We start from the raw sequence: 68,785 nt of genomic DNA, 5'->3' as shown, positions 1-68,785 counted from the left end.
TTCTGACTGTGGTGAGAGTGGAGAACGACTGTCTCCGTGGCGCATTTGGCTAGCGCGTTAGGCTGTTAGCCAAAGTGTTGGAAGTTGAAACCTTCCCATGAGCGGTGTGTCTCTTTTTTTCTTTGCGCTGATACCTTTGGAAAATTGTTCTGATGGTGGTGAGAGCGGAGCACGACTACCTCCTTGGCGCAATCGGCTAGCGCGATCGGCTGTTAACCAAAAGGTTGGAGGTTTGAGCCCTCCCGAGAGCCGTGTGTCTCTTTTTTTTCTTTGCGCTGATAGCTTTTGAGAAATGTTCTGACGGTGGTGAGAGTTGAGCACGACTATCTCCTTGGCGCAATGGGCTAGCGCGATCGGCTGTTAACCAAAAGGTTGGAGGTTCGAGCCCTCCCATGAGCGGTGTGTCGCTTTTTTTTATTTGCACTGATAACTTTGGAGAAGTGTTCTGACCGTGGTGAGTGTGGAGCACGACAGTCTCCGTGGCGCAATTGGCTAGCGCGTTGGGCTGTTAACCAAAAGGTTGGAGGTTCGAACCCTCCCATGAGCGGTGTGTCTCTTTTTTTCTTTGTGCTGATACCTTTGGAAAAATGTTCTGATTGTGGTGAGAGTGCAGCACGACTGTCTCCGTGGCCCAATTGGCTAGTGCGTTCGGCTGTTAACCAAAACGTTGGAGGTTCGAGCACTCCCGAGAGTGGTTTGTCTCTTTTTTTTTCTTTGCGCTGATAGCTTTGGAGACTCGTTCTGACGGTGGTGAGAGTGGAGCACGACTGTTTCCGTGGCGCAATCGGCTAGCGCGATCGGCTGTTACCTAAAAGGTTGGAGGTTCGAGCCGTCCCATGAGCAGTGTGTCTCTTTTTTTCTTTGTGCTGATACCTTTGGAAAAAATGTTCTAATGGTGGTGAGAGTGGAGCACGACTACCCCCGGGACGCAATTGGCTAGCGCGTTCGGCTGTTAACCAAAAGGTTGGAGGTTCGAGCCCTCCCGAGAGCAGTGTGTCTCCTTTTTTTTGCGCTGATAGCTTTGGAGAAACGTTCTGACGGTGGTTAGAGTGTTGCGCGGTTGGGTCCGTGGTGCAATGGCTAGCGCGATCGGCTGTTAACCAAAAGGTTGGAGGTTCGAGCCCTCCCATGAGCGGTGTGTCGCTTTTTTCTTTGCACTGATATCTTTTGAGAAGTGTTCTGACCGTGGTGAGAATGGTGCACGACTGTCTCCATGGCGCAATTGGCTAGCGCGTTAAGCTGTTAGCCAAAAGGTTGGAAGTTCAAACCCTCCCATGAGCGGTGTGTCTCTTTTTTTCTTTGCGCTGATACCTTTGGAAAAATGTTCTGATGGTGGTGAGAGTGGAGCACGACTACCTCCGTGACGCCATTGGCTAGCGCGTTCGGCTGTCAACCAGAAGGTTGGAGGTTCGAGCCCTCCCGAGAGCGGTGTGTCTCTTTTTTTTCTTTGCGCTGATAGCTTTGGAGACTTGCTCTGGCGGTGGTGAGAGTGGAGCACGACTGTTTCCGTGGCAGAATTGGCTAGCGCGATCAACTGTTAACTGAAAGGTTGGAGGTTCAAGCCCTCCCGGGAGCGGCGTTTCGCTTTTTTCTTTGCGCTGACAGCTATGGAGAAATGTTCCAACAGTGATTAGAGTGGAGCACGACTGTCTCCGTGGCGCAATCTGCTAGTGCGTCGGCTGTTAAGCAAAAGGTTGGAGGTTTGAGCCCTTCCAGGAGCAGTGTGTCTCTTTTTTTCTTTGCGCTGATAGCTTTGGAGAAACGTTCTGACGATGGTGAGAGTTGAGCGTGGTTGGGTTCGTGGTGCAATGGCTAGCGCGATCAACTGTTAACTGAAAGGTTGGAGGTTCAAGCCCTCCCGGGAGCAGTGTGTCGCTTTTTTTCTTTGCGCTGATAGCTTTGGAGAAATGTTCTGACGGTTGTGAGAGTAGACCACGACTATCTCCTTGGTGCAATTGGCTAGCGCGTTTAGCTATTAACCAAAAGGTTGGGGGTTCAAACTCTCCCATGAGCGGTGTGTCTCTTTTTTTCTTTGCGCTGATACCTTTGGAAAAATGTTCTGATGGTGGTGAGAGTGGAGCACGACTAATCCGTGACGCAATCGGCTAGCGCGTTCGGCTGTTAACCAAAAGGTTGGAGGTTCGAGCCCTTCCGAGAGCATTGTGTCTCTTTTTTTTCTTCGCGCTGATAGCTTTGGGGAAATGTTCTGACAGTGGTGAGAGTGGAGCACGACTGTTTCCGTATCAGAATCGGCTAGCGCGATCAACTGTTAACCAAAAGTTTGGAGGTTCGACCCTCCCGAGAGCGGTGTGTCTCTTTTTTTCTTTGCGCTGATAGCTTTGGAGACTTGTTCTGACGGTGGTGAGAGTGGAGCACGACTGTTTCCGTGGCAGAATTGGCTAGCGCCATCAACTGTTAACCAAAAGGTTGGAGGTTCGAACCCTCCCGAGAGCGGTGTGTCTTTTTTTTTCTTTGCGCTGATAACTTTGGAGAAATGTTCTGATGGTGGTGAGAGCGGAGCACGACTATCTCCTTGGCGCAATTGGCTACTGCGATTGGCTGTTAACCAAAAGGTTGGAGGTTTGAGCCCTCCTGGGAGCAGTGTGTTGCTTTATTTCTTTGCGCTGATAGCTTTGGAGAAATGTTCTGACGGTGGTGAGAGTAGAGCACGACTATCTCCTTGGCGCAATTGGCTACCGCGATCGGCTGTTACCCAAAAGGTTGGAGGTTCGAGCCCTCCCATGAGCGGTGTGTCGCCTTTTTTTATTTGTACTGATATCTTTGGAGAAGTGTTCTGACTGTGGTGAGAGTGGAGCACGACTGTCTCCGTGGCGCCTTTGGCTAGCGCGTTGGGCTGTTAACCAAAAGTTTGGAGGTTCGAACCCTCCAAGAGCAGTGTGTCTTTTTTTTTCTTTGCGCTGATACCTTTGGAAAAATGTTCTGATGGTGGTGAGAGTGGAGCACGACTACCTCCGTGACGCCATTGGCTAGCGCGTTCGGCTGTTAACCAAAAGGTTGGAGGTTCGAGCCCTCCCGAGAGCAGTGTGTCTCCTTTTTTTTGCGCTGATAGCTTTGGAGAAACGTTCTGACGGTGGTTAGAGTGTTGCGCGGTTGGGTCCGTGGTGCAATGGCTAGCGCGATCGGCTGTTAACCAAAAGGTTGGAGGTTCGAGCCCTCCCATGAGCGGTGTGTCGCTTTTTTCTTTGCACTGATATCTTTTGAGAAGTGTTCTGACCGTGGTGAGAATGGTGCACGACTGTCTCCATGGCGCAATTGGCTAGCGCGTTAAGCTGTTAGCCAAAAGGTTGGAAGTTCAAACCCTCCCATGAGCGGTGTGTCTCTTTTTTTCTTTGCGCTGATACCTTTGGAAAAATGTTCTGATGGTGGTGAGAGTGGAGCACGACTACCTCCGTGACGCCATTGGCTAGCGCGTTCGGCTGTCAACCAGAAGGTTGGAGGTTCGAGCCCTCCAGAGAGCGGTGTGTCTCTTTTTTTTTCTTTGCGCTGATAGCTTTGGAGAAGTGTTCTGACCGTGGTGAGAGTGGAGCACGACTGTCTCCGTGGCGCAATTGGCTAGCGCGATCGGCTGTTACCCAAAAGGTTGGAGGTTCGAGCCCTCCCATAAGCGGTGTGCTTTTTTTTTCTTTGCGCTGATAGCTTTGGAGAAATGTTCTGACGGTGGTGAGAGTGCAGCGCGGTTGGGTCCGTGGTGCAATTGCTAGCGCGATCAGCTGTTAACCAAAAGGTTGAAGGTTCGAACCCTCCCTAGAGCGCTGTCGCTTTTTTTCTTTGCACTGATATCTTTTGAGAAGTGTTGTGACCGAGGTGAGAGTGGAGCACGACTGTCTCCGTGACGCAATTGGCTAAAGCGTTGGGCTGTTAACCAAAATATTGGAGGTTCGAACCCTCCCGTGAGCGGTGTGTCTCTTTTTTCTTTGCGCTGACAGCTGTGGAGCAATGTTCTGACGGTGGTGAGAGTAGAGCACGGCTGTCTACGTGGCGCATTTGTTTAGCGCGATCGGCTGTTTACCGAAAGATTGGAGGTTGGAGCCCTCCCGGGAGCGGCGTTTCGCTTTTTTCTTTGCGCTGACAGCTATGGAGAAATGTTCCGACAGTGATGAGAGTGGAGCACGACTGTCTCCGTGGCGCAATCTGCTAGTTCGTCGGCTGTTAAGCAATAGGTTGGAGGTTTGTGCCATTCCGGGAGCAGTGTGTCTCTTTTTTTCTTTGCGCTGATAGCTTTGGAGAAACGTTCTGACGGTGGCGAGAGTGGAGCGTGGTTGGGTCCGTGGTGCAATGGCTAGCGCGATCGGCTGTTAACCAAAAGGTTGGAGATTCGAGCCCTCCCATGAGCATTGTGTCGCTTTTTTTTCTTTGCGCTGATAGCTTTGGAAAAATGTTCTGTCGGTGGTGAGAGTGGAGCGTAGTTGGGTTCGTGGTGCAATGGCTAGCGCGATCAACTGTTAACTGAAAGGTTGAGGTTCAAGCCCTCCCGGGAGCAGTGTGTCGCTTTATTTCTTTGCGCTGATAGCTTTGGAGAAATGTTCTGATGGTGGTGAGAGTAGAGCACGACTACCTCCTTGGTGCAATTGGCTAGCGCGCTCAGCTGTTAACCAAAAGGTTGGAGGTTCGAGCCCTCCCGAGAGTGGTGTGTCTCTTTTTTTGCGCTGACAGCTGTGGAGAAATGTTCTGACTGTGGTTAGAGTAGAGCACGACTGTCTACGTGGCGAATTTGGCTAGCGCGATCGGCTGTTTACCGAAAGGTTGGAGGTTGGAGCCCTCCCGGGAACGGCGTTTCCCTTTTTTCTTTGCGCTGACAGCTATGGAGAAATGTTCTGACGGTGGTGAGAGTGAAGCACGACTGTCTTTGTGGCGCATTCTGCTTGTGCGTCGGCTGTTAAGGAAAAGGTTGGAGGTTCGAGCCCTTCCAAGAGCGGTGTGTCGCTTTTTTTCTTCGCACTGCTATTTTTCGAGAAGTGTTCTGACCGTGGAGAGAGTGGACCACGACTGTCTCCGTGGCGCAATTGGCTAGCGCGCTGCGCTGTTAACCGAATGGTTGGAGGTTCAAACCCTCCCATGAGCGGTGTGTCTTTTTTTTCTTTGCACTGTTAACTTTGGAGAAGTGTTCTGACCGTGGTGAGTGTGGAGCACGAATGTCTCCGTGGCGCAATTGGCTAGCGCGTTGGGCTGTTAACCAAAAGGTTGGAGGTTCGAACCCTCCCATGAGCGGTGTGTCTCTTTTTTTCTTTGTGCTGATACCTTTGGAAAAATGTTCTGATGGTGGTGAGAGTGCAGCACGACTGTCTCCGTGGCACAATTGGCTAGTGCGTTCGGCTGTTAACCAAAAGGTTGGAGGTTCGAGCCCTCCCGAGAGTGGTGTGTCTCTTTTTTTTCTTTGCGCTGATAGCTTTGGAGACTCGTTCTGACGGTGGTGAGAGTGGAGCACGACTGTTTCCGTGGCGCAATCGGCTAGCGCGATCGGCTGTTACCCAAAAGGTTGGAGGTTCGAGCCCTCCCATGAGCGGTGTGTCGCTTTTTTTTCTTTGCACTGATATCTTTGGAGAAGTGTTCTGACTGTGGTGAGAGTGGAGAACGACTGTCTCCGTGGCGCATTTGGCTAGCGCGTTAGGCTGTTAGCCAAAGTGTTGGAAGTTGAAACCTTCCCATGAGCGGTGTGTCTCTTTTTTTCTTTGCGCTGATACCTTTGGAAAATTGTTCTGATGGTGGTGAGAGCGGAGCACGACTACCTCCTTGGCGCAATCGGCTAGCGCGATCGGCTGTTAACCAAAAGGTTGGAGGTTTGAGCCCTCCCGAGAGCCGTGTGTCTCTTTTTTTTCTTTGCGCTGATAGCTTTTGAGAAATGTTCTGACGGTGGTGAGAGTTGAGCACGACTATCTCCTTGGCGCAATGGGCTAGCGCGATCGGCTGTTAACCAAAAGGTTGGAGGTTCGAGCCCTCCCATGAGCGGTGTGTCGCTTTTTTTTATTTGCACTGATAACTTTGGAGAAGTGTTCTGACCGTGGTGAGTGTGGAGCACGACAGTCTCCGTGGCGCAATTGGCTAGCGCGTTGGGCTGTTAACCAAAAGGTTGGAGGTTCGAACCCTCCCATGAGCGGTGTGTCTCTTTTTTTCTTTGTGCTGATACCTTTGGAAAAATGTTCTGATTGTGGTGAGAGTGCAGCACGACTGTCTCCGTGGCCCAATTGGCTAGTGCGTTCGGCTGTTAACCAAAACGTTGGAGGTTCGAGCACTCCCGAGAGTGGTTTGTCTCTTTTTTTTTCTTTGCGCTGATAGCTTTGGAGACTCGTTCTGACGGTGGTGAGAGTGGAGCACGACTGTTTCCGTGGCGCAATCGGCTAGCGCGATCGGCTGTTACCTAAAAGGTTGGAGGTTCGAGCCGTCCCATGAGCAGTGTGTCTCTTTTTTTCTTTGTGCTGATACCTTTGGAAAAAATGTTCTAATGGTGGTGAGAGTGGAGCACGACTACCCCCGGGACGCAATTGGCTAGCGCGTTCGGCTGTTAACCAAAAGGTTGGAGGTTCGAGCCCTCCCGAGAGCAGTGTGTCTCCTTTTTTTTGCGCTGATAGCTTTGGAGAAACGTTCTGACGGTGGTTAGAGTGTTGTGCGGTTGGGTCCGTGGTGCAATGGCTAGCGCGATCGGCTGTTAACCAAAAGGTTGGAGGTTCGAGCCCTCCCATGAGCGGTGTGTCGCTTTTTTCTTTGCACTGATATCTTTTGAGAAGTGTTCTGACCGTGGTGAGAATGGTGCACGACTGTCTCCATGGCGCAATTGGCTAGCGCGTTAAGCTGTTAGCCAAAGGTTGGAAGTTCAAACCCTCCCATGAGCGGTGTGTCTCTTTTTTTCTTTGCGCTGATACCTTTGGAAAAATGTTCTGATGGTGGTGAGAGTGGAGCACGACTACCTCCGTGACGCCATTGGCTAGCGCGTTCGGCTGTCAACCAGAAGGTTGGAGGTTCGAGCCCTCCCGAGAGCGGTGTGTCTCTTTTTTTTTCTTTGCGCTGATAGCTTTGGAGACTTGCTCTGGCGGTGGTGAGAGTGGAGCACGACTGTTTCCGTGGCAGAATTGGCTAGCGCGATCAACTGTTAACTGAAAGGTTGGAGGTTCAAGCCCTCCCGGGAGCGGCGTTTCGCTTTTTTCTTTGCGCTGACAGCTATGGAGAAATGTTCCAACAGTGATTAGAGTGGAGCACGACTGTCTCCGTGGCGCAATCTGCTAGTGCGTCGGCTGTTAAGCAAAAGGTTGGAGGTTTGAGCCCTTCCAGGAGCAGTGTGTCTCTTTTTTTCTTTGCGCTGATAGCTTTGGAGAAACGTTCTGACGATGGTGAGAGTTGAGCGTGGTTGGGTTCGTGGTGCAATGGCTAGCGCGATCAACTGTTAACTGAAAGGTTGGAGGTTCAAGCCCTCCCGGGAGCAGTGTGTCGCTTTTTTTTCTTTGCGCTGATAGCTTTGGAGAAATGTTCTGACGGTTGTGAGAGTAGACCACGACTATCTCCTTGGTGCAATTGGCTAGCGCGTTTAGCTATTAACCAAAAGGTTGGGGGTTCAAACTCTCCCATGAGCGGTGTGTCTCTTTTTTTCTTTGCGCTGATACCTTTGGAAAAATGTTCTGATGGTGGTGAGAGTGGAGCACGACTAATCCGTGACGCAATCGGCTAGCGCGTTCGGCTGTTAACCAAAAGGTTGGAGGTTCGAGCCCTCCCGAGAGCATTGTGTCTCTTTTTTTTCTTCGCGCTGATAGCTTTGGGGAAATGTTCTGACAGTGGTGAGAGTGGAGCACGACTGTTTCCGTATCAGAATCGGCTAGCGCGATCAACTGTTAACCAAAAGTTTGGAGGTTCGACCCTCCCGAGAGCGGTGTGTCTCTTTTTTTCTTTGCGCTGATAGCTTTGAAGACTTGTTCTGACGGTGGTGAGAGTGGAGCACGACTGTTTCCGTGGCAGAATTGGCTAGCGCCATCAACTGTTAACCAAAAGGTTGGAGGTTCGAGCCCTCCCGAGAGCGGTGTGTCTTTTTTTTTCTTTGCGCTGATAACTTTGGAGAAATGTTCTGATGGTGGTGAGAGCGGAGCACGACTATCTCCTTGGCGCAATTGGCTACTGCGATTGGCTGTTAACCAAAAGGTTGGAGGTTTGAACCCTCCTGGGAGCAGTGTGTTGCTTTATTTCTTTGCGCTGATAGCTTTGGAGAAATGTTCTGACGGTGGTGAGAGTAGAGCACGACTATCTCCTTGGCGCAATTGGCTACCGCGATCGGCTGTTACCCAAAAGGTTGGAGGTTCGAGCCCTCCCATGAGCGGTGTGTCGCCTTTTTTTATTTGTACTGATATCTTTGGAGAAGTGTTCTGACTGTGGTGAGAGTGGAGCACGACTGTCTCCGTGGCGCCTTTGGCTAGCGCGTTGGGCTGTTAACCAAAAGTTTGGAGGTTCGAACCCTCCAAGAGCAGTGTGTCTTTTTTTTTCTTTGCGCTGATACCTTTGGAAAAATGTTCTGATGGTGGTGAGAGTGGAGAACGACTACCTCCGTGACGCAATCGGCTAGCGCGTTCGGCTGTTAACGAAAAGGTTGGAGGTTCGAGCCCTCCCGAGAGCGGTGTGTCTCTTTTTTTTCTTCGCGCTGATAGCTTTGGAGAAATGTTTTGACAGTGGTGAGAGTGGAGCACGACTGTTTCCGTGGCAGATTCGGCTAGCGCGATCAACTGTTAACTGAAAGGTTTGAGGTTCAAGCCCTCCCGGGAGAAGTGTGTCGCTTTTTTTCTTTGCGCTGATAGCTTTGAAAACATGTTCTGATGGTGGTGAGAGTGGAGCGCGACTACCTCCGTGACGCTATTGGCTAGCGCGTTTGGCTGTTAACCAAAAGTTTGGAGGTTCGAGCCCTCCCGAGAGTGGTGTGTCTCTTTTTTGCGCTGATAGCTTTGGAGAAACGTTCTGACGGTGGTGAGTGTGGAGCGCGGTTGAGTTCGTGGTGCAATGGCTAGCGCGATCGGCTGTTAACCAAAAGGTTAGAGGTTCGAGCCCTCCCATGAGCGGTGTGTCGCTTTTTTTTCTTTGCACTGATATCTTTTGAGAAGTGTTCTGACCGTGGTGAGAATGGAGCACGACTGTCTCCGTGGTGCAATTGGCTAGCGCGTTAGGCTGTTGGCCAAAATGTTGGAAGTTCAAGCCCTCCCGGGAGCAGTGTGTCGCTTTTTTTCTTTGCGCTGATAGCTTTGGAGAAATGTTCTGACGGTGGTGAGAGTAGAGCACGACTATCTCCTTGGCGCAATTGGCTAGCGCGATCGGCTGTTAACCAAAAGGTTGAAGGTTCAAGCCCTCCCGGGAGCAGTGTGTCGCTTTTTTTCTTTGCGCTGATAGCTTTGGAGAAATGTTCTGACGGTGGTGAGAGTAGAGCACGACTATCTCCTTGGCGCAATTGGCTAGCGCGATCGGCTGTTAACCAAAAGGTTGGAGGTTCGAGCCCTCCCTTGAGCGGTGTGTCGCTTTTTTTTCTTTGCGCTGATATCTTTGAAGAAGTGTTCTAACCGTGGTGAGAGTGGAGCACGACTACCTCCGGGACGCAATGGGCTAGCGCGTTCGGCTGTTAACCAAAAGGTTGGAGGTCCGAGCCCTTCCGAGAGCGGTGTGTCTTTTTTTTCTTTGCGCTGATAGCTTTGGAGAAATGTTCTCACGGTGGTGAGAGTGGAGCATGACTGTTTTCGCGGTAGAATCGGCTAGCGCGGTCAACTGTTAACTGAAAGGTTTGAGGTTCAAGCCCTCCCGGGAGCAGTGTGTCGCTTTTTTTTCTTTGCACTGATAGCTTTGGAGAAATGTTCTTACGGTGGTGAGAGTACAGCACGACTGTCTCCGTGGCGCTATTGGCTAGCGCGTTAGGCTGTTAGCCAAAAGGTTGGAGGTTCGAGCCCTCCCGAGAGCGGTGTGTCTCTTTTTTCTTTGCGCTGATACCTTTGGAAAAATGTTCTGGCGGTGGTGAGAGTGGAGCACGACTGTTTCCGTGGCAGAATTGGCTAGCGCGATCAACTTTTAACTGAAAGGTTGGAGGTTCAAGCCCTCCTGGGAGCGGCGTTTCGCTTTTTTCTTTGCGCTGACAGCTATGGAGAAATGTTCCGACAGTGATGAGAGTGGAGCACGACTGTCTCCGTGGCGCAATCTGCTAGTCCGTCGGCTGTTAAGCAAAAGGTTGGAGGTTTGAGCCCTTCCAGGAGCATTGTGTCTCTTTTTTTCTTTGCGCTGATAGCTTTGGAGAAACGTTCTGAAGCTGGTGAGAGTGGAGCGTGGTTGGGTCCGTGGTGCGAAGGCTAGCGCGATCGGCTGTTAACCGAAAGGTTGGAGGTTTGAGCCCTCCCGGGAGCGGTGTGTCGCTTTTTTTTCTTTGCACTGATATCTTTGAAAAAACGTTCTGACGGTGGTGAGAGTGGAGCGTGGTTGGGTTCGTGGTGCAATGGCTAGTGCGATCAACTGTTAACTGAAAGGTTGGAGGTTCAAGCCCTCCCAGGAGCAGTGTGTCACTTTTTTTCTTTGCGCTGATAGCTTTGGAGAAATGTTCTCACGGTTGTGAGAGTAGACCACGACTATCTCCTTGGTGCAATTGGCTAGCGCGTTTAGCTATTAACCAAAAGGTTGGAGGTTCAAACCCTCCCATGAGCGGTGTGTCTTTTTTTCCGCGCTGATACCTTTCAAAAAGTGTTCTGATGGTGGTGAGATTGGAGCACGACTACCTCCGTGACGCAATCGGCTAGCGCGTTCGGCTGTTAACTGAAAGGTTGGAGGTTCAAGCCCTCTCGGGAGCAGTGTGTCGCTTTTTTTCTTTGCGCTGATAGCTTTGAAAACATGTTCTGATGGTGGTGAGAGTGGAGCGCGACTACCTCCGTGACGCCATTGGCTAGCGCGTTCGGCTGTTAACCAAAAGGTTGGAGGTTCGAGCCCTCCCGAGAGCGGTGTGTCTTTTTTTTTCTTTGCGCTGATAGCTTTGGAGACTTGTTCTGACGGTGGTGAGAGTGGAGCACGACTGTTTTCGTGGCAGAATCGGCTAGCGCGATCAACTGTTATCTGAAAGGTTGGAGGTTCAAGCCCTCCCGGGAGCAGTGTGTCGCTTTTTTTCTTTGCGCTGATAGCTTGGGAGAAATGTTCTGACGGTGGTGAGAGTAGAGCACGACTATCTCCTTGGCGCAATTGGCTAGCGCGATCGGCTGTTAACCAAAAGGTTGGAGGTTCGAGCCCTCCCGAGAGCAGTATGTCGCTTTTTTTTCTTCGCGCTGATAGCTTTGGAGAAATGTTCTGATGGTGGTGAGAGTGCAGCGCGGTTTGGTCCGTGGTGCAATGGCTAGCGCGATCGGCTGTTAACCAAAAGGTTGGAGGTTCGAGCCCTCCCATGAGTGGTGTGTCGCTTTTTTTTCTTTGCACTGATATCATTGAAGAAGTGTTCTAACCGTGTTGAGAGTGGAGCATGACTGTCTCTGTGGCGCAATTGGCTAGCGCGTTGGGCTGTTAGCCAAAAGGTTGGAGGTTCGAACCCTCCCATGAGCGCTGTGTCTCTTTTTTTCTTTGCGCTGATACCTTTGGAAAAATGTTCTGATGGTGGTGAGAGTGGAGCACGACTTCCTCCGGGACGCAAATGGCTAGCGCGTTCGGCTGTTAACCAAAAGGTTGGAGGTCCGAGCCCTTCCGAGAGTGGTGTGTCTCTTTTTTTTCCTTGCGCTGATGCTTTGGAGAATTGTTCTGAGGGTGGTGAGAGTGGAGCACGTCTGTTTCCACGGCAGAATTGGGTGCGCGATCAACTGTTAACTGAAAGGATGGAGGTTCAAGCCTTCCCGGGTGCAGTGTGTCGCTTTTTTTCTTTGCGCTGATAGCTTTGAAGAAATGTTCTGATGGTGGTGAGAGTAGAGCACGACTGTCTCCGTGGCACAATTGGCTAGTGCGTTCGGCTGTTAACCAAAACGATGGAGGATCGAGCCCTCCCGAGAGTGGTGTGTCTCTTTTTTTTCTTTGCGCTGATAGCTTTGGAGAAATGTTCTCACGGTGGTGAGAGTGGAGCATGACTGTTTTCGCGGTAGAATCGGCTAGCGCGGTCAACTGTGAACTGAAAGGTTGGAGGTTCAAGCCCTCCCGGGAGCAGTGTGTCGCTTTTTTTTCTTTGCACTGATAGCTTTGGAGAAATGTTCTTACGGTGGTGAGAGTAGAGCACGACTATCTCCGTGGCGCTATTGGCTAGCGCGTTAGGCTGTTAGCCAAAAGGTTTGAAGTTCGAGCCCTCCCGAGAGCGGTGTGTCTCTTTTTTTCTTTGCACTGATACCTTTGGAAAAATGTTCTGATGGTGGTGAGAGTGGAGCACGACTATCTCCTTGGCGCAATTGGCTAGCGCGATCGGCTGTTAACCAAAAGGTTTGAGGTTGGAGCCCTCCCATGAGCGGTGTGTCGCTTTTTTTATTTGCACTGATAACTTTGGAGAAGTGTTCTGACCGTGGTGAGTGTGGAGCACGACTGTCTCCGTGGCGCAATTGGCTAGCGCGTTGGGCTGTCAACCAAAAGGTTGGAGGTTCGAACCCTCCCATGAGCGGTGTGTCTCTTTTTTTCTTTGTGCTGATACCTTTGGAAAAATGTTCTGATGGTGGTGAGAGTGCAGCACGACTGTCTCCGTGGCACAATTGGCTAGTGCGTTTGGCTGTTAACCAAAACGTTGGAGGATCGAGCCCTCCCGAGAGTGGTGTGTCTCTTTTTTTTTCTTTGCGCTGATAGCTTTGGAGACTCGTTCTGACGGTGGTGAGAGTGGAGCACGACTGTTTCCGTGGCGCAATTGGCTAGCGCGTTAGGCTGTTAGCCAAAATGTTGGAAGTTCAAACCCTCCCATGAGCGGTGTGTCTCTTTTTTTTGCGCTGATACCTTTGGAAAAATGTTCTGATGGTGGTGAGAGCGGAGCACGACTACCTCCTTGGCGCAATCGGCTAGCGCGATCGGCTGTTACCCAAAAGGTTGGAGGTTCGAGCCCTCCCATGAGCGGTGTGTCGCTTCTTTTTCTTTGCACTGATATCTTTGGAGAAGTGTTCTGACTGTGGTGAGAGTGGAGCACGACTGTCTCCGTGGCGCATTTGGCTAGCGCGTTGGGCTGTTAACCAAAAGGTTGGAGGTTCGAACCCTCCCATGAGCAGTGTGTCTCTTTTTTTCTTTGTGCTGATACCTTTGGAAAAATATTCTGATGGTGGTGAGAGTGGAGCACTATACCTCCGTGACGCAATTGGCTAGCGCGTTGGGCTGTTAACCAAAAGGTTGGAGGTTCGAGCCCTCCCAAGAGCCGTGTGTCGCTTTTTTTTCTTTGCGCTGATAGCTTTGGAGAAATGTTCTGACGGTGGTGAGAGTGCAGCGCGGTTTTGTCCGTGGTGCAATGGCTAGCGCGATCGGCTGTTAACCAAAAGGTTGGAGGTTCGAGCCCTCCCATGAGCAGTGTGTCGCTTTTTTTTTCTTTGCACTGATATCTTTGAAGAATTGTTCTAACCGTGGTGAGAGTGGAGCATGACGGTTTCCGTGGCGCATTTGGCTAGCGCGTTGGGCTGTTAACCAAAAGGTTGGAGGTTCGAACCCTCCCATGAGCAGTGTGTCTCTTTTTTTCTTTGTGCTGATACCTTTGGAAAAATATTCTGATGGTGGTGAGAGCGGAGCACGACTACCTCCTTGGCGCAATCGGCTAGCGCGTTGTGCTGTTAACCAAAAGGTTGGAGGTTCGAACCCTCCCATAAGCAGTGTGTCTCTTTTTTTCTTTGCGCTGATACCTTTGGAAAAATGTTCTAATGGTGGTGAGAGTGACGCAATTGCCTAGCGCGTTCGGCTGTTAACCAAAAGGTTGGAGGTTCGAGCCCTCCCGAGAGCCGTGTGTCTTTTTTTTCTTTGCGCTGATACCTTTGGAAAAATGTTCTGATGGTGGTGAGAGTGCAGAACGACTACCTCCGTGACGCAATCGGCTAGCGCGTTCGGCTGTTAACGAAAAGGTTGGAGGTTCGAGCCCTCCCGAGAGCGGTGTGTCTCTTTTTTTCTTCGCGCTGATAGCTTTGGAGAAATGTTTTGACAGTAGTGAGAGTGGAGCACGACTGTTTCCGTGGCAGATTCGGCTAGCGCGATCAACTATTAACTGAAAGGTTGGAGGTTCAAGCCCTCCCGGGAGCAGTGTGTCGCTTTTTTTTTTTGCGCTGATAGCTTTGGAGAAATGTTCTGACGGTGGTGAGAGTAGAGCACGACTATCTCCTTGGCGCGATTGGCTAGCGCGATCGGCTGTTAACCAAAAGGTTGGAGGTTCGAGCCCTCCCGAGAGCAGTGTGTCGCTTTTTTTTTCTTTGCGCTGATAGCTTTGGAGAAATGTTCTGACGGTGGTGAGAGTGCAGCGCGGTTTTGTCCGTGGTGCAATGGCTAGCGCGATCGGCTGTTAACCAAAAGGTTGGAGGTTCGAGCCCTCCCATGAGCAGTGTGTCGCTTTTTTTTTCTTTGCACTGATATCTTTGAAGAATTGTTCTAACCGTGGTGAGAGTGGAGCATGACGGTTTCCGTGGCGCAATTGGCTAGCGCGTTGGGCTGTTAACCAAAAGGTTTGAGGTTCGAACCCTCCCATGAGCGCTGTGTCTCTTTTTTTTCCTTGCGCTGATGCTTTGGAGAATTGTTCTGAGTGTGGTGAGAGTGGAGCACGCCTGTTTTCGCGGCAAAATTGGCTGAGCGATCAACTGTTAACTGAAAAGATGGAGGTTCAAGCCCTCCCGGGTGCAGTGTGTCGCTTTTTTTCTTTGCGCTGATAGCTTTGAAGAAATGTTCTGATGGTGGTGAGAGTAGAGCACGACTACCTCCGTGACGCAATTGGCTAGCGCGTTCGGCTGTTAACCAAAAGGTTGGAGGTTCTAGCCCTCCCGAGAGCGGTGTGTCTCTTTTTTTTCTTTGCTCTGATAGCTTTGGAGAAATGTTCTCACGGTGGTGAGAGTGGAGCATGACTGTTTTCGCGGTAGAATCGGCTAGCGCGGTCAACTGTTAATTGAACGGTTGGAGGTTCAAGCCCTCCCGGGAGCAGTGTGTCGCTTTTTTTTCTTTGCACTGATTGCTTTGGAGAAATGTTCTTACGGTGGTGAGAGTACAGCACGACTGTCTCCGTGGCGCTATTGGCTAGCGCGTTAGGCTGTTAGCCAAAAGGTTGGAGGTTCGAGCCCTCCCGAGAGCGGTGTGTCTCTTTTTTCTTTGCGCTGATACCTTTGGAAAAATGTTCTGGCGGTGGTGAGAGTGGAGCACGACTGTTTCCGTGGCAGAATTGGCTAGCGCGATCAACTGTTAACTGAAAGGTTGGAGGTTCAAGCCCTCCTGGGAGCGGCGTTTCGCTTTTTTCTTTGCGCTGACAGCTATGGAGAAATGTTCCGACAGTGGTGAGAGTGGAGCACGATTGTCTCCGTGGCACAATCTGCTAGTGCGTCGGCTGTTAAGCAAAAGGTTGGAGGTTTCAGCCCATCCAGGAGCAGTGTGTCTCTTTTTTTCTTTGCGCTGATAGCTTTGGAGAAACGTTCTGAAGCTGGTGAGAGTGGAGCGTGGTGGGGTCCGTGGTGCGATGGCTAGCGTGATCGGCTGTTAACCAAAAGGTTGGAGGTTCGAGCCCTCCCATGACCGGTGTGCCGCTTTTTTTCTTTGCACTGATATCTTTGGAGAAGTTTTCTGACCGTGGTGAGAGTGGAGCACGACTGTCTTCGTGGCGCAATCGGCTAGCGCGATCGGCTGTTAACCGAAAGGTTGGAGGTTTGAGCCCTCCCGGGAGCAGTGTGTCGCTTTTTTTCTTTACGCTGATAGCTTTGGAGAAACGTTCTGACGGTGGTGAGAGTGGAGCGTGGTTGGGTTCGTGGTGCAATGGCTAGTGCGATCAACTGTTAACTGAAAGGTTCGAGGTTCAAGCCCTCCCAGGAGCAGTGTGTCGCTTTTTTTCTTTGCGCTGATAGCTTTGGAGAAATGTTCTCACGGTTGTGAGAGTAGACCACGACTATCTCCTTGGTGCAATTGGCTAGCGCGTTTAGCTATTAACCAAAAGGTTGGAGGTTCAAACCCTCCCATGAGCGGTGTGTCTTTTTTTCGCGCTGATACCTTTGAAAAAGTGTTCTGATGGTGGTGAGATTGGAGCACGACTACCTCCGTGACGCAATCGGCTAGCGCGTTCGGCTGTTAACCAAAAGGTTGCAGGTTCGAGCCCTCCCGAGAGCGGTGTGTCTCTTTTTTTTCTTTGCGCTGATAGCTTTGGAGAAAGGTTCTGACGGTGGTGAGAGTTGAGCACGACTATCTCCTTGGCGCAATTGGCTAGCGCGATCGGCTGTTAACCAAAAGGTTGGAGGTTCGAGCCCTCCCGGGAGCAGTGTGTTGCTTTATTTCTTTGCGCTGATAGCTTTGGAGAAATATTCTGACGGTGGTGAGAGTAGAGCGCTACTATCTCCTTGGCGCAATTGGCTACCGCGATCGGCTGTTACCCAAAAGGTTGGAGGTTCGAGCCCTCCCATGAGCGGTGTGTCGCTTTTTTTTCTGTGCACTGATATCTTTGGAGAAGTGTTCTGACTGTGGTGAGAGTGGAGCACGACTGTCTCCGTGGCGCATTTGGCTAGCGCGTTGGGCTGTTAACCAAAAGTTTGGAGGTTCGACCCCTCCCATGAGCTGTGTGTCTCTTTTTTTTCTTCGCGCTGATAGCTTTGGAGAAATGTCCTGACAGTGGTGAGAGTGGAGCACGACTGTTTCCGTGGCAGAATCGGCTAGCGCGATCAACTGTTAACTGAAAGGTTGGAGGTTTAAGCCCTCCCGGGAGCGGTGTGTCTCTTTTTTCTTTGCGCTGATACCTTTGGAAAAATGTTCTGGCGGTGGTGAGAGTGGAGCACGACTGTTTTCGTGGCAGAATTGGCTAGCGCGATCAACTGTTAACTGAAAGTTTGGAGGTTCAAGCCCTCCTCGGAGCGGCGTTTCGCTTTTTTCTTTGCGCTGACAGCTATGGAGAAATGTTCCGACAGTGATGAGAGTGGAGCACGACTGTCTCCGTGGCGCAATCTGCTAGTGCGTCGGCTGTTAAGCAAAAGGTTGGAGGTTTGAGCCCTTCCAGGAGCAGTGTGTCTCTTTTTTTCTTTGCGCTGATAGCTTTGGAGAAACGTTCTGAAGCTGGTGAGAGTGGAGCGTGGTTGGGTCCGTGGTGCGATGGCTAGCGTGATCGGCTGTTAACCAAAAGGTTGGAGGTTCGAGCCCTCCCATGAGCGGATTGTCGCTTTTTTTTCTTTGCACTCTTATCTTTGGAGAAGTTTTCTGACCGTGGTGAGAGTGGAGCACGACTGTCTTCGTGGCGCAATTGGCTAGCGCGATCGGCTGTTAACCGAAAGGTTGGAGGTTTGAGCCCTCCCGGGAGCAGTGTGTCGCTTTTTTTCTTTACGCTGATAGCTTTGGAGAAACGTTCTGACGGTGGTGAGAGTGGAGCGTGGTTGGGTTCGTGGTGCAATGGCTAGCGCGATCAACTGTTAACTGAAAGGTTGGAGGTTCAAGCCCTCCCAGGAGCAGTGTGTCGCTTTTTTTCTTTGCGCTGATAGCTTTGGAGAAATGTTCTCACGGTTGTGAGAGTAGACCACGACTATCTCCTTGGTGCAATTGGCTAGCGCGTTTAGCTATTAACCAAAAGGTTGGAGGTTCAAACCCTCCCATGAGTGGTGTGTCTTTTTTTCGCGCTGATACCTTTGAAAAAGTGTTGTGATGGTGGTGAGATTGGAGCACGACTACCTCCGTGACGCAATCGGCTAGCGCGTTCGGCTGTTAACCAAAAGGTTGGAGGTTCGAGCCCTCCCGAGAGCGGTGTGTCTCTTTTTTTTCTTTGCGCTGATAGCTTTGGAGAAGTTTTCTGACGCTGGTGAGAGTTGAGCACGACTATCTCCTTGGCGCAATGGGCTAGCGCGATCGGCTGTTAACCAAAAGGTTGGAGGTTCGAGCCCTCCCGAGAGCGGTGTGTCTGTTTTTTTTTCTTTGCGCTGATAGCTTCGGAGACTTGTTCTGACGGTGGTGAGAGTGGAGCACGACTGTTTTCGTGGCAGAATCGGCTAGCGCGATCCACTGTTAACTGAAAGGTTGGAGGTTCAAGCCCTCCCGGGAGCAGTGTGTCGCTTTTTTTCTTTGCGCTGATAGCTTTGGAGAAATGTTCTGACGGTGGTGAGAGTAGAGCACGACTATCTCCTTGGCGCGATTGGCTAGCGCGATCGGCTGTTAACCAAAAGGTTGGAGGTTCGAGCCCTTCCGAGAGCAGTGTGTCGCTTTTTTTTTCTTTGCGCTGATAGCTTTGGAGAAATGTTCTGACGGTGGTGAGAGTGCAGCGCGGTTTTGTCCGTGGTGCAATGGCTAGCGCGATCGGCTGTTAACCAAAAGGTTGGAGGTTCCAGCCCTCCCATGAGCAGTGTGTCGCTTTTTTTCTTTGCACTGATATCTTTGAAGAAGTGTTCTAACCGTGGTGAGAGTGGAGCATGACGGTTTCCGTAGCGCAATTGGCTAGCGCGTTGGGCTGTTAACCAAAAGGTTTGAGGTTCGAACCCTCCCATGAGCGCTGTGTCTCTTTTTTTTCCTTGCGCTGATGCTTTGGAGAATTGTTCTGAGTGTGGTGAGAGTGGAGCATGTCTGTTTTCGCGGCAAAATTGGCTGAGCGATCAACTGTTAACTGAAAAGATGGAGGTTCAAGCCCTCCCGGGTGCAGTGTGTCGCTTTTTTTCTTTGCGCTGATAGCTTTGAAGAAATGTTCTGATGGTGGTGAGAGTAGAGCACGACTACCTCCGTGACGCAATTGGCTAGCGCGTTCGGCTGGTAACCAAAAGGTTGGAGGTTCTAGTCCTCCCGAGAGCGGTGTGTCTCTTTTTTTTCTTTGCGCTGATAGCTTTGGAGAAATGTTCTCACGTTGGTGAGAGTGGAGCATGACTGTTTTCGCGGTAGAATCGGCTAGCGCGGTCAACTGTTAATTGAACGGTTGGAGGTTCAAGCCCTCCCGGGAGCAGTGTGTCGCTTTTTTTTCTTTGCACTGATAGCTTTGGAGAAATGTTCTTACGGTGGTGAGAGTACAGCACGACTGTCTCCGTGGCGCTATTGGCTAGCGCGTTAGGCTGTTAGCCAAAAGGTTGGAGGTTCGAGCCCTCCCGAGAGCGGTGTGTCTCTTTTTTCGTTGCGCTGATACCTTTGGAAAAATGTTCTGGCGGTGGTGAGAGTGGAGCACGACTGTTTCCGTGGCAGAATTGGCTAGCACGATCAACTGTTAACTGAAAGGTTGGAGGTTCAAGCCCTCCTGGGAGCGGCGTTTCGCTTTTTTCTTTGCGCTGACAGCTATGGAGAAATGTTCCGACAGTGGTGAGAGTGGAGCACGACTGTCTCCGTGGCGCAATCTGCTAGTGCGTCGGCTGTTAAGCAAAAGGTTGGAGGTTTCAGCCCATCCAGGAGCAGTGTGTCTCTTTTTTTCTTTGCGCTGATAGCTTTGGAGAAACGTTCTGAAGCTGGTGAGAGTGGAGCGTGGTGGGGTCCGTGGTGCGATGGCTAGCGTGATCGGCTGTTAACCAAAAGGTTGGAAGTTCGAGCCCTCCCATGAGCGGTGTGCCGCTTTTTTTTCTTTGCACTGATATCTTTGGAGAAGTTTTCTGACCGTGGTGAGAGTGGAGCACGACTGTCTTCGTGGCGCAATCGGCTAGTGCGATCAACTGTTAACTGAAAGGTTGGAGGTTCAAGCCCTCCCAGGAGCAGTGTGTCGCTTTTTTTCTTTGCGCTGATAGCTTTGGAGAAATGTTCTCACGGTTGTGAGAGTAGACCACGACTATCTCCTTGGTGCAATTGGCTAGCGCGTTTAGCTATTAACCAAAAGGTTGGAGGTTCAAACCCTCCCATAAGCGGTGTGTCTTTTTTTTCGCGCTGATACCTTTGAAAAAGTGTTCTGATGGTGGTGAGATTGGAGCACGACTACCTCCGTGACGCAATCGGCTAGCGCGTTCGGCTGTTAACCAAAAGATTGGAGGTTCGAGCCCTCCCGAGAGCAGTGTGTCGCATTTTTTCTTTGCGCTGATAGCTTTGGAGAAATGTTCTGACGGTGGTGAGAGTAGAGCACGACTATCTACTGGCGCAATTGGCTAGCGCGATCGGCTGTTAAACAAAAGGTTGGAGGTTCGAGCCATCCCGAGAGCAGTGTGTCGCTTTTTTTTCTTTGCGCTGATAGCTTTGGAGAAATGCTCTGACGGTGGTGAGAGTGCAGCGCGGTTTGCTCCATGGTGCAATGGCTAGCGCGTTGGGCTGTTAACCAAAAGGTTGGAGTTTCGAACCCTCCCGAAAGCAGTGTGTCTTTTTTTTCTTTGCGCTGATACCTTTGGAAAAATGTTCTGATGGTGGTGAGAGTGGAGAACGACTACCTCCGTGACGCAATCGGCTAGCGCGTTCGGCTGTTAACGAAAAGGTTGGAGGTTAGAGCCCTCCCGAGAGCGGTGCGTCTCTTTTTTTCCTTCGCGCTGATAGCTTTGGAGAAATGTTTTGACAGTGGTGAGAGTGGAGCACGATTGTTTCCGTGGCATATTCGGCTAGCGCGATCAACTGTTAACTGAAAGGTTGGAGGTTCAAGCCCTCCCGGGAGCAGTGTGTCGCTTTTTTTCTTTGCGCTGATAGCTTTGAAAACATGTTCTGATGGTGGTGAGAGTGGAGCGCGACTACCTCTGTGACGCAATTGGCTAGCGCGTTTGGCTGTTAACCAAAAGTTTGGAGGTTCGAGCCCTCCCGAGAGCGGTGTGTCTCTTTTTTTTGCGCTGATAGCTTTGGAGAAACGTTCTGACGGTGGTGAGAGTGGAGCGCGGTTGGGTTCGTGGTGCAATGGCTAGCGCGATCGGCTGTTAACCAAAAGGTTAGAGGTTCGAGCCCTCCCATGAGCGGTGTGTCGCTTTTTTTTCTTTGCACTGATATCTTTTGAGAAGTGTTCTGACCATGGTGAGAATAGAGCACGACTGTCTCCGTGGTGCAATTGGCTAGCGCATTAGGCTGTTAGCCAAAATGTTGGAAGTTCAAACCCTCCCATGAGCGGTGTGTCTCTTTTTTTCTTTGCGCTGATACCTTTGCAAAAATGTTCTGATGGTGGTGAGAGTGGAGCACGACTACCTCCGTGACGCCTTTGGCTAGCGCGTTCGGCTGTTAACCAAAAGGTTGGAGGTTCGAGCCCTCCCGAGAGCGGTGTGTCTCTTTTTTTTTCTTTGCGCTGATAGCTTTGGAGACTTGTTCTGACGGTGGTGAGAGTGGAGCACGTCTGTTTCCGCGGCAGAATTGGCTAGCGCGGTCAACTGTTAACTGAAAGTTTGGAGGTTCAAGCCCTCCCGGGAGCAGTGTGTCGCTTTTTTTTCTTTGCACTGATAGCTTTGGAGAAATGTTCTGGCGGTGATGAGAGTGGAGCACGACTGTCTCCGTGGTGCAATCTGCTAGTGCGTCGGCTGTTAAGCAAAAGGTTGGAGGTTTGAGCCCTTCCAGGAGCAGTGTGTCTCTTTTTTTCTTTGCGCTGATAGCTTTGGAGAAACGTTCTGAAGCTAGTGAGAGTGGAGCGTGGTTGGGCCCGTGGTGCAATGGCTAGCGTGATCGGCTGTTAACCAAAAGGTTGGATGTTCGAGCCCTCCCATGAGCGGTGTGTCGCTTTTTTTTCTTTGCACTGATATCTTTGGAGAAGTTTTCTGACCGTGGTGAGAGTGGAGCACGACTGTCTTCGTGGCGCAATTGGTTAGCGCGATCGGCTGTTAACCGAAAGGTTGGAGGTTTGAGCCCTCCCGGGAGCAGTGTGTCGCTTTTTTTCTTTACGCTGATAGCTTTGGAGAAACGTTCTGACGGTGGTGAGAGTGGAGCGTGGTTGGGTTCGTGGTGCAATGGCTAGCGCGATCAACTGTTAACTGAAAGGTTGGAGGTTCAAGCCCTCCCAGGAGCAGTGTGTCGCTTTTTTTCTTTGCGCTGATAGCTTTGGAGAAATGTTCTCACGGTTGTGAGAGTAGACCACGACTATCTCCTTGGTGCAATTGGCTAGCGCGTTTAGCTATTAACCAGAAGGTTGGAGGTTCAAACCCTCCCATGAGCGGTGTGTCTTTTTTTTCGCGCTGATACCTTTGAAAAAAGTGTTCTGATGGAGCACGAAAGTCTCCGTGGCACATTTGGATAGCGCGTTGGGCTGTTAACCAAAAGGTTGGAGGTTCGAACCCTCCCATGAGCAGTGTGTCTCTTTTTTTCTTTGCACTGATACCTTTGGAAAAATGTTCTGATGGTGGTGAGAGTGGAGCACGATTATCACCGTGACGCAATCGGCTAGCGCGCTCGGCTGTTAACCAAAAGGTTGGAGGTTCGAGCCCTCCCATGAGCGGTGTGTCGCTTTTTCTTCTTTGCACTGATATCTTTTGAGAAGTGTTCTGACCGTGGTGAGAATGGAGCACGACTGTCTCCGTGGTGCAATGGGCTATCGCGTTAGGCTGTTAGCCAAAACGTTGGAAGTTCAAACCGTCCCATGAGCTGTGTGTCTCTTTTTTTTCTTCGCGCTGATAGCTTTGGAGAAATGTTCTGACAGTGGTGAGAGTGGAGCACGACTGTTTCCGTGGCAGAATCAGCTAGCGCGATCAACTGTTAACTGAAAGGTTGGAGGTTCAAGCCCTCCCGGGAGCAGTGTGTCGCTTTTTTTCTTTGCGCTGATAGCTTTGAAAACATGTTCTGATGGTGGTGAGAGTGGAGCGCGACTACCTTCGTGACGCAATTGGCTAGCGCGTTGGGCTGTTAACCAAAAGGTTGGAGGTTCGAACCCTCCCTTGAGCGGTGTGTCTCTTTTTTTCTTTGTGCTGATACCTTTGGAAAAATGTTCTGATGGTGGTGAGAGTGCAGCACGACTGTCTCCGTGGCACAATTGGCTAGTGCGTTCGGCTGTTAACCAAAAGGTTGGAGGTTCGAGCCCTCCCGAGTGTGGTGTGTCTCTTTTTTTTCTTTCCGCTGATAGCTTTGGAGACTCGTTCTGACGGTGGTGAGAGTGGAGCACGACTGTTTCCGTGGCGCAATCGGCTAGCGCGATCGGCTGTTACCCAAAAGGTTGGAGGTTCGAGCCCTCCCATGAGCGGTGTGTCGCTTTTTTTTCTTTGCACTGATATCTTTGGAGAAGTGTTCTGACTGTGGTGAGAGTGGAGAACGACTGTCTCCGTGGCGCATTTGGCTAGCGCGTTGGGCTGTTAACCAAAGGTTGGAGGTTCGAAACCTCCCATGAGCAGTGTGTCTCTTTTTTTCTTTGCGCTGATACCTTTGGAAAAGTGTTCTAATGGTGGTGAGAGTGAAGCACGACTACCCCCGTGACGCAATTGGCTAGCGCGTTCGGCTGTTAACCAAAAGGTTGGAGGTTCGAGCCCTCCCGAGAGCCGTGTGTCTCTTTTTTTGCGCTGATAGTTTGGAGAAACGTTTTGACGGTGTTTAGAGTGTTGCGCGGTTGGGTCCGTGGTGCAATGGCTAGCGCGATCGGCTGTTAACCAAAAGGTTGGAGGTTCGAGCCCTCCCATGAGTGGTGTGTCGCTTTTTTTTCTTTGCACTGATACCTTTCGAGAAGTGTTCTGACCGTGGTGAGAATGGAGCACGACTGTCTCCGTGGCGCAATTGGCTAGCGCGTTAGGCTGTTAGCCAAAAGGTTGGAAGTTCAAACCCTCCCATGAGCGGTGTGTCTCTTTTTTTTGCGCTGATACCTTTGGAGAAATGTCCTGATGGTGGTGAGAGTGGAGCACGACTACCTCCGTGACGCCATTGGCTAGCGCGTTCGGCTGTTAACCAGAAGGTTGGAGGTTCGAGCCCTCCCGAGAGCGGTGTGTCTCTTTTTCTTTGCGCTGATAGCTTTGGAGACTTGTTCTGGCGGTGGTGAGAGTGGAGCACGACTGTTTCCGTAGCAGAATCGGCTAGCGCGATCAACGGTTAATTGAAAGGTTGGAGGTTCAAGCCCTCCCGGGAGCAGTGTGTCGCTTTTTTTCTTTGCACTGATATCTTTTGAGAAGTGTTCTGACCGTGGTGAGAATGGAGCACGACTGTCTCCGTGGCGCTATTGGATAGCGCGTTAGGCTGTTAGCCAAAAGGTTGGAGGTTCAAACCCTCCCATGAGCGGTGTGTCTCTTTTTTTCTTTGCGCTCATACCTTTGGAAAAATGTTCTGATGGTGGGGAGAGTGGAGCACGATTACCTCCGTGACGCCATTGCCTAGCGCGTTCGGCTGTTAACCAAAACGTTGGAGGTTCGAGCCCTCCCGAGAGTGGTGTGTCTCTTTTTTTTTCTTTAGGCTGATAGCTTTGGAGACTTGTTCTGACGGTGGTGAGAGTGGAGCACGACTGTTTTCGTGGCAGAATTGGCTAGCGCGATCAACTGTTAACTGAAAGGTTTGAGGTTCAAGCCCTCCCGGGAACGGCGTTTCGCTTTTTTCTTTGCGCTGACAGCTATGAAGAAATGTTCCGACAGTGATGAGAGTGGAAAACGACTGCCTCCGTGGCACAATCTGCTAGTGCGTCGGCTGTTAAGCAAAAGGTTGGAGGTTTGAGCCCTTCCAGGAGCAGTGTGTCTCTTTTTTTCTTTGCGATGATAGCTTTGAAGAAACGTTCTGACGGTGGTGAGAGTGGAGCGTGGTTGGGTTCGTGGTGCAATGGCTAGCGCAATCAACTGTTAACATAAAGGTTGGAGGTTCAAGCCCTCCCGGGAGCAGTGTGTCGCTTTTTTTCTTTGCGCTGATAGCTTTGGAGAAATGTTCTGACGGTTGTGAGAGTAGACCACGACTATCTCCTTGGTGCAATTGGCTAGCGCGTTTAGCTATCAAGCAAAAGGTTAGAGGTTCAAACTCTCCCATGAGCGGTGTGTCTCTTTTTTTCTTTGCGCTGATACCTTTGAAAAAATGTTCTGATGGTAGTGAGAGTGGAGCACGACTACCTCCGTGACGCAATCGGCTAGCGCGTTCGGCTGTTAACCAAAATGTTGAAGGTTCGAGCCCTCCCGAGAGCATTGTGTCTCTTTTTTTCTTCGCGCTGATAGCTTTGGAGAAATGTTCTGACAGTGGTGAGAGTAGAGCACGACTGTTTCCGTAGCAGAATCGGCTAGCGCGATCAACTGTTAACCAAAAGGTTGGAGGTTCGAGCCCTCCCGAGAGCGGTGTGTCTCTTTTTTTCTTTGCGCTGATAGCTTTGGAGACTCGTTCTGACGGTGGTGAGAGTGGAGCACGACTGTTTCCGTAGCAGAATCGGCTAGCGCGATCGGCTGTTACCCAAAAGGTTGGAGGTTCGAGCCCTCCCATGAGCGGTTTGTGGCTTTTTTTTCTTTGTACTGATATCTTTCGAGAAGTGTACTGACTGTGGTGAGAGTGGAGCACGACTGTCTCCGTGGCGCATTTGGCTAGCGCGATCAACTGTTAACTGAAAGGTTGGAGGTTCAAGCCCTCCTGGGAGCGGCGTTTCGCTTTTTTCTTTGCGCTGACAGCTATGGAGAAATGTTCCGACAGTGATGAGAGTGGAGCACGACTGTCTCCGTGGCGCAATCTGCTAGTGCGTCGGCTGTTAAGGAAAAGGTTGGAGGTTTGAGCCCTTCCAGGAGCAGTGTGTCTCTATTTTTCTTTGCGCTGATAGCTTTGGAGAAACGTTCTGAAGCTGGTGAGAGTGGAGCGTGGTTAGGCCCGTGGTGCAATGGCTAGCGTGATCGGCTGTTAACCAAAAGGTTGGAGGTTCGAGCCCTCCCATGAGCGGTGTGTCGCTTTTTTTTCTTTGCACTGATTTCTTTGGAGAAGTTTTCTGACCTTGGTGAGAGTCGAGCACGACTGTCTTCGTGGCGCAATTGGCTAGCGCGATCGGCTGTTAACCGAAAGGTTGGAGGTTTAAGCCCTCCCATGAGCGGTGTGTCTTTTTTTCGTGCTGATACTTTTGAGAAGTGTTCTGACCGTGGTGAGAATGGAGCACGACTGTCTCCGTGGTGCAATTGGCTATCGCGTTAGGCTGTTAGCCAAAAGGTTGGAAGTTCAAACCGTCCCACGAGCGGTGTGTCTCTTTTTTTTCTTCGCGCTGATAGCTTTGGAGAAGTGTTCTGACGGTGGTGAGAGTGGAGCACGACTGTTTTGTGGCAGAATCGGCTAGCGCGATCCACTGTTAGCTGAAAGGTTGGAGGTTCAAGCCCCCCCAGGAGCAGTGTGTCGCTTTTTTTCTTTGCGCTGATAGCTTTGGAGAAATGTTCTGACGGTGGTGAGAGTAGAGCACGACTATCTCCTTGGCGCAATTGGCTAGCGCGATCGGCTGTTAACAAAAAGGTTGGAGGTTCGAGCCCTCCCGAGAGCAGTGTGTCGCTTTTTTTCTTTGCGCTGATAGCTTTGGAGAAATGTTCTGACGGTGGTGAGAGTGCAGCGCGGTTTGGTCCGTGGTGCAATGGCTAGCGCGATCGGCTGTTAACCAAAAGGTTGGAGGTTCGAGCCCTTCCATGAGCGGTGGATCGCTTTTTTTTCTTTGCACTGATATCTTTGAAGAAGTGTTCTAACCGTGGTGAGAGTGGAGCATGACTGTCTCCGTGGCGCAATCGGCTAGCGCGTTGGGCTGTTAACCAAAAGGTTGGAGGTTCGAACCCTCCCATGAACGCTGTGTCTCTTTTTTCTTTGCGCTGATACCTTTGGAAAAATGTTCTGATGGTGGTGAGAGTGGAGAACGACTACCTCCGGGACGCCATTGGCTAGCGCGTTCGGCTGTTAACCAAAAGGTTGGAGGTTCGAGCCCTCCCGAGAGCTGTGTGTCTCTTTTTTTCTTTGCGCTGATACCTTTGGAAAAATGTTCTGGCGGTGGTGAGAGTGGAGCGCAAATGTTTCCGTGGCAGAATTGGCAAGCGCGATCAACTGTTAACTGAAAGGTTGTAGGTTCAAGCCCTCCTGGGAGCGGCGTTTCGCTTTTTTCTTTGCGCTGACAGCTATGGAGAAATGTTCCGACAGTGATGAGAGTGGAGCACGACTGTCTCCGTGGCGCAATCTGCTAGTGCGTCTGCTGTTAAGCAAAAGGTTGGAGGTTTGAGCCCTTCCAGGAGCAGTGTGTCTCTATTTTTCTTTGCGCTGATAGCTTTGGAGAAACGTTCTGAAGCTGGTGAGAGTGGAGCGTGGTTAGGCCCGTGGTGCAATGGCTAGCGTGATCGGCTGTTAACCAAAAGGTTGGAGGTTCGAGCCCTCCCATGAGGGGTGTGTCGCTTTTTTTTCTTTGCACTGATATCTTTGGAGAAGTTTTCTGACCTTGGTGAGAGTCGAGCACGACTGTCTTCGTGGCGCAATTGGCTAGCGCGATCGGCTGTTAACCGAAAGGTTGGAGGTTTGAGCCCTCCCATGAGCGGTGTGTCTTTTTTTCGTGCTGATACCTATGAAAAAGTGTTCTGATGGAGCACGACAGTCTCCGTGGCACATTTGGCTAGCGCGTTGGGCTTTTAACCAAAAGGTTGAAGGTTCGAACCCTCCCATGAGCAGTGTGTCTCTTTTTTTCTTTGCACTGATACCTTTGGAAAAATGTTCTGATGGTGGTGAGAGTGGAGCACGATTATCACCGTGACGCAATCGGCTAGCGCGTTCGGCTGTTAACCAAAAGGTTGGAGGTTTGAGCCCTCCCATGAGCGGTGTGTCGCTTTTTCTTCTTTGCACTGATATCTTTTGAGAAGTGTTCTGACCGTGGTGAGAATGGAGCACGACTGTCTCCGTGGTGCAATTGGCTATCGCGTTAGGCTGTTAGCCAAAAGGTTGGAAGTTCAAACCGTCCCATGAGCGGTGTGTCTCTTTTTTTTCTTCGCGCTGATAGCTTTGGAGAAATGTTCTGACAGTGGTGAGAGTGGAGCACGACTGTTTCCGTGGCAGATTCGGCTAGCGCGATCAACTGTTAACTGACAGGTTGGAGGTTCAAGCCCTCCCGGGAGCAGTGTGTCGCTTTTTTCTTTGCGCTGATAGCTTTCAAAACATGTTCTGATGGTGGTGAGAGTGGAGCGCGACTACCTCTGTGACGCCATTGCCTAGCGCGTTCGGCTGTTAACCAAAACGTTGCAGGTTCGAGCCCTCCCGAGAGTGGTGTGTCTCTTGTTTTTCTTTGGGCTGATAGCTTTGGAGACTTGTTCTGACGGTGGTGAGAGTGGAGCACGACTGTTTTCGTGGCAGAATTGGCTAGCGCGATCAACTGTTAACTGAAAGGTTTGAGGTTCAAGCCCTCCCGGGAACGGCGTTTCGCTTTTTTCTTTGCGCTGACAGCTATGAAGAAATGTTCCGACAGTGATGAGAGTGGAAAACGACTGCCTCCGTGGCACAATCTGCTAGTGCGTTGGCTGTTAAGCAAAAGGTTGGAGGTTTGAGCCCTTCCAGGAGCAGTGTGTCTCTTTTTTTCTTTGCGATGATAGCTTTGGAGAAACGTTCTGACGGTGGTGAGAGTGGAGCGTGGTTGGGTTCGTGGTGCAATGGCTATCGCAATCAACTGTTACCATAAAGGTTGGAGGTTCAAGCCCTCCCGGGAGCAGTGTGTCGCTTTTTTTCTTTGCGCTGATAGCTTTGGAGAAATGTTCTGACGGTTGTGAGAGTAGACCACGACTATCTCCTTGGTGCAATTGGCTAGCGCGTTTAGCTATCAAGCAAAAGGTTAGAGGTTCAAACTCTCCCATGAGCGGTGTGTCTCTTTTTTTCTTTGCGCTGATACCTTTGGAAAAATGTTCTGATGGTGGTGAGAGTGGAGCACGACTACCTCCGTGACGCAATCGGCTAGCGCGTTCGGCTGTTAACCAAAATGTTGAAGGTTCGAGCCCTCCCGAGAGCATTGTGTCTCTTTTTTTCTTCGCGCTGATAGCTTTGGAGAAATGTTCTGACAGTGGTGAGAGTAGAGCACGACTGTTTCCGTAGCAGAATCGGCTAGCGCGATCAACTGTTAACCAAAAGGTTGGAGGTTCGAGCCCTCCCGAGAGCGGTGTGTCTCTTTTTTTCTTTGCGCTGATAGCTTTGGAGACTCGTTCTGACGGTGGTGAGAGTGGAGCACGACTGTTTCCGTAGCAGAATCGGCTAGCGCGATCGGCTGTTACCCAAAAGGTTGGAGGTTCGAGCCCTCCCATGAGCGGTGTGTGGCTTTTTTTTCTTTGTACTGATATCTTTCGAGAAGTGTACTGACTGTGGTGAGAGTGGAGCACGACTGTCTCCGTGGCGCATTTGGCTAGCGCGTTGGGCTGTTAACCAAAAGGTTGGAGGTTCGAACCCTCCCAAGAGCAGTGTGTCTTTTTTTTCTTTGCGCTGATACCTTTGGAAAAATGTTCTGATGGTGGTGAGAGTGGGGAACGACTACCTCCGTGACGCAATCGGCTAGCGCGTTCGGCTTTTAACGAAAAGGTTGGAGGTTCGAGCCCTCCCGAGAGCGGTGTGTCTCTTTTTTTTCTTCGCGCTGATAGCTTTGGAGAAGTGTTCTGACGGTGGTGAGAGTGGAGCACGACTGTTTTCGTGGCAGAATCGGCTAGCGCGATCCACTGTTAACTGAAAGGTTGGAGGTTCAAGCCCCCCCAGGAGCAGAGTGTCGCTTTTTTTCTTTGCGCTGATAGCTTTGGAGAAATGTTCTGACGGTGGTGAGAGTAGAGCACGACTATCTCCTTGGCGCGATTGGCTAGCGCGATCGGCTGTTAACAAAAAGGTTGGAGGTTCGAGCCCTCCCGAGAGCGGTGTGTCTCTTTTTTTCTTTGCGCTGATAGCTTTGGAGAAATGTTCTGGCGGTGGTGAGAGTGGAGCGCAAATGTTTCCGTGGCAGAATTGGCAAGCGCGATCAACTGTTAACTGAAAGGTTGGAGGTTCAAGCCCTCCTGGGAGCGGCGTTTCGGTTTTTTCTTTGCGCTGACAGCTATGGAGAAATGTTCCGACAGTGATGAGAGTGGAGCACGACTGTCTCCGTGGCGCAATCTGCTAGTGCGTCGGCTGTTAAGGAAAAGGTTGGAGGTTTGAGCCCTTCCAGGAGCAGTGTGTCTCTATTTTTCTTTGCGCTGATAGCTTTGGAGAAACGTTCTGAAGCTGGTGAGAGTGGAGCGTGGTTAGGCCCGTGGTGCAATGGCTAGCGTGATCGGCTGTTAACCAAAAGGTTGGAGGTTCGAGCCCTCCCATGAGCGGTGTGTCGCTTTTTTTTCTTTGCACTGATTTCTTTGGAGAAGTTTTCTGACCTTGGTGAGAGTCGAGCACGACTGTCTTCGTGGCGCAATTGGCTAGCGCGATCGGCTGTTAACCGAAAGGTTGGAGGTTTGAGCCCTCCCATGAGCGGTGTGTCTTTTTTTCGTGCTGATACTTTTGAGAAGTGTTCTGACCGTGGTGAGAATGGAGCACGACTGTCTCCGTGGTGCAATTGGCTATCGCGTTAGGCTGTTAGCCAAAAGGTTGGAAGTTCAAACCGTCCCACGAGCGTTGTGTCTCTTTTTTTTCTTCGCGCTGATAGCTTTGGAGAAGTGTTCTGACGGTGGTGAGAGTGGAGCACGACTGTTTTGTGGCAGAATCGGCTAGCGCGATCCACTGTTAGCTGAAAGGTTGGAGGTTCAAGCCCCCCAGGAGCAGTGTGTCGCTTTTTTTCTTTGCGCTGATAGCTTTGGAGAAATGTTCTGACGGTGGTGAGAGTAGAGCACGACTATCTCCTTGGCGCAATTGGCTAGCGCGATCGGCTGTTAACAAAAAGGTTGGAGGTTCGAGCCCTCCCGAGAGCAGTGTGTCGCTTTTTTTCTTTGCGCTGATAGCTTTGGAGAAATGTTCTGACGGTGGTGAGAGTGCAGCGCGGTTTGGTCCGTGGTGCAATGGCTAGCGCGATTGGCTGTTAACCAAAAGGTTGGAGGTTCGAGCCCTTCCATGAGCGGTGGGTCGCTTTTTTTTCTTTGCACTGATATCTTTGAAGAAGTGTTCTAACCGTGGTGAGAGTGGAGCATGACTGTCTCCGTGGCGCAATCGGCTAGCGCGTTGGGCTGTTAACCAAAAGGTTGGAGTTTCGAACCCTCCCATGAACGCTGTGTCTCTTTTTTCTTTGCGCTGATACCTTTGGAAAAATGTTCTGATGGTGGTGAGAGTGGAGAACGACTACCTCCGGGACGCCATTGGCTAGCGCGTTCGGCTGTTAACCAAAAGGTTGGAGGTTCGAGCCCTCCCGAGAGCTGTGTGTCTCTTTTTTTCTTTGCGCTGATACCTTTGGAAAAATGTTCTGGCGGTGGTGAGAGTGGAGCGCAAATGTTTCCGTGGCAGAATTGGCAAGCGCGATCAACTGTTAACTGAAAGGTTGTAGGTTCAAGCCCTCCTGGGAGCGACGTTTCGCTTTTTTCTTTGCGCTGACAGCTATGGAGAAATGTTCCGACAGTGATGAGAGTGGAGCACGACTGTCTCCGTGGCGCAATCTGCTAGTGCGTCTGCTGTTAAGCAAAAGGTTGGAGGTTTGAGCCCTTCCAGGAGCAGTGTGTCTCTATTTTTCTTTGCGCTGATAGCTTTGGAGAAACGTTCTGAAGCTGGTGAGAGTGGAGCGTGGTTAGGCCCGTGGTGCAATGGCTAGCGTGATCGGCTGTTAACCAAAAGGTTGGAGGTTCGAGCCCTCCCATGAGCGGTGTGTCGCTTTTTTTTCTTTGCACTGATTTCTTTGGAGAAGTTTTCTGACCTTGGTGAGAGTCGAGCACGACTGTCTTCGTGGCGCAATTGGCTAGCGCGATCGGCTGTTAACCGAAAGGTTGGAGGTTTAAGCCCTCCCATGAGCGGTGTGTCTTTTTTTCGTGCTGATACTTTTGAGAAGTGTTCTGACCGTGGTGAGAATGGAGCACGACTGTCTCCGTGGTGCAATTGGCTATCGCGTTAGGCTGTTAGCCAAAAGGTTGGAAGTTCAAACCGTCCCACGAGCGGTGTGTCTCTTTTTTTTCTTCGCGCTGATAGCTTTGGAGAAGTGTTCTGACGGTGGTGAGAGTGGAGCACGACTGTTTTGTGGCAGAATCGGCTAGCGCGATCCACTGTTAGCTGAAAGGTTGGAGGTTCAAGCCCCCCCAGGAGCAGTGTGTCGCTTTTTTTCTTTGCGCTGATAGCTTTGGAGAAATGTTCTGACGGTGGTGAGAGTAGAGCACGACTATCTCCTTGGCGCAATTGGCTAGCGCGATCGGCTGTTAACAAAAAGGTTGGAGGTTCGAGCCCTCCCGAGAGCAGTGTGTCGCTTTTTTTCTTTGCGCTGATAGCTTTGGAGAAATGTTCTGACGGTGGTGAGAGTGCAGCGCGGTTTGGTCCGTGGTGCAATGGCTAGCGCGATCGGCTGTTAACCAAAAGGTTGGAGGTTCGAGCCCTTCCATGAGCGGTGGATCGCTTTTTTTTCTTTGCACTGATATCTTTGAAGAAGTGTTCTAACCGTGGTGAGAGTGGAGCATGACTGTCTCCGTGGCGCAATCGGCTAGCGCGTTGGGCTGTTAACCAAAAGGTTGGAGGTTCGAACCCTCCCATGAACGCTGTGTCTCTTTTTTCTTTGCGCTGATACCTTTGGAAAAATGTTCTGATGGTGGTGAGAGTGGAGAACGACTACCTCCGGGACGCCATTGGCTAGCGCGTTCGGCTGTTAACCAAAAGGTTGGAGGTTCGAGCCCTCCCGAGAGCTGTGTGTCTCTTTTTTTCTTTGCGCTGATACCTTTGGAAAAATGTTCTGGCGGTGGTGAGAGTGGAGCGCAAATGTTTCCGTGGCAGAATTGGCAAGCGCGATCAACTGTTAACTGAAAGGTTGTAGGTTCAAGCCCTCCTGGGAGCGGCGTTTCGCTTTTTTCTTTGCGCTGACAGCTATGGAGAAATGTTCCGACAGTGATGAGAGTGGAGCACGACTGTCTCCGTGGCGCAATCTGCTAGTGCGTCTGCTGTTAAGCAAAAGGTTGGAGGTTTGAGCCCTTCCAGGAGCAGTGTGTCTCTATTTTTCTTTGCGCTGATAGCTTTGGAGAAACGTTCTGAAGCTGGTGAGAGTGGAGCGTGGTTAGGCCCGTGGTGCAATGGCTAGCGTGATCGGCTGTTAACCAAAAGGTTGGAGGTTCGAGCCCTCCCATGAGGGGTGTGTCGCTTTTTTTTCTTTGCACTGATATCTTTGGAGAAGTTTTCTGACCTTGGTGAGAGTCGAGCACGACTGTCTTCGTGGCGCAATTGGCTAGCGCGATCGGCTGTTAACCGAAAGGTTGGAGGTTTGAGCCCTCCCATGAGCGGTGTGTCTTTTTTTCGTGCTGATACCTATGAAAAAGTGTTCTGATGGAGCACGACAGTCTCCGTGGCACATTTGGCTAGCGCGTTGGGCTTTTAACCAAAAGGTTGAAGGTTCGAACCCTCCCATGAGCAGTGTGTCTCTTTTTTTCTTTGCACTGATACCTTTGGAAAAATGTTCTGATGGTGGTGAGAGTGGAGCACGATTATCACCGTGACGCAATCGGCTAGCGCGTTCGGCTGTTAACCAAAAGGTTGGAGGTTTGAGCCCTCCCATGAGCGGTGTGTCGCTTTTTCTTCTTTGCACTGATATCTTTTGAGAAGTGTTCTGACCGTGGTGAGAATGGAGCACGACTGTCTCCGTGGTGCAATTGGCTATCGCGTTAGGCTGTTAGCCAAAAGGTTGGAAGTTCAAACCGTCCCATGAGCGGTGTGTCTCTTTTTTTTCTTCGCGCTGATAGCTTTGGAGAAATGTTCTGACAGTGGTGAGAGTGGAGCACGACTGTTTCCGTGGCAGATTCGGCTAGCGCGATCAACTGTTAACTGACAGGTTGGAGGTTCAAGCCCTCCCGGGAGCAGTGTGTCGCTTTTTTCTTTGCGCTGATAGCTTTCAAAACATGTTCTGATGGTGGTGAGAGTGGAGCGCGACTACCTCTGTGACGCCATTGCCTAGCGCGTTCGGCTGTTAACCAAAACGTTGCAGGTTCGAGCCCTCCCGAGAGTGGTGTGTCTCTTGTTTTTCTTTGGGCTGATAGCTTTGGAGACTTGTTCTGACGGTGGTGAGAGTGGAGCACGACTGTTTTCGTGGCAGAATTGGCTAGCGCGATCAACTGTTAACTGAAAGGTTTGAGGTTCAAGCCCTCCCGGGAACGGCGTTTCGCTTTTTTCTTTGCGCTGACAGCTATGAAGAAATGTTCCGACAGTGATGAGAGTGGAAAACGACTGCCTCCGTGGCACAATCTGCTAGTGCGTTGGCTGTTAAGCAAAAGGTTGGAGGTTTGAGCCCTTCCAGGAGCAGTGTGTCTCTTTTTTTCTTTGCGATGATAGCTTTGGAGAAACGTTCTGACGGTGGTGAGAGTGGAGCGTGGTTGGGTTCGTGGTGCAATGGCTATCGCAATCAACTGTTACCATAAAGGTTGGAGGTTCAAGCCCTCCCGGGAGCAGTGTGTCGCTTTTTTTCTTTGCGCTGATAGCTTTGGAGAAATGTTCTGACGGTTGTGAGAGTAGACCACGACTATCTCCTTGGTGCAATTGGCTAGCGCGTTTAGCTATCAAGCAAAAGGTTAGAGGTTCAAACTCTCCCATGAGCGGTGTGTCTCTTTTTTTCTTTGCGCTGATACCTTTGGAAAAATGTTCTGATGGTGGTGAGAGTGGAGCACGACTACCTCCGTGACGCAATCGGCTAGCGCGTTCGGCTGTTAACCAAAATGTTGAAGGTTCGAGCCCTCCCGAGAGCATTGTGTCTCTTTTTTTCTTCGCGCTGATAGCTTTGGAGAAATGTTCTGACAGTGGTGAGAGTAGAGCACGACTGTTTCCGTAGCAGAATCGGCTAGCGCGATCAACTGTTAACCAAAAGGTTGGAGGTTCGAGCCCTCCCGAGAGCGGTGTGTCTCTTTTTTTCTTTGCGCTGATAGCTTTGGAGACTCGTTCTGACGGTGGTGAGAGTGGAGCACGACTGTTTCCGTAGCAGAATCGGCTAGCGCGATCGGCTGTTACCCAAAAGGTTGGAGGTTCGAGCCCTCCCATGAGCGGTGTGTGGCTTTTTTTTCTTTGTACTGATATCTTTCGAGAAGTGTACTGACTGTGGTGAGAGTGGAGCACGACTGTCTCCGTGGCGCATTTGGCTAGCGCGTTGGGCTGTTAACCAAAAGGTTGGAGGTTCGAACCCTCCCAAGAGCAGTGTGTCTTTTTTTTCTTTGCGCTGATACCTTTGGAAAAATGTTCTGATGGTGGTGAGAGTGGGGAACGACTACCTCCGTGACGCAATCGGCTAGCGCGTTCGGCTTTTAACGAAAAGGTTGGAGGTTCGAGCCCTCCCGAGAGCGGTGTGTCTCTTTTTTTTCTTCGCGCTGATAGCTTTGGAGAAGTGTTCTGACGGTGGTGAGAGTGGAGCACGACTGTTTTCGTGGCAGAATCGGCTAGCGCGATCCACTGTTAACTGAAAGGTTGGAGGTTCAAGCCCCCCCAGGAGCAGAGTGTCGCTTTTTTTCTTTGCGCTGATAGCTTTGGAGAAATGTTCTGACGGTGGTGAGAGTAGAGCACGACTATCTCCTTGGCGCGATTGGCTAGCGCGATCGGCTGTTAACAAAAAGGTTGGAGGTTCGAGCCCTCCCGAGAGCGGTGTGTCTCTTTTTTTCTTTGCGCTGATAGCTTTGGAGAAATGTTCTGGCGGTGGTGAGAGTGGAGCGCAAATGTTTCCGTGGCAGAATTGGCAAGCGCGATCAACTGTTAACTGAAAGGTTGGAGGTTCAAGCCCTCCTGGGAGCGGCGTTTCGGTTTTTTCTTTGCGCTGACAGCTATGGAGAAATGTTCCGACAGTGATGAGAGTGGAGCACGACTGTCTCCGTGGCGCAATCTGCTAGTGCGTCGGCTGTTAAGGAAAAGGTTGGAGGTTTGAGCCCTTCCAGGAGCAGTGTGTCTCTATTTTTCTTTGCGCTGATAGCTTTGGAGAAACGTTCTGAAGCTGGTGAGAGTGGAGCGTGGTTAGGCCCGTGGTGCAATGGCTAGCGTGATCGGCTGTTAACCAAAAGGTTGGAGGTTCGAGCCCTCCCATGAGCGGTGTGTCGCTTTTTTTTCTTTGCACTGATTTCTTTGGAGAAGTTTTCTGACCTTGGTGAGAGTCGAGCACGACTGTCTTCGTGGCGCAATTGGCTAGCGCGATCGGCTGTTAACCGAAAGGTTGGAGGTTTGAGCCCTCCCATGAGCGGTGTGTCTTTTTTTCGTGCTGATACTTTTGAGAAGTGTTCTGACCGTGGTGAGAATGGAGCACGACTGTCTCCGTGGTGCAATTGGCTATCGCGTTAGGCTGTTAGCCAAAAGGTTGGAAGTTCAAACCGTCCCACGAGCGTTGTGTCTCTTTTTTTTCTTCGCGCTGATAGCTTTGGAGAAGTGTTCTGACGGTGGTGAGAGTGGAGCACGACTGTTTTGTGGCAGAATCGGCTAGCGCGATCCACTGTTAGCTGAAAGGTTGGAGGTTCAAGCCCCCCAGGAGCAGTGTGTCGCTTTTTTTCTTTGCGCTGATAGCTTTGGAGAAATGTTCTGACGGTGGTGAGAGTAGAGCACGACTATCTCCTTGGCGCAATTGGCTAGCGCGATCGGCTGTTAACAAAAAGGTTGGAGGTTCGAGCCCTCCCGAGAGCAGTGTGTCGCTTTTTTTCTTTGCGCTGATAGCTTTGGAGAAATGTTCTGACGGTGGTGAGAGTGCAGCGCGGTTTGGTCCGTGGTGCAATGGCTAGCGCGATTGGCTGTTAACCAAAAGGTTGGAGGTTCGAGCCCTTCCATGAGCGGTGGGTCGCTTTTTTTTCTTTGCACTGATATCTTTGAAGAAGTGTTCTAACCGTGGTGAGAGTGGAGCATGACTGTCTCCGTGGCGCAATCGGCTAGCGCGTTGGGCTGTTAACCAAAAGGTTGGAGTTTCGAACCCTCCCATGAACGCTGTGTCTCTTTTTTCTTTGCGCTGATACCTTTGGAAAAATGTTCTGATGGTGGTGAGAGTGGAGAACGACTACCTCCGGGACGCCATTGGCTAGCGCGTTCGGCTGTTAACCAAAAGGTTGGAGGTTCGAGCCCTCCCGAGAGCTGTGTGTCTCTTTTTTTCTTTGCGCTGATACCTTTGGAAAAATGTTCTGGCGGTGGTGAGAGTGGAGCGCAAATGTTTCCGTGGCAGAATTGGCAAGCGCGATCAACTGTTAACTGAAAGGTTGTAGGTTCAAGCCCTCCTGGGAGCGACGTTTCGCTTTTTTCTTTGCGCTGACAGCTATGGAGAAATGTTCCGACAGTGATGAGAGTGGAGCACGACTGTCTCCGTGGCGCAATCTGCTAGTGCGTCTGCTGTTAAGCAAAAGGTTGGAGGTTTGAGCCCTTCCAGGAGCAGTGTGTCTCTATTTTTCTTTGCGCTGATAGCTTTGGAGAAACGTTCTGAAGCTGGTGAGAGTGGAGCGTGGTTAGGCCCGTGGTGCAATGGCTAGCGTGATCGGCTGTTAACCAAAAGGTTGGAGGTTCGAGCCCTCCCATGAGCGGTGTGTCGCTTTTTTTTCTTTGCACTGATATCTTTGGAGAAGGTTTCTGACCTTGGTGAGAGTCGAGCACGACTGTCTTCGTGGCGCAATTGGCTAGCGCGATCGGCTGTTAACCGAAAGGTTGGAGGTTTGAGCCCTCCCATGAGCGGTGTGTCTTTTTTTCGTGCTGATACCTTTGAAAAAGTGTTCTGATGGAGCACGACAGTCTCCGTGGCACATTTGGCTAGCGCGTTGGGCTTTTAACCAAAAGGTTGAAGGTTCGAACCCTCCCATGAGCAGTGTGTCTCTTTTTTTCTTTGCACTGATACCTTTGGAAAAATGTTCTGATGGTGGTGAGAGTGGAGCACGATTATCACCGTGACGCAATCGGCTAGCGCGTTCGGCTGTTAACCAAAAGGTTGGAGGTTTGAGCCCTCCCATGAGCGGTGTGTCGCTTTTTCTTCTTTGCACTGATATCTTTTGAGAAGTGTTCTGACCGTGGTGAGAATGGAGCACGACTGTCTCCGTGGTGCAATTGGCTATCGCGTTAGGCTGTTAGCCAAAAGGTTGGAAGTTCAAACCGTCCCATGAGCGGTGTGTCTCTTTTTTTTCTTCGCGCTGATAGCTTTGGAGAAATGTTCTGACAGTGGTGAGAGTGGAGCACGACTGTTTCCGTGGCAGATTCGGCTAGCGCGATCAACTGTTAACTGACAGGTTGGAGGTTCAAGCCCTCCCGGGAGCAGTGTGTCGCTTTTTTCTTTGCGCTGATAGCTTTGAAAACATGTTCTGATGGTGGTGAGAGTGGAGCGCGACTACCTCTGTGACGCCATTGCCTAGCGCGTTCGGCTGTTAACCAAAACGTTGCAGGTTCGAGCCCTCCCGAGAGTGGTGTGTCTCTTGTTTTTCTTTGGGCTGATAGCTTTGGAGACTTGTTCTGACGGTGGTGAGAGTGGAGCACGACTGTTTTCGTGGCAGAATTGGCTAGCGCGATCAACTGTTAACTGAAAGGTTTGAGGTTCAAGCCCTCCCGGGAACGGCGTTTCGCTTTTTTCTTTGCGCTGACAGCTATGAAGAAATGTTCCGACAGTGATGAGAGTGGAAAACGACTGCCTCCGTGGCACAATCTGCTAGTGCGTCGGCTGTTAAGCAAAAGGTTGGAGGTTTGAGCCCTTCCAGGAGCAGTGTGTCTCTTTTTTTCTTTGCGATGATAGCTTTGGAGAAACGTTCTGACGGTGGTGAGAGTGGAGCGTGGTTGGGTTCGTGGTGCAATGGCTATCGCAATCAACTGTTAACATAAAGGTTGGAGGTTCAAGCCCTCCCGGGAGCAGTGTGTCGCTTTTTTTCTTTGCGCTGATAGCTTTGGAGAAATGTTCTGACGGTTGTGAGAGTAGACCACGACTATCTCCTTGGTGCAATTGGCTAGCGCGTTTAGCTATCAAGCAAAAGGTTAGAGGTTCAAACTCTCCCATGAGCGGTGTGTCTCTTTTTTTCTTTGCGCTGATACCTTTGGAAAAATGTTCTGATGGTGGTGAGAGTGGAGCACGACTACCTCCGTGACGCAATCGGCTAGCGCGTTCGGCTGTTAACCGAAAGGTTGGAGGTTTGAGCCCTCCCATGAGCGGTGTGTCTTTTTTTCGTGCTGATACTTTTGAGAAGTGTTCTGACCGTGGTGAGAATGGAGCACGACTGTCTCCGTGGTGCAATTGGCTATCGCGTTAGGCTGTTAGCCAAAAGGTTGGAAGTTCAAACCGTCCCACGAGCGTTGTGTCTCTTTTTTTTCTTCGCGCTGATAGCTTTGGAGAAGTGTTCTGACGGTGGTGAGAGTGGAGCACGACTGTTTTGTGGCAGAATCGGCTAGCGCGATCCACTGTTAGCTGAAAGGTTGGAGGTTCAAGCCCCCCAGGAGCAGTGTGTCGCTTTTTTTCTTTGCGCTGATAGCTTTGGAGAAATGTTCTGACGGTGGTGAGAGTAGAGCACGACTATCTCCTTGGCGCAATTGGCTAGCGCGATCGGCTGTTAACAAAAAGGTTGGAGGTTCGAGCCCTCCCGAGAGCAGTGTGTCGCTTTTTTTCTTTGCGCTGATAGCTTTGGAGAAATGTTCTGACGGTGGTGAGAGTGCAGCGCGGTTTGGTCCGTGGTGCAATGGCTAGCGCGATTGGCTGTTAACCAAAAGGTTGGAGGTTCGAGCCCTTCCATGAGCGGTGGGTCGCTTTTTTTTCTTTGCACTGATATCTTTGAAGAAGTGTTCTAACCGTGGTGAGAGTGGAGCATGACTGTCTCCGTGGCGCAATCGGCTAGCGCGTTGGGCTGTTAACCAAAAGGTTGGAGTTTCGAACCCTCCCATGAACGCTGTGTCTCTTTTTTCTTTGCGCTGATACCTTTGGAAAAATGTTCTGATGGTGGTGAGAGTGGAGAACGACTACCTCCGGGACGCCATTGGCTAGCGCGTTCGGCTGTTAACCAAAAGGTTGGAGGTTCGAGCCCTCCCGAGAGCTGTGTGTCTCTTTTTTTCTTTGCGCTGATACCTTTGGAAAAATGTTCTGGCGGTGGTGAGAGTGGAGCGCAAATGTTTCCGTGGCAGAATTGGCAAGCGCGATCAACTGTTAACTGAAAGGTTGTAGGTTCAAGCCCTCCTGGGAGCGACGTTTCGCTTTTTTCTTTGCGCTGACAGCTATGGAGAAATGTTCCGACAGTGATGAGAGTGGAGCACGACTGTCTCCGTGGCGCAATCTGCTAGTGCGTCTGCTGTTAAGCAAAAGGTTGGAGGTTTGAGCCCTTCCAGGAGCAGTGTGTCTCTATTTTTCTTTGCGCTGATAGCTTTGGAGAAACGTTCTGAAGCTGGTGAGAGTGGAGCGTGGTTAGGCCCGTGGTGCAATGGCTAGCGTGATCGGCTGTTAACCAAAAGGTTGGAGGTTCGAGCCCTCCCATGAGCGGTGTGTCGCTTTTTTTTCTTTGCACTGATATCTTTGGAGAAGGTTTCTGACCTTGGTGAGAGTCGAGCACGACTGTCTTCGTGGCGCAATTGGCTAGCGCGATCGGCTGTTAACCGAAAGGTTGGAGGTTTGAGCCCTCCCATGAGCGGTGTGTCTTTTTTTCGTGCTGATACCTTTGAAAAAGTGTTCTGATGGAGCACGACAGTCTCCGTGGCACATTTGGCTAGCGCGTTGGGCTTTTAACCAAAAGGTTGAAGGTTCGAACCCTCCCATGAGCAGTGTGTCTCTTTTTTTCTTTGCACTGATACCTTTGGAAAAATGTTCTGATGGTGGTGAGAGTGGAGCACGATTATCACCGTGACGCAATCGGCTAGCGCGTTCGGCTGTTAACCAAAAGGTTGGAGGTTTGAGCCCTCCCATGAGCGGTGTGTCGCTTTTTCTTCTTTGCACTGATATCTTTTGAGAAGTGTTCTGACCGTGGTGAGAATGGAGCACGACTGTCTCCGTGGTGCAATTGGCTATCGCGTTAGGCTGTTAGCCAAAAGGTTGGAAGTTCAAACCGTCCCATGAGCGGTGTGTCTCTTTTTTTTCTTCGCGCTGATAGCTTTGGAGAAATGTTCTGACAGTGGTGAGAGTGGAGCACGACTGTTTCCGTGGCAGATTCGGCTAGCGCGATCAACTGTTAACTGACAGGTTGGAGGTTCAAGCCCTCCCGGGAGCAGTGTGTCGCTTTTTTCTTTGCGCTGATAGCTTTGAAAACATGTTCTGATGGTGGTGAGAGTGGAGCGCGACTACCTCTGTGACGCCATTGCCTAGCGCGTTCGGCTGTTAACCAAAACGTTGCAGGTTCGAGCCCTCCCGAGAGTGGTGTGTCTCTTGTTTTTCTTTGGGCTGATAGCTTTGGAGACTTGTTCTGACGGTGGTGAGAGTGGAGCACGACTGTTTTCGTGGCAGAATTGGCTAGCGCGATCAACTGTTAACTGAAAGGTTTGAGGTTCAAGCCCTCCCGGGAACGGCGTTTCGCTTTTTTCTTTGCGCTGACAGCTATGAAGAAATGTTCCGACAGTGATGAGAGTGGAAAACGACTGCCTCCGTGGCACAATCTGCTAGTGCGTCGGCTGTTAAGCAAAAGGTTGGAGGTTTGAGCCCTTCCAGGAGCAGTGTGTCTCTTTTTTTCTTTGCGATGATAGCTTTGGAGAAACGTTCTGACGGTGGTGAGAGTGGAGCGTGGTTGGGTTCGTGGTGCAATGGCTATCGCAATCAACTGTTAACATAAAGGTTGGAGGTTCAAGCCCTCCCGGGAGCAGTGTGTCGCTTTTTTTCTTTGCGCTGATAGCTTTGGAGAAATGTTCTGACGGTTGTGAGAGTAGACCACGACTATCTCCTTGGTGCAATTGGCTAGCGCGTTTAGCTATCAAGCAAAAGGTTAGAGGTTCAAACTCTCCCATGAGCGGTGTGTCTCTTTTTTTCTTTGCGCTGATACCTTTGGAAAAATGTTCTGATGGTGGTGAGAGTGGAGCACGACTACCTCCGTGACGCAATCGGCTAGCGCGTTCGGCTGTTAACCAAAATGTTGAAGGTTCGAGCCCTCCCGAGAGCATTGTGTCTCTTTTTTTCTTCGCGCTGATAGCTTTGGAGAAATGTTCTGACAGTGGTGAGAGTAGAGCACGACTGTTTCCGTAGCAGAATCGGCTAGCGCGATCAACTGTTAACCAAAAGTTTGGAGGTTCGAGCCCTCCCGAGAGCGGTGTGTCTCTTTTTTTCTTTGCGCTGATAGCTTTGGAGAAATGTTCTGACGGTGGTGAGAGTGCAGCGCGGTTTGGTTCGTGGTGCAATGGCTAGCGCGATCGGCTGTTAACCAAAAGGTTGGAGGTTCGAGCCCTTCCATGAGCGGTGGGTCGCTTTTTTTTCTTTGCACTGATATCTTTGAAGAAGTGTTCTAACCGTGGTGAGAGTGGAGCATGACTGTCTCCGTGGCGCAATCGGCTAGCGCGTTGGGCTGTTAACCAAAAGGTTAGAGGTTCGAACCCTCCCATGAGCGCTGTGTCTCTTTTTTTTCTTTGCGCTGATACCTTTGGAAAAATGTTCTGATGGTGGTGAGAGTGGAAAACGACTACCTCCGGGACGCAATTGGCTAGCGCGTTCGGCTGTTAACCAAAAGGTTGGAGGTCCGAGCCCTTCCGAGAGCGGTGTGTCTCTTTTTTTTCCTTGCGCTGATGCTTTGGAGAATTGTTCTCAGGGTGGTGAGAGTGGAGCACGTCTGTTTCCGCGGCAGAATTGGCTAGCGCGGTCAACTGTTAACTGAAAGGTTGGAGGTTCAAGCCCTCCCGGGAGCAGTGTGTCGCTTTTTTTTCTTTGCACTGATAGCTTTGGAGAAATGTTCTTACGGTGGTGAGAGTACAGCACGACTGTCTCCGTGGCGCTATTGGCTAGCGCGTTAGGCTGTTAGCCAAAAGGTTGGAGGTTCGAGCCCTCCCGAGAGCGGTGTGTCTCTTTTTTTCTTTGCGCTGATACCTTTGGAAAAATGTTCTGGCGGTGGTGAGAGTGGAGCGCAAATGTTTCCGTGGCAGAATTGGCAAGCGCGATCAACTGTTAACTGAAAGGATGGATGTTCAAGCCCTCCTGGGAGCGGCGTTTCGCTTTTTTCTTTGCGCTGACAGCTATGGAGAAATGTTCGGACAGTGATGAGAGTGGAGCACGACTGTCTCCGTGGCGCAATCTGCCAGTGCGTCGGCTGTTAAGCAAAAGGTTGGAGGTTTGAGCCCTTCCAGGAGCAGTGTGTCTCTATTTTTCTTTGCGCTGATAGCTTTGGAGAAACGTTCTGAAGCTGGTGAGAGTGGAGCGTGGTTAGGCTCGTGGTGCAATGGCTAGCGTGATCGGCTGTTAACCAAAAGGTTGGTGGTTCGAGCCCTCCCATGAGCGGTGTGTCGCTTTTTTTTCTTTGCACTGATTTCTTTGGAGACGTTTTCTGACCTTGGTGAGAGTCGAGCACGACTGTCTTCGTGGCGCAATTGGCTAGCGCGATCGGCTGTTAACCGAAAGGTTGGAGGTTTGAGCCCTCCCATGAGCGGTGTGTCTTTTTTTCGTGCTGATACCTTTGAAAAAGTGTTCTGATGGAGCACGACAGTCTCCGTGGCACATTTGGCTAGCGCGTTTGGCTGTTAACCAAAAGGTTGAAGGTTCGAACCCTCCCATGAGCAGTGTGTCTCTTTTTTTCTTTGCACTGATACCTTTGGAAAAATGTTCTGATGGTGGTGAGAGTGGAGCACGATTATCACCGTGACGCAATCGGCTAGCGCGTTCGGCTGTTAACCAAAAGGTTGGAGGTTTGAGCCCTCCCATGAGCGGTGTGTCGCTTTTTCTTCTTTGCACTGATATCTTTTGAGAAGTGTTCTGACCGTGGTGAGAATGGAGCACGACTGTCTCCGTGGTGCAATTGGCTATCGCGTTAGGCTGTTAGCCAAAAGGTTGGAAGTTCAAACCGTCCCATGAGCGGTGTGTCTCCTTTTTTTCTTCGCGCTGATAGCTTTGGAGAAGTGTTCTGACGGTGGTGAGAGTGGAGCACGACTGTTTTCGTGGCAGAATCGGCTAGCGCGATCCACTGTTAACTGAAAGGTTGGAGGTTCAAGCCCCCCCCAGGAGCAGTGTGTCGCTTTTTTTCTTTGCGCTGATAGCTTTGGAGAAATGTTCTGACGGTGGTGAGAGTAGAGCACGACTATCTCCTTGGCGCAATTGGCTAGCGCGATCGGCTGTTAACAAAAAGGTTGGAGGTTCGAGCCCTCCCGAGAGCAGTGTGTCGCTTTTTTTCTTTGCGCTGATAGCTTTGGAGAAATGTTCTGACGGTGGTGAGAGTGCAGCGCGGTTTGGTCCGTGGTGCAATGGCTAGCGCGATCGGCTGTTAACCAAAAGGTTGGAGGTTCGAGACCTTCCATGAGCGGTGGGTCGCTTTTTTTTCTTTGCACTGATATCTTTGAAGAAGTGTTCTAACCGTGGTGAGAGTGGAGCATGACTGTCTCCGTGGCGCAATCGGCTAGCGCGTTGGGCTGTTAACCAAAAGGTTGGAGGTTCGAACCCTCCCATGAGCGCTGTGTCTCTTTTTTCTTTGCGCTGATACCTTTGGAAAAATGTTCTGATGGTGGTGAGAGTGGAGAACGACTACCTCCGGGACGCAATTGGCTAGCGCGTTCGGCTGTTAACCAAAAGGTTGGAGGTTCGAGCCCTCCCGAGAGCGGTGTGTCTCTTTTTTTCTTTGCGCTGATACCTTTGGAAAAATGTTCTGGCGGTGGTGAGAGTGGAGCGCAAATGTTTCCGTGGCAGAATTGGCAAGCGCTGTCAACTGTTAACTGAAAGGTTGGAGGTTCAAGCCCTCCTGGGAGCGGCGTTTCGCTTTTTTCTTTGCGCTGACAGCTATGGAGAAATGTTCCGACAGTGATGAGAGTGGAGCACGACTGTCTCCGTGGCGCAATCTGCTAGTGCGTCGGCTGTTAAGCAAAAGGTTGGAGGTTTGAGCCCTTCCAGGAGCAGTGTGTCTCTATTTTTCTTTGCGCTGATAGCTTTGGAGAAACGTTCTGAAGCTGGTGAGAGTGGAGCGTGGTTAGGCCCGTGGTGCAATGGCTAGCGTGATCGGCTGTTAACCAAAAGGTTGGAGGTTCGAGCCCTCCCATGAGCGGTGTGTTGCTTTTTTTTCTTTGCACTGATATCTTTGGAGAAGTTTTCTGACCTTGGTGAGACTCGAGCACGACTGTCTTCGTGGCGCAATTGGCTAGCGCGATCGGCTGTTAACCGAAAGGTTGGAGGTTTGAGCCCTCCCATGAGCGGTGTGTCTTTTTTTCGTGCTGATACCTTTGAAAAAGTGTTCTGATGGAGCACGACAGTCTCCGTGGCACATTTGGCTAGCGCGTTGGGCTGTTAACCAAAAGGTTGAAGGTTCGAACCCTCCCATGAGCAGTGTGTCTCTTTTTTTCTTTGCACTGATAGCTTTGGAAAAATGTTCTGATGGTGGTGAGAGTGGAGCACGATTATCACCGTGACGCAATGGGCTAGCGCGTTCGGCTGTTAACCAAAAGGTTGGAGGTTTGAGCCCTCCCATGAGCGGTGTGTCGCTTTTTCTTCTTTGCACTGATATCTTTTGAGAAGTGTTCTGACCGTGGTGAGAATGGAGCACGACTGTCTCCGTGGTGCAATTGGCTATCGCGTTAGGCTGTTAGCCAAAAGGTTGGAAGTTCAAACCGTCCCATGAGCGGTGTGTCTCTTTTTTTTCTTCGCGCTGATAGCTTTGGAGAAATGTTCTGACAGTGGTGAGAGTGGATCACGACTGTTTCCGTGGCAGATTCGGCTAGCGCGATCAACTGTTAACTGAAAGGTTGGAGGTTCAAGCCCTCCCGGGAGCAGTGTGTCGCTTTTTTCTTTGCGCTGACAGCTTTGAAAACATGTTCTGATGGTGGTGAGAGTGGAGCGCGACTACCTCTGTGACGCAATTGGCTAGCGCGTTTGGCTATTAACCAAAAGTTTGGAGGTTCGAGCCCTCCCGAGAGCGGTGTGTCTCTTTTTTTTGCGCTGATAGCTTTGGAGAAACGTTCTGACGGTGGTGAGAGTGGAGCACGACTGTTTTCGTGGCAGAATCGGCTAGCGCGATCCACTGTTAACTGAAAGGTTGGAGGTTCAAGCCCCACCCAGGAGCAGTGTGTCGCTTTTTTTCTTTGCGCTGATAGCTTTGGAGAAATGTTCTGACGGTGGTGAGAGTAGAGCACGACTATCTCCTTGGCGCAATTGGCTAGCGCGATCGGCTGTTAACAAAAAGGTTGGAGGTTCGAGCCCTCCCGAGAGCAGTGTGTCGCTTTTTTTCTTTGCGCTGATAGCTTTGGAGAAATGTTCTGACGGTGGTGAGAGTGCAGCGCGGTTTGGTCCGTGGTGCAATGGCTAGCGCGATCGGCTGTTAACCAAAAGGTTGGAGGTTCGAGACCTTCCATGAGCGGTGGGTCGCTTTTTTTTCTTTGCACTGATATCTTTGAAGAAGTGTTCTAACCGTGGTGAGAGTGGAGCATGACTGTCTCCGTGGCGCAATCGGCTAGCGCGTTGGGCTGTTAACCAAAAGGTTGGAGGTTCGAACCCTCCCATGAGCGCTGTGTCTCTTTTTTCTTTGCGCTGATACCTTTGGAAAAATGTTCTGATGGTGGTGAGAGTGGAGAACGACTACCTCCGGGACGCAATTGGCTAGCGCGTTCGGCTGTTAACCAAAAGGTTGGAGGTTCGAGCCCTCCCGAGAGCGGTGTGTCTCTTTTTTTCTTTGCGCTGATACCTTTGGAAAAATGTTCTGGCGGTGGTGAGAGTGGAGCGCAAATGTTTCCGTGGCAGAATTGGCAAGCGCGATCAACTGTTAACTGAAAGGTTGGAGGTTCAAGCCCTCCTGGGAGCGGCGTTTCGCTTTTTTCTTTGCGCTGACAGCTATGGAGAAATGTTCCGACAGTGATGAGAGTGGAGCACGACTGTCTCCGTGGCGCAATCTGCTAGTGCGCCGGCTGTTAAGCAAAAGGTTGGAGGTTTGAGCCCTTCCAGGAGCAGTGTGTCTCTATTTTTCTTTGCGCTGATAGCTTTGGAGAAACGTTCTGAAGCTGGTGAGAGTGGAGCGTGGTTAGGCCCGTGGTGCAATGGCTAGCGTGATCGGCTGTTAACCAAAAGGTTGGAGGTTCGAGCCCTCCCATGAGCGGTGTGTTGCTTTTTTTTCTTTGCACTGATATCTTTGGAGAAGTTTTCTGACCTTGGTGAGACTCGAGCACGACTGTCTTCGTGGCGCAATTGGCTAGCGCGATCGGCTGTTAACCGAAAGGTTGGAGGTTTGAGCCCTCCCATGAGCGGTGTGTCTTTTTTTCGTGCTGATACCTTTGAAAAAGTGTTCTGATGGAGCACGACAGTCTCCGTGGCACATTTGGCTAGCGCGTTGGGCTGTTAACCAAAAGGTTGAAGGTTCGAACCCTCCCATGAGCAGTGTGTCTCTTTTTTTCTTTGCACTGATACCTTTGGAAAAATGTTCTGATGGTGGTGAGAGTGGAGCACGATTATCACCGTGACGCAATCGGCTAGCGCGTTCGGCTGTTAACCAAAAGGTTGGAGGTTTGAGCCCTCCCATGAGCGGTGTGTCGCTTTTTCTTCTTTGCACTGATATCTTTTGAGAAGTGTTCTGACCGTGGTGAGAATGGAGCACGACTGTCTCCGTGGTGCAATTGGCTATCGCGTTAGGCTGTTAGCCAAAAGGTTGGAAGTTCAAACCGTCCCATGAGCGGTGTGTCTCTTTTTTTTCTTCGCGCTGATAGCTTTGGAGAAATGTTCTGACAGTGGTGAGAGTGGATCACGACTGTTTCCGTGGCAGATTCGGCTAGCGCGATCAACTGTTAACTGAAAGGTTGGAGGTTCAAGCCCTCCCGGGAGCAGTGTGTCGCTTTTTTCTTTGCGCTGACAGCTTTGAAAACATGTTCTGATGGTGGTGAGAGTGGAGCGCGACTACCTCTGTGACGCAATTGGCTAGCGCGTTTGGCTGTTAACCAAAAGTTTGGAGGTTCGAGCCCTCCCGAGAGCGGTGTGTCTCTTTTTTTTGCGCTGATAGCTTTGGAGAAACGTTCTGACGGTGGTGAGAGTGGAGCGCGGTTGGGTTCGTGGTGCAATGGCTAGCGCGATCGGCTGTTAACCAAAAGGTTAGAGGTTCGAGCCCTCCCATGAGCGGTGTGTCGCTTTTTTTTCTTTGCACTGATATCTTTTGAGAAGTGTTCTGACCGTGGTGAGAATGGAGCACGACTGTCTCCGTGGTGCAATTGGCTAGCGCGTTAGGCTGTTAGCCAAAATGTTGGAAGTTCAAACCCTCCCATGAGCGGTGTGTCTCTTTTTTTCTTTGCGCTGATACCTTTGGAAAAATGTTCTGATGGTGGTGAGAGCGGAGCACGACAACCTCCGTGACGCCTTTGGCTAGCGCGTTCGGCTGTTAACCAAAAGGTTGGAGGTTCGAGCCCTCCCGAGAGCGGTGTGTCTCTTTTTTTTTCTTTGCGCTGATAACTTTGGAGACTTGTTCTGACGGTGGTGAGAGTGGAGCACGACTGTTTTCGTGGCAGAATCGGCTAGCGCGATCCACTGTTAACTGAAAGGTTGGAGGTTCAAGCCCCCCCGGGAGCAGTGTGTCGCTTTTTTTCTTTGCGCTGATAGCTTTGGAGAATTGTTCTGACGGTGGTGAGAGTAGAGCAGGACTATCTCCTTGGCGCAATTGGCTAGCGCGATCGGCTGTTAACAAAAAGGTTGGAGGTTCGAGCCCTTTCGAGAGCAGTGTGTCGCTTTTTTTTTCTTTGCGCTGATAGCTTTGGAGAAATGTTCTGACGGTAGTGAGAGTGCAGCGCGGTTTGGTCCGTGGCGCAATGGCTAGCGCGATCGGCTGTTAACCAAAAGGTTGGAGGTTCGAGCCCTCCCGTGAGCGGTGTGACGCTTTTTTTTCTTTGCACTGATATCTTTGAAGAAGTGTTCTAACCATGGTGAGAGTGGAGCATGACTGTCTCCGTGGCGCAATTGGCTAGCGCGTTGGGCTGTTAACCAAAAGGTTGGAGGTTCGAACCCTCCCATGAGCGCTGTGTCTTTTTTTCTTTGCGCTGATACCTTTGGAAAAATGTTCTGATGGTGGTGAGAGTGGAAAACGACTACCTCCGGGACGCAATTGGCTAGCGCGTTCGGCTGTTAACCAAAAGGTTGGAGGTCCGAGCCCTTCCGAGAGCGGTGTGTCTCTTTTTTTTCCTTGCGCTGATGCTTTGGAGAATTGTTCTCAGGGTGGTGAGAGTGGAGCACGTCTGTTTCCGCGGCAGAATTGGCTAACGCGGTCAACTGTTAACTGAAAGGTTGGAGGTTCAAGCCCTCCCGGGAGCAGTGTGTCGCTTTTTTTTCTTTGCACTGATAGCTTTGGAGAAATGTTCTTACGGTGGTGAGAGTACAGCACGACTGTCTCCGTGGCGCTATTGGCTAGCGCGTTAGGCTGTTAGCCAAAAGGTTGGAGGTTCGAGCCCTCCCGAGAGCGGTGTGTCTCTCTTTTTCTTTGCGCTGATACCTTTGGAAAAATGTTCTGGCGGTGGTGAGAGTGGAGCGCAAATGTTTCCGTGGCAGAATTGGCAAGCGCGATCAACTGTTAACTGAAAGGTTGGAGGTTCAAGCCCTCCTGGGAGCGGCGTTTCGCTTTTTTCTTTGCGCTGACAGCTATGGAGAAATGTTCCGACAGTGATGAGAGTGGAGCACGACTGTCTCCGTGGCGCAATCTGCTAGTGCGTCGGCTGTTAAGCAAAAGGTTGGAGGTTTGAGCCCTTCCAGGAGCAGTGTGTCTCTATTTTTCTTTGCGCTGATAGCTTTGGAGAAACGTTCTGAAGCTGGTGAGAGTGGAGCGTGGTTAGGCCCGTGGTGCAATGGCTAGCGTGATCGGCTGTTAACCAAAAGGTTGGTGGTTCGAGCCCTCCCATGAGCGGTGTGTCGCTTTTTTTTCTTTGCACTGATTTCTTTGGAGAAGTTTTCTGACCTTGGTGAGAGTCGAGCACGACTGTCTTCGTGGCGCAATTGGCTAGCGCGATCGGCTGTTAACCGAAAGGTTGGAGGTTTGAGCCCTCCCATGAGCGGTGTGTCTTTTTTTCGTGCTGATACCTTTGAAAAAGTGTTCTGATGGAGCACGACAGTCTCCGTGGCACATTTGGCTAGCGCGTTGGGCTGTTAACCAAAAGGTTGAAGGTTCGAACCCTCCCATGAGCAGTGTGTCTCTTTTTTTCTTTGCACTGATACCTTTAGAAAAATGTTCTGATGGTGGTGAGAGTGGAGCACGATTATCACCGTGACGCAATCGGCTAGCGCGTTCGGCTGTTAACCAAAAGGTTGGAGGTTTGAGCCCTCCCATGAGCGGTGTGTCGCTTTTTCTTCTTTGCACTGATATCTTTTGAGAAGTGTTCTGACCGTGGTGAGAATGGAGCACGACTGTCTCCGTGGTGCAATTGGCTATCGCGTTAGGCTGTTAGCCAAAAGGTTGGAAGTTCAAACCGTCCCATGAGCGGTGTGTCTCCTTTTTTTCTTCGCGCTGATAGCTTTGGAGAAGTGTTCTAACGGTGGTGAGAGTGGAGCACGACTGTTTTCGTGGCAGAATCGGCTAGCGCGATCCACTGTTAACTGAAAGGTTGGAGGTTCAAGCCCCCCCCAGGAGCAGTGTGTCGCTTTTTTTCTTTGCGCTGATAGCTTTGGAGAAATGTTCTGACGGTGGTGAGAGTAGAGCACGACTATCTCCTTGGCGCAATTGGCTAGCGCGATCGGCTGTTAACAAAAAGGTTGGAGGTTCGAGCCCTCCCGAGAGCAGTGTGTCGCTTTTTTTCTTTGCGCTGATAGCTTTGGAGAAATGTTCTGACGGTGGTGAGAGTGCAGCGCGGTTTGGTCCGTGGTGCAATGGCTAGCGCGATCGGCTGTTAACCAAAAGGTTGGAGGTTCGAGACCTTCCATGAGCGGTGGGTCGCTTTTTTTTCTTTGCACTGATATCTTTGAAGAAGTGTTCTAACCGTGGTGAGAGTGGAGCATGACTGTCTCCGTGGCGCAATCGGCTAGCGCGTTGGGCTGTTAACCAAAAGGTTGGAGGTTCGAACCCTCCCATGAGCGCTGTGTCTCTTTTTTCTTTGCGCTGATACCTTTGGAAAAATGTTCTGATGGTGGTGAGAGTGGAGAACGACTACCTCCGGGACGCAATTGGCTAGCGCGTTCGGCTGTTAACCAAAAGGTTGGAGGTTCGAGCCCTCCCGAGAGCGGTGTGTCTCTTTTTTTCTTTGCGCTGATACCTTTGGAAAAATGTTCTGGCGGTGGTGAGAGTGGAGCGCAAGTGTTTCGGTGGCAGAATTGGCAAGCGCGATCAACTGTTAACTGAAAGGTTGGAGGTTCAAGCCCTCCTGGGAGCGGCGTTTCGCTTTTTTCTTTGCGCTGACAGCTATGGAGAAATGTTCCGACAGTGATGAGAGTGGAGCACGACTGTCTCCGTGGCGCAATCTGCTAGTGCGTCGGCTGTTAAGCAAAAGGTTGGAGGTTTGAGCCCTTCCAGGAGCAGTGTGTCTCTATTTTTCTTTGCGCTGATAGCTTTGGAGAAACGTTCTGAAGCTGGTGAGAGTGGAGCGTGGTTAGGCCCGTGGTGCAATGGCTAGCGTGATCGGCTGTTAACCAAAAGGTTGGAGGTTCGAGCCCTCCCATGAGCGGTGTGTTGCTTTTTTTTCTTTGCACTGATATCTTTGGAGAAGTTTTCTGACCTTGGTGAGATTCGAGCACGACTGTCTTCGTGGCGCAATTGGCTAGCGCGATCGGCTGTTAACCGAAAGGTTGGAGGTTTGAGCCCTCCCATGAGCGGTGTGTCTTTTTTTCGTGCTGATACCTTTGAAAAAGTGTTCTGATGGAGCACGACAGTCTCCGTGGCACATTTGGCTAGCGCGTTGGGCTGTTAACCAAAAGGTTGAAGGTTCGAACCCTCCCATGAGCAGTGTGTCTCTTTTTTTCTTTGCACTGATACCTTTGGAAAAATGTTCTGATGGTGGTGAGAGTGGAGCACGATTATCACCGTGACGCAATCGGCTAGCGCGTTCGGCTGTTAACCAAAAGGTTGGAGGTTTGAGCCCTCCCATGAGCGGTGTGTCGCTTTTTCTTCTTTGCACTGATATCTTTTGAGAAGTGTTCTGACCGTGGTGAGAATGGAGCACGACTGTCTCCGTGGTGCAATTGGCTATCGCGTTAGGCTGTTAGCCAAAATGTTGGAAGTTCAAACCGTCCCATGAGCGGTGTGTCTCTTTTTTTTCTTCGCGCTGATAGCTTTGGAGAAATGTTCTGACAGTGGTGAGAGTGGATCACGACTGTTTCCGTGGCAGATTCGGCTAGCGCGATCAACTGTTAACTGAAAGGTTGGAGGTTCAAGCCCTCCCGGGAGCAGTGTGTCGCTTTTTTCTTTGCGCTGACAGCTTTGAAAACATGTTCTAATGGTGGTGAGAGTGGAGCGCGACTACCTCTGTGACGCAATTGGCTAGCGCGTTTGGCTGTTAACCAAAAGTTTGGAGGTTCGAGCCCTCCCGAGAGCGGTGTGTCTCTTTTTTTTGCGCTGATAGCTTTGGAGAAACGTTCTGACGGTGGTGAGAGTGGAGCGCGGTTGGGTTCGTGGTGCAATGGCTAGCGCGATCGGCTGTTAACCAAAAGGTTAGAGGTTCGAGCCCTCCCATGAGCGGTGTGTCGCTTTTTTTTCTTTGCACTGATATCTTTTGAGAAGTGTTCTGACCGTGGTGAGAATGGAGCACGACTGTCTCCGTGGTGCAATTGGCTAGCGCGTTAGGCGGTTAGCCAAAATGTTGGAAGTTCAAACCCTCCCATGAGCGGTGTGTCTCTTTTTTTCTTTGCGCTGATACCTTTGGAAAAATGTTCTGATGGTGGTGAGAGCGGAGCACGACTACCTCCGTGACGCCTTTGGCTAGCGCGTTCGGCTGTTAACCAAAAGGTTGGAGGTTCGAGCCCTCCCGAGAGCGGTGTGTCTCTTTTTTTTTCTTTGCGCTGATAACTTTGGAGACTTGTTCTGACGGTGGTGAGAGTGGAGCACGACTGTTTTCGTGGCAGAATCGGCTAGCGCGATCCACTGTTAACTGAAAGGTTGGAGGTTCAAGCCCCCCCGGGAGCAGTGTGTCGCTTTTTTTCTTTGCGCTGATAGCTTTGGAGAATTGTTCTGACGGTGGTGAGAGTAGAGCAGGACTATCTCCTTGGCGCAATTGGCTAGCGCGATCGGCTGTTAACAAAAAGGTTGGAGGTTCGAGCCCTTTCGAGAGCAGTGTGTCGCTTTTTTTTCTTTGCGCTGATAGCTTTGGAGAAATGTTCTGACGGTAGTGAGAGTGCAGCGCGGTTTGGTCCGTGGCGCAATGGCTAGCGCGATCGGCTGTTAACCAAAAGGTTGGAGGTTCGAGCCCTCCCATGAGCGGTGTGTCGCTTTTTTTTCTTTGCACTGATATCTTTGAAGAAGTGTTCTAACCATGGTGAGAGTGGAGCATGACTGTCTCCGTGGCGCAATTGGCTAGCGCGTTGGGCTGTTAACCAAAAGGTTGGAGGTTCGAACCCTCCCATGAGCGCTGTGTCTTTTTTTCTTTGCGCTGATACCTTTGGAAAAATGTTCTGATGGTGGTGAGAGCGGGGAACGACTACCTCCGGGACGCAATTGGCTAGCGCGTTCGGCTACTAACCAAAAGGTTGGAGGTCCGAGCCCTTTCGAGAGCGGTGTGTCTCTTTTTTTTCCTTGCGCTGATGCTTTGGAGAATTGTTCTGAGAGTGGTGAGAGTGGAGCACGTCTGTTTCCGCGGCAGAAATGGCTGAGCGATCAACTGTTAACTGAAAAGATGGAGGTTCAAGCCCTCCCGGGTGCAGTGTGTCGCTTTTTTTCTTTGCGCTGATAGCTTTGAAGAAATGTTCTGATGGTGGTGAGAGTAGAGCACGACTACCTCCGTGACGAATTGGCTAGCGCGTTCGGCTGTTAACCAAAAGGTTGGAGGTTCTAGCCCTCCCGAGAGCGGTGTGTCTCTTTTTTTTTCTTTGCGCTGATAGCTTTGGAGAAATGTTCTCACGGTGGTGAGAGTGGAGCATGACTGTTTTCGCGGTAGAATCTGCTAGCGCGGTCAAATGTTAACTGAAAGGTTGGAGGTTCAAGCCCTCCCGGGAGCAGTGTGTCGCTTTTTTTTCTTTGCACTGATAGCTTTGGAGAAATGTTCTTACGGTGGTGAGAGTACAGCACGACTGTGTCCGTGGCACTATTGGCTAGCGCGTTAGGCTGTTAGCCAAAAGGTTGGAGGTTCGAGCCCTCCCGAGAGCGGTGTGTCTCTTTTTTTCTTTGCGCTGATACCTTTGGAAAAATGTTCTGGTGGTGGTGAGAGTGGAGCGCGACTGTTTCCGTGGCAGAATTGGCAAGCGCGATCAACTGTTAACTGAAAGGTTGGAGGTTCAAGCCCTCCTGGGAGCGGCGTTTCGCTTTTTTCTTTGCGCTGACAGCTATGGAGAAATGTTCCGACAGTGATGAGAGTGGAGCACGACTGTCTCCGTGGCGCAATCTGCTAGTGCGTCGGCTGTTAAGCAAAAGGTTGGAGGTTTGAGCCCTTCCAGGAGCAGTGTGTCTCTTTTTTTCTTTGCGCTGATAGCTTTGGAGAAACGTTGTGAAGCTGGTGAGAGTGGAGCGTGGTTGGGTCCGTGGTGCAATGGCTAGCGCGATCGGCTGTTAACCAAAAGGTTAGAGGTTCGAGCCCTCCCATGAGCGGTGTGTCGCTTTTTTTTTCTTTGCACAGATATCTTTTGAGAAGTGTTCTGACCGTGGTGAGAATGGAGCGCTACTGTCTCCGTGGTGCAATTGGCTAGCGCGTTAGGCTGTTAGCCAAAAGGTTCGAAGTTCAAACCCTCCCATGAGCGGTGTGTCTCTTTTTTTCTTTGCGCTGATACCTTTGGAAAAATATTCTGATGGTGGTGAGAGCGTCGCAAGACTACCTCCGTGACGCCATTGGCTAGCACGTTCGGCTGTTAACGAAAAGGTTGGAGGTTCGAGCCCTCCCGATAGCAGCGTGTCTCTTTTTTTTTCTTTGCGCTGATAGCTTTGGAGACTTGTTCTGACGGTCGTGAGAGTGGAGCACGACTGTTTTCGTGGCAGAATCGGCTATCGCGATCAACTGTTAACTGAAAGTTTGGAGGTTCAAGCCCTCCCGAGAGCAGTGTGTCGCATTTTTTCTTTGCGCTGATAGCTTTGGAGAAATGTTCTGACGGTGGTGAGAGTAGAGCACGACTATCTCCTTGGCGCAATTGGCTAGCGCGATCGGCTGTTAAACAAAAGGTTGGAGGTTCGAGCCATCCCGAGAGCAGTGTGTCGCTTTTTTTTCCTTGCGCTGATAGCTTTGGAGAAATGCTCTGACGGTGGTGAGTGTACAGCGCGGTTTGCTCCATGGTGCAATGGCTAGCGCGTTGGGCTGTTAACCAAAAGGTTGGAGGTTCGAACCCTCCCGAAAGCAGTGTGTCTTTTTTTTTCTTTGCGCTGATACCTTTGGAAAAATGTTCTGATGGTGGTGAGAGTGGAGAACGACTACCTCCGTGACGCAATCGGCTAGCGCGTTCGGCTGTTAACGAAAAGGTTGGAGGTTAGAGCCCTCCCGAGAGCGGTGCGTCTCTTTTTTTCCTTCGCACTGATAGCTTTGGAGAAATGTTTTGACAGTGGTGAGAGTGGAGCACGATTGTTTCCGTGGTAGATTCGGCTAGCGCGATCAACTCTGAACTGAAAGGTTGGAGGTTCAAGCCCTCCCGGGAGCAGTGTGTCGCTTTTTTTCTTTGCGCTGATAGCTTTGAAAACATGTTCTGATGGTGCTGAGAGTGGAGCGCGACTACCTCTGTGACGCAATTGGCTAGCGCGTTTGGCTGTTAACCAAAAGTTTGGAGGTTCGAGCCCTCCCGAGAGCGGTGTGTCTCTTTTTTTGCGCTGATAGCTTTGGAGAAACGTTCTGACGGTGGTGAGAGTGGATTGCGGTTGGGTTCGTGGTGCAATGGCTAGCGCGATCGGCTGTTAACCAAAAGGTTAGAGGTTCGAGCCCTCCCATGAGCGGTGTGTCGCTTTTTTTTCTTTGCACTGATATCTTTTGAGAAGTGTTCTGACCGTGGTGAGAATGGAGCACGACTGTCTCCGTGGTGCAATTGGCTAGCGCGTTAGGCTGTTAGCCAAAATGTTGGAAGTTCAAACCCTCCCATGAGCGGTGTGTCTCTTTTTTTCTTTGCGCTGATACCTTTGGAAAAATGTTCTGATGGTGGTGAGAGCGGAGCACGACTACCTCCGTGACGCCTTTGGCTAGCGCGTTCGGCTGTTAACCAAAAGGTTGGAGGTTCGAGCCCTCCCGAGAGCGGTGTGTCTCTTTTTTTTTCTTTGCGCTGATAGCTTTGGAGACTTGTTCTGACGGTGGTGAGAGTGGAGCACGACTGTTTTCGTGGCAGAATCGGCTAGCGCGATCCACTGTTAACTGAAAGGTTGGAGGTTCAAGCCCCCCCCGGGAGCAGTGTGTCGCTTTTTTTCTTTGCGCTGATAGCTTTGGAGAAATGTTCTGACGGTGGTGAGAGTAGAGCACGACTATCTCCTTGGCGCAATTGGCTAGCGCGATCGGCTGTTAACAAAAAGGTTGGAGGTTCGAGCCCTCCCGAGAGCAGTGTGTCGCTTTTTTTTTCTTTGCGCTGATAGCTTTGAAGAAATGTTCTGACGGTGGTGAGAGTGCAGCGCGGTTTGGTCCGTGGCGCAATGGCTAGCGCGATCGGCTGTTAACCAAAAGGTTGGAGATTCGAGCCGTCCCATGAGCGGTGTGTCGCTTTTTTTTCTTTGCACTGATATCTTTGAAGAAGTGTTCTAACCATGGTGAGAGTGGAGCATGACTGTCTCCGTGGCGCAATTGGCTAGCGCGTTGGGCTGTTAACCAAAAGGTTGGAGGTTCGAACCCTCCCATGAGCGCTGTGTCTTTTTTTTCTTTGCGCTGATACCTTTGGAAAAATGTTCTGATGGTGGTGAGAGTGGAGAACGACTACCTCCGGGACGCAATTGGCTAGCGCGTTCGGCTGTTAACCAAAAGGTTCGAGGTCCGAGCCCTTCGGAGAGTGGTGTGTCTCTTTTTTTTGCGCTGATGCTTTGGAGAATTGTTCTGAGAGTGGTGAGAGTGGAGCACGTCTGTTTCCGCGGCAGAAATGGCTGAGCGATCAACTGTTAACTGAAAAGATGGAGGTTCAAGCCCTCCCGGGTGCAGTGTGTCGCTTTTTTTCTTTGCGCTGATAGCTTTGAAGAAATGTTCTGATGGTGGTGAGAGTAGAGCACGACTACCTCCGTGACGCAATTGGCTAGCGCGTTCGGCTGTTAACCAAAAGGTTGGAGGTTCTAGCCCTCCCGAGATCGGTGTGTCTCTTTTTTTCTTTGCGCTGATAGCTTTGGAGAAATGTTCTCACGGTGGTGAGAGTGGAGCATTACTGTTTTCGCGGTAGAATCGGCTAGCGTGGTCAAATGTTAACTGAAAGGTTGGAGGTTCAAGCCCTCCCGGGAGCAGTGTGTCGCTTTTTTTTCTTTGCACTGATAGCTTTGGAGAAATGTTCTTACGGTGGTGAGAGTACAGCACGACTGTCTCCATGGCGCTATTGGCTAGCGCGTTAGGCTGTTAGCCAAAAGGTTGGAGGTTCGAGCCCTCCCGAGAGCGGTGTGTCTCTTTTTTTCTTTGCGTTGATACCTTTGGAAAAATGTTCTGGTGGTGGTGAGAGTGGAGCGCGACTGTTTCCGTGGCAGAATTGGCAAGCGCGATCAACTGGTAACTGAAAGGTTGGAGGTTCAAGCCCTCCTGAGAGCTGCGTTTCGCTTTTTTCTTTGCGCTGACAGCTATGGAGAAATGTTCCGACAGTGATGAGAGTGGAGCACGACTGTCTCCGTGGCGCAATCTGCTAGTGCGTCGGCTGTTAAGCAAAAGGTTGGAGGTTTGAGCCCTTCCAGGAGCAGTGTGTCTCTTTTTTTCTTTGCGCTGATAGCTTTGGAAAAACGTTCTGAAGCTCGTGAGAGTGGAGCGTGGTTGGGTCTGTGGTGCAATGGCTAGCGTGATCGGCTGTTAACCAAAAGGTTGGAGGTTCGAGCCCTCCCATGAGCGGTGTGTCGCTTTTTTTTCTTTGCACTGATATCTTTGGAGAAGTTTTCTGACCGTGGTAAGAGTGGAGCACGACTGTCTTCGTGGCGCAATTGGCTAGCGCGATCGGCTGTTAACCGAAAGGTTGGAGGTTTGAGCCCTCCCGGGAGCAGTGTGTCGCTTTTTTTCTTTACGCTGATAGCTTTGGAGAAATGTTCTGACGGTGGTGAGAGTGGAGCGTGGTTGGGTTCGTGGTGCAATGGCTAGCGCGATCAACTGTTAACTGAAAGGTTGGAGGTTCAAGCCCTCCCAGGAGCAGTGTGTCGCTTTTTTTCTTTGCGCTGATAGCTTTGGAGAAATGTTCTCACGGTTGTGAGAGTAGACCACGATTATCTCCTGGGTGCAATTGGCTAGCGCGTTTAGCTGTTAACCAAAAGGTTGGAGGTTCAAACCCTTCCATGAGCGGTGTGTCTTTTTTTTCGCGCTGATACCTTTGAAAAAGTGTTCTGATGGTGGTGAGAATTGAGCACGACTGTCTCCGTGGTGCAATTGGCTGGCGCGGTAGGCTGTTAGCCAAATGTTTGGAAGTTCAAACCCTCCCATGAGCTGTGTGTCTCTTTTTTTTCTTCGCGCTGATAGCTTTGGAGAAATGTTCTGACGGTGGTGAGAGTGGAGCACGACTGTTTCCGTGGCGGAATCAGCTAGCACGATCGACTGTTAACTGGAAGGTTGGAGGTTAAAGCCCTCCCTGGAGCAGTGTGTCGCTTTTTTTCTTTGCGCTGATAGCTTTGGAGAAATGTTCTGACGGTGGTGAGAGTAGAGCACGACTATCTCCTTGGCGCAATTGGCTAGCGCGATCGGCTGTTAACCAAAAGGTTGGAGGTTCGAGCCCTCCCGAGAGCAGTGTGTCGCTTTTTTTTCTTTGCGCTGATAGCTTTGGAGAAATGTTCTGACGCTGGTGAGAGTGCAGCGCGGTTTGGTCCGTGGTGCAATGGCTAGCGCGATCGGCTGTTAACCAAAAAGTTGGAGGTTCGAGCCCTCCCATGAGCGGTGTGTCGCTTTTTTTTCTTTGCACTGATATCTTTGAAGAATTGTTCTAACCGTGGTGAGAGTGGAGCATGACTGTCTCCGTGGCGCAATCGGCTAGCGCGTTGGGCTGTTAACCAAAAGGTTGGAGGTTCGAACCCTCTATTGAGCGCTCTGTCTCTTTTTTTCTTTGCGCTGATACTTTTGGAAAAATGTTCTGATGGTGGTGAGACTGGAGCACGACTACCTCCGGGACGCAATTGGCTAGCGTGTTCGGCTGTTAACCAAAAGGTTGGAGGTCCGAGCCCTTCCGAGAGTGGTGTGTCTCTTTTTTTTCCTTGAGCTGATGCTTTGGAGAATTGTTCTGAGGGTGGTGAGAGTGGAGAACGTCTGTTTCCGCGGCAGAATTGGGTGCGCGATCAACTGTTAACTGAAAGGATGGAGGTTCAAGCCCTCCCAGGTGCAGTGTGTCGCTTTTTTTTGCGCTGATAGCTTTAAAAATGTTCTGATGGTGGTGAGAGTAGAGCACGACTACCTCCGTGACGCAATTGGCTAGCGCGTTCGGCTGTTAACCAAAAGGTTGGAGGTTCTAGCCCTCCCAAGAGCGGTGTGTCTCTTTTTTTTCTTTGCGCTGATAGCTTTGGAGAAATGTTCTCACGGTGGTGAGAGTGGAGCATGACTGTTTTCGCGGTAGAATCGGCTAGCGCGGTCAACTTTTAACTGAAAGGTTGGAGGTTCAAGCCCTCCCGGGAGCAGTGTGCAGCTTTTTTTTTCTTTGCACTGATAGCTTTGGAGAAATGTTCTTACGGTGGTGAGAGTAGAGCACGACTATCTCCGTGGCGCTATTGGCTAGCGCGTTAGGCTGTTAGCCAAAAGGTTGGAGGTTTGAGCCCTCCCATGAGCGGTGTGTCGCTTTTTTTTCTTTGCACTTATATCTTTTTAGAAGTGTTCTGACCGTGGTGAGAATGGAGCACGACTGTCTCCGTGGTGCAATTGGCTAGCGCGTTAGGCTGTTAACCAAAAGGTTGGAAGTTCAAACCGTCCCATGAGCGGTGTGTCTCTTTTTTTCTTCGCGCTGATAGCTTTGGAGAAATGTTCTGACAGGGGTGAGAGTGGAGCACGACTGTTTCCGTGGCAGAATCGGCTAGCGCGATCAACTGTTAACTGAAAGGTTGGAGGTTCAAGGCCTCCCGGGAGCAGTGTGTCTCTTTTTTTTTCTTTGCGCTGATAGCTTTAGAGACTTGTTCTGACGGTGGTGACAGTGGAGCATGACAGTTTTCGCGGTAGAATCGGCTAGCGCGGTCAACTGTCAACCGAAAGCTTGGAGGTTCAAGCCCCCCGGGAGCAGTGTGTCGCTTTTTTTTGCACTGATAACTTTGGAGAAATGTTCTTACGGTGGTGAGAGTAGAGCACGGCTATCTCCTTGGCGTAATTGGCTAGCGCGTTCAGCTGTTAACCAAAAGGTTGGAGGTTCGAGCCCTCCCGAGAGCGGTGTGTCTCCTTTTTCTTTGCGCTGACAGCTATGGAGAAATGTTCTCACGGTGGTGAGAGTTGAGCACGACTGTTTCCGTGGCAGAATCGGCTAGCGCGATCAACTGTTAACTGAAAGGTTGGAGGTTCAAGCCCTCCCGAGAGCGGGTGTGTCTCTTTTTTTGCGCTGATACCTCTGAAAAAATGTTCTGATGGTGGTGACAGTTGAGCACGACTACCTCCGTGACGCAATCGGCTAGCGCGTTCGGTTGTTAACCAAAAGGTTGGAGGTTCAAGCCCTCCCGAGAGCGGTGTGTCTCTTTTTTTTTCTTTGCGCTGATAGCTTTGGAGAAATGTTCTGACGGTGGTGAGAGTTGAGCACGACTATCTTCTTGGCGCCATTGGCTAGCGCGATCGGCTGTTAACCAAAAGGTTGGAGGTTCGAGGCCTCCCATGAGCGGTGTGTCGCTTTTTTTTATTTGCACTGATAACTTTGGAGAAGTGTTCTGACCGTGGTGAGTGTGGAGCACGACTGTCTCCGTGGCGCAATTGGCTAGCGCGTTGGGCTGTTAACCAAATGTTGGAGGTTCGAACCCTCCCATGAGCAGTGTGTCTCTTTTTTTCTTTGCGCTGATACCTTTGGAAAAAAGTTCTGATGGTAGTGAGAGTGGAGCACGACTACCTCCGTGACGCAATTGGCTAGCACGTTCGGCTGTTAACCAAAAGGTTGGAGGTTCGAGCCCTCCCGAGAGCGGTGTGTCTCTTTTTTTTCTTTGCGCTGATAGCTTTGGAGAAATGTTCTGACGGTGGTGAGAGTTGAGCACGACTATCTCCTTGGCGCAATTGGCTAGCGCGATTGGCTGTTAACCAAAAGGTTGGAGGTTCGAGCCCTCCCATGAGCGGTGTGTCGCTTTTTTTTATTTGCACTGATAACTTTGGAGAAGTGTTCTGACCGTGGTGAGTGTGGAGCACGGCTATCTCCTTGGCGCAATTGGCTAGTGCGTTCAGCTGTTAACCAAAAGGTTGGAGGTTCGAGCCCTCCCGAGAGCGGTTTGTCTCTTTTTTCTTTGCGCTGACAGCTGTGGAGAAATGTTCTGACGGTGGTGAGAGTAGAGCACGGCTATCTACGTGGCGCATTTGGTTAGCGCGATCGGCTGTTTACCGAAAGGTTGGAGGTTGGAGCCCTCCCGGGAGCGGCGTTTCGCTTTTTTTTGCGCTGACAGGTATGGAGAAATGTTCTGACAGGGGTGAGAGTGGAGCACGACTGTTTACGTGGCAGAATCGGCTAGCGCGATCAACTGTTAACTGAAAGGTTGGAGGTTGAAGCCCTCCCGGGAGCAGTGTGCCGCTTTTTTTCTTTGCGCTGATAGCTTTGAAAACATGTTCTGTTGGTGGTGAGAGTGGAGCGCGACTACCTTCGTGACGCAATTGGCTAGCGCGTTTGGCTGTTAACCAAAAGTTTGCAGGTTCGAGCCCTCCCGAGAGCGGTGTGTCTCTTTTTTTTTCTTTGCGCTGATAGCTTTGGAGAAACGTTCTGACGGTGGTGAGAGTGGAGCGCGGTTGGGTCCGTGGTGCAATGGCTAGCGCGATCGGCTGTTAACCAAAAGGGTAGAGGTTCGAGCCCTCCCATGAACGGTGTGTCGCTTTTTTTTCTTTGCACTGATATCTTTTGAGAAGTGTTCTGACCGTGGTGAGAATGGAGTACGACTGTCTCCGTGGTGCAATTGGCTAGCGCGTTAGGCTGTTAGCCAAAAGGTTGGAAGTTCAAACCCTCCCATGAGCGGTGTGTCTCTTTTTTTCTTTGCGCTGATACCTTTGGAAAAATGTTCTGATGGTGGTGAGAGCGGCGCACGACTACCTCCGTGACGCCATTGGCTAGCACGTTCGGCTGTTCACGAAAAGGTTGGAGGTTCGAGCCCTCCCGATAGCAGTGTGTCTCTTTTTTTTTCTTTGCGCTGATAGCTTTAGAGACTTGTTCTGACGGTGGTGAGAGTGGAGCACGACTGTTTTCTTGGCAGAATCGGCTAGCGCGATCAACTGTTAACTGAAAGTTTCGAGGTTCAAGCCCTCCCGGGAGCAGTGTGTCGCTTTTTTTTCGCTGATAGCTTTGGAGAAATGTTCTGACGGTGGTGAGAGTAGAGCACGACTATCTCCTGGGCGCAATTGGCTAGCGCGATCGGCTGTTAAACAAAAGGTTGGAGGTTCGAGCCCTCCCGAGAGCAGTGTGTCGCTTTTTTTTCTTTGCGCTGATAGCTTTGGAGAAATGTTCTGACGGTGGTGAGAGTGCAGCGCGGTTGGGTCCGTGGTGCAATGGCTAGCGCGTTGGGCTGTTAACCAAAAGGTTGGAGGTTCGAACCCTCCCATGAGCGCTGTGTCTCTGTTTTCTTTGCACTGATAACATTGGAGAAATGTTCTTACGGTGGTGAGAGTAGAGCACGGCTATCTCCTTGGCGCAATTGGCTAGCGCGTTCAGCTGTTAACCAAAAGGTTGGAGGTTCGAGCCCTCCCGAGAGCGGTGTGTCTCCTTTTTCTTTGCGCTGACAGCTGTGGAGAAATGTTCTGACAGTGGTGAGAGTAGAGCACGGCTATCTACGTGGCGCATTTGGTTAGTGCGATCGGCTGTTTACCGAAAGGTTGGAGGTTGGAGCCCTCCCGGGAGCGGCGTTTCGCTTTTTTTTGCGCTGACAGCTATGGAGAAATGTTCTGACGGTGGTGAGAGTTGAGCACGACTGTTTCCGTGGCAGAATCGGCTAGCGCGATCAACTGCTAACTGAAAGGTTGGAGGTTCAAGCCCTCCCGAGAGCGGGTGTGTCTCTTTTTTTGCGCTGATACCTTTGAAAAAATGTTCTGATGGTGGTGACAGTGGAGCACGACTACCTCCGTGACGCAATCGGCTAGCGCGTTCGGTTGTTAACCAAAAGGTTGGAGGTTCAAGCCCTCCCGAGAGCGGTGTGTCTCTTTTTTTTATTTGCACTGATAACTTTGGAGAAGTGTTCTGACCGTGGTGAGTGTGGAGCACGACTGTCTCCGTGGCGCAATTGGCTAGCGCGTTGGGCTGTTAACCAAAAGGTTGGAGGTTTGAACCCTCCCATGAGCGGAGTGTCTCTTTTTCTTTGCGCAGATACCTTTGGAAAAATGTTCTGATGGTGGTGAGAGTGCAGCACGACTGTCTCCGTGGCGCAATTGGCTAGTGCGTTCGGCTGTTAACCAAAAGGTTGGAGGTTCGAGCCCTCTTGAGAGTGGTGTGTCTCTTTTTTTTCTTTGCGCTGATAGCTTTGAAAAAATGTTCTGACGGTGGTGAGAGTAGAGCACGACTATCTCCTTGGCGCAATCGGCTAGCGCGATCGCCTGTTACCCAAAAGGTTGGAGGTTCGAGCCCTCCCATGAGCGGTGTGTCGCTTTTTTTTCTTTGTACTGATATCTTTGGAGAAGTGTTCTGACTGTGGTGAGAGTGGAGCACGACTGTCTCCGTGGCGCATTGGGCTAGCGCGTAGGGCTGTTAACCAAAAGGTTGGAGGTTCGAACCCTCCCATGAGCAGTGTGTCTCTTTTATTCTTTGCGCTGATACCTTTGGAAAAAAGTTCTGATGGTGGTGAGAGTGGAGCACGACTATCTCCTTGGCGCAATTGGATAGCGCGATTGGCTGTTAACCAAAAGGTTGGAGGTTCGAGCCCTCCCATGAGCGGTGTGTCGCTTTTTTTTATTTGCACTGATAACTTTGGAGAAGTGTTCTGACCGTGGTGAGTGTGGAGCACGACTGTCTCCGTGGTGCAATTGGCTAGCGCATTGGGCTGTTAACCAAAAGGTTGGAGGTTCACACCTTCCCGAGAGTGGTGTGTCTCTTTTTTTTCTTTACGCTGATAGCTTTGGAGACTTGTTCTGACGGTGGTGAGAGTGGAGCACGACTGTTTCCGTGGCGCAATCGGCTAGCGCGATCGGCTGTTACCCAAAAGGTTGGAGGTTCAAGCCCTCCCGGGAGCAGTGTGCCGCTTTTTTTTCTTTGCACTGATAGCTTTGGAGAAATGTTCTTACGGTGGTGAGAGTAGAGCACGGCTATCTCCTTGGCGCAATTGGCTAGCGCGTTCTGCTGTTAACCAAAAGGTTGGAGGTTCGAGCCCTCCCGAGAGCGGTGTGTCTCTTTTTTTTGCGCTGACAGCTGTGGAGAAATGTTCAGACGGTGGTGAGAGTAGAGCACGGCTATCTACGTGGCGCATTTGGTTAGCGCGATCGGCTGTTTACCGAAAGGTTGGAGGTTGGAGCCCTCCCGGGAGCGGCGTTTCGCTTTTTTTGCGCTGACAGGTATGGAGAAATGTTCTGACAGGGGTGAGAGTGGAGCACGACTGTTTCCGTGGCAGAATCGGCTAGCGCGATCAACTGTTAACTGAAAGGTTGGAGGTTGAAGCCCTCCCGGGAGCAGTGTGCCGCTTTTTTTCTTTGCGCTGATAGCTTTGAAAACATGTTCTGATGGTGGTGAGAGTGGAGCGCGACTACCTTCGTGACGCAATTGGCTAGCGCGTTTGGCTGTTAACCAAAAGTTTGGAGGTTCGAGCCCTCCCGAGAGCGGTGTGTCTCTTTTTTTTTCTTTGCGCTGATAGCTTTGGAGAAACGTTCTGACGGTGGTGAGAGTGGAGCGCGGTTGGGTCCGTGGTGCAATGGCTAGCGCGATCGGCTGTTAACCAAAAGGTTAGAGGTTCGAGCCCTCCCATGAACGGTGTGTCGCTTTTTTTTCTTTGCACTGATATCTTTTGAGAAGTGTTCTGACCGTGGTGAGAATGTAGCACGACTGTCTCCGTGGTGCAATTAGCTAGCGCGTTAGGCTGTTAGCCAAAAAGTTGGAAGTTCAAACCCTCCCATGAGCGGTGTGTCTCTTTTTTTCTTTGCGCTGATACCTTTGGAAAAATGTTCTGATGGTGGTGAGAGCGGCGCACGACTACCTCCGTGACGCCATTGGCTAGCACGTTCGGCTGTTCACGAAAAGGTTGGAGGTTCGAGCCCTCCCATAAGCAGTGTGTCTCTTTTTTTTTCTTTGCGCTGATAGCTTTAGAGACTTGTTCTGACGGTGGTGACAGTGGAGCATGACAGTTTTCGCGGTAGAATCGGCTAGCGCGGTCAATTGTCAACTGAAAGCTTGGAGGTTCAAGCCCCCCGGGAGCAGTGTGTCGCTTTTTTTTGCACTGATAACTTTGGAGAAATGTTCTTACGGTGGTGAGAGTAGAGCACGGCTATCTCCTTGGCGTAATTGGCTAGCGCGTTCAGCTGTTAACCAAAAGGTTGGAGGTTCGAGCCCTCCCGAGAGCGGTGTGTCTCCTTTTTCTTTGCGCTGACAGCTATGGAGAAATGTTCTGACGGTGGTGAGAGTTGAGCACGACTGTTTCCGTGGCAGAATCGGCTAGCGCGATCAACTGTTAACTAAAAGGTTGGAGGTTCAAGCCCTCCCGAGAGCGGGTGTGTCTCTTTTTTTGCGCTGATACCTCTGAAAAAATGTTCTGATGGTGGTGACAGTTGAGCACGACTACCTCCGTGACGCAATCGGCAGCGCGTTCGGTTGTTAACCAAAAGGTTGGAGGTTCAAGCCCTCCCGAGAGCGGTGTGTCTCTTTTTTTTCTTTGCGCTGATAGCTTTGGAGAAATGTTCTGACGGTGGTGAGAGTTGAGCACGACTATCTTCTTGGCGCCATTGGCTAGCGCGATCGGCTGTTAACCAAAAGGTTGGAGGTTCGAGGCCTCCCATGAGCGGTGTGTCGCTTTTTTTTATTTGCACTGATAACTTTGGAGAAGTGTTCTGACCGTGGTGAGTGTGGAGCACGACTGTCTCCGTGGCGCAATTGGCTAGCGCGTTGGGCTGTTAACCAAAAGGTTGGAGGTTCGAACTCTCCCATGAGCAGTGTGTCTCTTTTTTTCTTTGCGCTGATACCTTTGGAAAAAAGTTCTGATGGTGGTGAGAGTGGAGCACGACTACCTCCGTGACGCAATTGGCTAGCACGTTCGGCTGTTAACCAAAAGGTTGGAGGTTCGAGCCCTCCCGAGAGCGGTGTGTCTCTTTTTTTTGCGCTGATAGCTTTGGAGAAATGTTCTGACGGTGGTGAGAGTTGAGCACGACTATCTCCTTGGCGCAATTGGCTAGCGCGATTGGCTGTTAACCAAAAGGTTGGAGGTTCGAGCCCTCCCATGAGCGGTGTGTCGCTTTTTTTTATTTGCACTGATAACTTTGGAGAAGTGTTCTGACCGTGGTGAGTGTGGAGCACGACTGTCTCCGTGGTGCAAATGGTTAGCGCGTTGGGCTGTTAACCAAAAGGTTGGAGGTTCGCACCTTCCCGAGAGTGGTGGGTCTCTTTTTTTTCTTTACGCTGATAGCTTTGGAGACTTGTTCTGACGGTGGTGAGAGTGGAGCACGACTGTTTCCGTGGCGCAATCGGCTAGCGCGATCGGCTGTTACCCAAAAGGTTGGAGGTTCAAGCCCTCCCGGGAGCAGTGTGTCGCTTTTTTTTCTTTGCACTGATAGCTTTGGAGAAATGTTCTTACGGTGGTGAGAGTAGAGCACGGCTATCTTCTTGGCGCAATTGGCTAGTGCGTTCAGCTGTTAACCAAAAGGTTGGAGGTTCGAGCCCTCCCGAGAGCGGTTTGTCTCTTTTTTCTTTGCGCTGACAGCTGTGGAGAAATGTTCTGACGGTGGTGAGAGTAGAGCACGGCTATCTACGTGGCGCATTTGGTTAGCGCTATCGGCCGTTTACCGAAAGGTTGGAGGTTGGAGCCCTCCCGGGAGCGGCGTTTTGCTTTTTTTTGCGCTGACAGGTATGGAGAAATGTTCTGACGGTGGTGAGAGTGGAGCACGACTGTTTTCTTGGCAGAATCGGCTAGCGCGATCAACTGTTAACTGAACGTTTCGAGGTTCAAGCCCTCCCGGGAGCAGTGTGTCGCTTTTTTTTGCGCTGATAGCTTTGGACAAATGTTCTGACGGTGGTGAGAGTAGAGCACGACTATCTCCTGGGCGCAATTGGCTAGCGCGATCGGCTGTTAAACAGAAGGTTGGAGGTTCGAGCCCTCCCGAGAGCAGTGTGTCGCTTTTTTTTTCTTTGCGCTGATAGCTTTGGAGAAATGTTCTGACGGTGGTGAGAGTGCAGCGCGGTTGGGTCCGTGGTGCAATGGCTAGCGCGTTGGGCTGTTAACCAAAAGGTTGGAGGTTCGAACCCTCCCATGAGCGCTGTGTCTCTTTTTTCTTTGCACTGATAACTTTGGAGAAATGTTCTTACGGTGGTGAGAGTAGAGCACGGCTATCTCTTTGGCGCAATTGGCTAGCGCGTTCAGCTGTTAACCAAAAGGTTGGAGGTTCGAGCCCTCCCGAGAGCGGTGTGTCTCCTTTTTCTTTGCGCTGACAGCTGTGGAGAAATGTTCTGACGGTGGTGAGAGTAGAGCACGGCTATCTACGTGGCGCATTTGGTTAGTGCGATCGGCTGTTTACCAAAAGGTTGGAGGTTGGAGCCCTCCCGGGAGCGGCGTTTCGCTTTTTTTTTGCGCTGACAGCTATGGAGAAATGTTCTGACGGTGGTGAGAGTTGAGCACGACTGTTTCCGTGGCAGAATCGGCTAGCGCGATCAACTGCTAACTGAAAGGTTGGAGGTTCAAGCCCTCCCGAGAGCGGGTGTGTCTCTTTTTTTGCGCTGATACCTTTGAAAAAATGTTCTGATGGTGGTGACAGTGGAGCACGACTACCTCCGTGACGCAATCGGCTAGCGCGTTCGGTTGTTAACCAAAAGGTTGGAGGTTCAAGCCCTCCCGAGAGCGGTGTGTCTCTTTTTTTCCTTTGCGCTGATAGCTTTGGAGACATGTTCTGACGGTGGTGAGAGTTGAGCACGACTATCTTCTTGGCGCCATTGGCTAGCGCGATCGGCTGTTAACCAAAAGGTTGGAGGTTCGAGCCCTCCCATGAGCGGTGTGTCGCTTTTTTTTATTTGCACTGATAACTTTGGAGAAGTGTTCTGACCGTGGTGAGTGTGGAGCACGACTGTCTCTGTGGCGCAATTGGCTAGCGCGTTGGGCTGTTAACCAAAAGGTTGGAGGTTTGAACCCTCCCATGAGCGGAGTGTCTCTTTTTCTTTGCGCAGATACCTTTGGAAAAATGTTCTGATGGTGGTGAGAGTGCAGCACGACTGTCTCCGTGGCGCAATTGGCTAGTGCGTTCGGCTGTTAACCAAAAGGTTGGAGGTTCGAGCCCTCTTGAGAGTGGTGTGTCTCTTTTTTTTCTTTGCGCTGATAGCTTTAAAAAAATGTTCTGACGGTGGTGAGAGTAGAGCACGACTATCTCC

Source organism: Rhipicephalus microplus, unplaced genomic scaffold (genome assembly GCF_043290135.1).
Source record: "Rhipicephalus microplus isolate Deutch F79 unplaced genomic scaffold, USDA_Rmic scaffold_19, whole genome shotgun sequence".
Lineage (NCBI taxonomy): Eukaryota > Metazoa > Arthropoda > Arachnida > Ixodida > Ixodidae > Rhipicephalus > Rhipicephalus microplus.
Note: the sequence above shows the minus strand (reverse complement) of the source record.